This window comes from Xenopus laevis, chromosome 8S (assembly GCF_017654675.1).
Source record: "Xenopus laevis strain J_2021 chromosome 8S, Xenopus_laevis_v10.1, whole genome shotgun sequence".
Lineage (NCBI taxonomy): Eukaryota > Metazoa > Chordata > Amphibia > Anura > Pipidae > Xenopus > Xenopus laevis.
In genome coordinates, this window is record NC_054386.1 from 81,891,220 (window position 1) to 81,963,308 (window position 72,089).

Here is a 72,089-nt window from a genome sequence, read left to right on the forward strand (position 1 = left end):
TCAGAACAAGTGTTAAGTTCCCTGGTCACGGCTCAATCTTTTGCCTGTAGCAGCCTTCTTTGGCCTCTGGAGGAGCCCTCAGCTACTCAGATGCCGCCAGGTCTTAACTTGAGAGGAGCAAAGCAGATGTTCTGAACGCGCAAAGGGGCACGTGCGTTTCCAAGGTTTTGGACAGAAGGCAACAGTTCAGGGAGTAGATGAAAAGCGTAGTCAGTCAGGCCGGGTCGGTACAGGTGGAGTTCAAGCACGGTCAGACAGGCAGTGGTCGGTACAGACGAAGTTCAAGCAAGGTCAATTAGGCCGGGGTCATTACAGACAGCGTTCAAAGAATAGTCAGGCAGACAAGGGTCAATATCGTCAGAGTTCAGAATAGTCAGGCAGGCAAGGGAAAGAATTGGCAGAGTTCAGAATAGTCAGGCAGGCAAGGAATTCAACACAGACAAAATCGCACCCAGATACTTATCAGATTAGACCGAACAACGGGCAATGAATTCTAACCCGAAATACCTTTAAATAGTTTGAATTTTGCGGCAAAGCGCGATGACACCATTATGCACGGCGCGTGAATTGCTGAAATGCATGCCACACACGCCATAGGAAAGTGACTATGAAGAAGAGACACCACATGGCGGGCGTCCCTGCAGGCCCACTTAACAACCAGGGTAAGTCGTTACAACATGGTTCTAGCAGATTGTGTATGTATTCCCTCCGGTGGATATCAAATCTTAGAAAATCCACTCTAGGGATAACTAATCTTAGAAAATTATGCCAGAAGACCAGTTATTTGGCTCCAATCTGATGAAACAATTTAAAAGACAATTTAAACAATTGTGATTCCATCAATGAATTTGGCATTGTCTAGAAGAAAAAAACAAAAGACTCAAGATGTATTCATGACAATTTCAATGAAGAATGATAAGATCTCTGAGGAGGCTGGATTCTCAGTGCTACCACTATACATCTATGAACAGCTGGGTCTTTGAGTTTCTGAAATTGCAGAACCTTACAATATTAGGGTTCTTAGGCCCAGGTAGGGTTGCCACCTTTTGGCCTGTCTAACTCTGGGCAGGGGGTGTGGCAGTGACATCATGGGGGCAGGGTCACAATGTGATGGGGCAGGGTCATGATGTCAGGGTCGGGGCTATTGGCAGATCGCCGCGTCAAACATAGAAATACTGCCCAATTTTCCTAATTTGGAAAATCCCACAGGCAGTTTTGACCCTGATTGCCCATCAAAAAAACACGATGTCCGGGTCAAAACCGGACAGTGGGCAACCCCAGGCCCTGGGCACAGCTTATACTTGCTCGTTGCTACAAGAAGCAGAGTGGATGTGGAGATTGGCCTGAAAACTGTCAGGGGGCCTATCAGCTCCCAGTGGGAGAAGTCCGGGCCAAGGAGGAAGCTTAGGGTTAAAGTCCAAATTCGCAGTATCCACAAATGGTTCAGGAGTAAGCATAGTCAAGTTCAGGCAAGTGTTCAATAAGGCAGGCAGCGGGGTTCAGAATCAGGGTCAAGCCAAGGGTCAGGATGTCAGGAAACAGGAAAACAGGAATTTAGGAAACCCAGGAACACAAATTCCTATACTCTGGTATTGAACCGGCGTCCTGGGCATCCTTTTATTTTGAATCTGGTTGCAAAACGCGGCAACGTGCAGACACCCAAAGCCACGTGGTTACCATCATCTTGGATTTGCTGGAAACAGTAGCGATGCAGAGCTCCCCTGACAAAAACGCAGCCATTTTCAGGCCAATCTCTGCACCATTAGCTACAAGCTGCTGAAAGCTGTGATTGTCAGTACTACAGGGAGATGCAGAAGTGTGCAGATCCGCTTCCTTCGGGCACTCTGTGTGCCCAGAGCCTTAGACTAAACCATTTACTAATATCATTAAAATGGACTCAATCAACATAATTCCTCCACACTTGATAAAAGCAGGATGACAATTCTTGCCCTTGAGCTGTGCAAACCATGTGGTCAGATTCAATGGAATAGATTTGGAGTGGATTTATACAGTATTTTTGTATTTATGAATTGTAAAGTTTGGGGTGATCACGCTGGCATTTGCACTCCAGACTGAAGTAAAAACAATCCATTTATTTTTTCAACTCAAAATGGTTTTTCCAGCTTACTGCAGCCAAAAATACTGTGTCCAGCCAGTTACAGCCTTGCGTAACTCCTACTCTCACCCCATTCACCTGCTGCTTACTTCCTTAAAACACCCCTTGAATGTCCAATCCACACCTCTGGCTGGTTAACACTGTGGTTACTCTTCGAGGGGTGACTCTTAAAGGGATGGCTCAAAACCTAAAGAATGGAGAAATATACCTGCCATCCAGGAAATATACTCGCCGACTCGTACAAAATGTATTGTGATTTATTAGATATGGACATTGAGTTGCACAGGAATCTACTATATATATTTAGTTGTTACAGCACAAGGTTAAACTACAACTAAATAGACAGAGTTACAGGTTGCTTGTCGTGAAAAGTTCATGTCATTAGTGCCATTAGTGACAGTGCCCAGCAAGTCAAGAATAACGTTGAGTGAATCTGTCCCATTTAGCTTTGCTGAAAAATAAGCAAAACTCTGACAAATTTCATAAAACGGCAAAAAATGTGCAAAATGCATTGAAGTAAATTTTGTTCTCACTCCAAATGCATTAAAATCAATGGGTGTTATTTCTTATGGCGACTTTTATGTTTCTGCGACAATTTTGTCTTGGCAACCTTTTTGTCGCTGCATCAATTTTGACACAGCGAATCTTTTATGCAGTTTCGCCGAAAAAAAAATTGCAGGTGGCGAAGTGTGGAATTTCCACACAAATCAATGGCTGGCAAATAAATTCACTCATCACTAGTCAACACTATATTCATAGGAATATTTTTGCAACCTTATCTGGCCTATCAGAGTTTGTGTGTATTTAAGACAATGAAAGTCAAAAGCAAAGTTTATATAGAAGGGCAGGGAAAGAGATAATAAAGGAATAATCAAGGTGAGACAAAGAGACAATAAGAGCTACTCAAAGAGTAAGGGTAATACATCTGTTGTAGCATAAACTACTGCCAACAACACTTGTTTCTATTCTGTGACACACTTACTAAGCTAGGTTTACAAAACCAGCTGTAAGAATATCAAGATGAGCCCTTCCGAACAAATTGATCCAAAAAAAAAGCAAACAGAAACCTCAGCAGGTTAACTGCCAATTTACCTTTATGGGGTGGGGGGACATACTCCTGACCCCAAAATGCAATAGAATAAATCCTGACATAAATGACTAATAATTGTTTTAAACCCTAATTCTATATATTACCTTTGTTACTAAATGCATTACTTTTTATTAATAAGGATACTGCAGAAAGGAAATGCTTGTTGAACTTACTAATTAATTAAAAACAAATGCAAAAAAATCTATATTGGTGTTTACTATGCAGGAAAAGTCTAAGAACGCATATGATTGCTCAGATCTACTGTTCACCAGCTAATTTATTATAAATAAAATCATCTAATCTAGCTTGTGATCAATTTCTGAATGTGATATAAATAAACAAAAAGAGTGAGATTCACCTTGGGATTTCTACAAAGGCTGTCACTGCTAACAGGTGATATACAGTATGCATCATGGCCTTATTACCTTTAATAAAAACAATAATCATTTTCTTTTAAGGGTCATATCATAACGAATCCTAAGTATATTATTCGACAACTGATATTTATCTGCACAGTTTTTGTATTTTTGTATCACATTGATTTGCAAATATTACTCATTCTGTCTCAATGCAAAAAACATGCTTCCAGTGTGATTTGAGTAAACATAGCATGTATGATGCATGGACAGTTGGTACCCACAAGAACAAAACACTGTGTTCTACTCTAAGTCACACCCAACAGACTAGCAAGCACATGTTTTATTTCTTGCAATTTCTTGCAATTAATTACTTAAGTAATACATAGCAACTTTGTGCTCCTTACAACCAAGTTAAACAAAGCCTGGTTTGTGCTTACAGTGAATCTAAAAACTGAGTTTTGCAACAAGAAATGCAATTGAATAGGAATAGTACATATAATATATGAGAATTTAAATACTATTATCTTATATCCTATAGGGGACAGAGAAACTTAGGGAACCACGTGGTTATTAACAAATAATGTGCCATATTACCAAATATCTTCAGAATACTATTATGTTAATTTTGAACAGTTTTCAAATCAACAAATACTAATAAATTTAAAGGCATATTGAAAAAACTTCATAAAATGTATTTGAAATCCATAATTTAAAATGGATCTTACACATATGACAACTTTGGAAATAGTATAGGGCTGTACTTAAATGCTCCCACAAACCAGTCTTAACAAGCCACACATACAAGCCTTAACATTTCAGCAATATATGTATGGTTTCCAAAGATGATTGAAGGGTGTGGATATGCTGTCTGGCATATAGGTCTTAACTTGTAAGAATAACTTTGAAATAGTCAGAATCTTATTATTGTTACAAACACACCAAACTGCAAAATTAATTGTTGTAAAACAGAAGATACAGCATTAAAACAATGTGTTCTCTGCAAAGCCTGCCTTCAGGTAGGTGTGGCAACGACTAATGTAATTCAAGAAAAAAACATGATGTCTAAATTTCTATGGATGGACATTAGGCGCAAAGTCCACTTTGTCCCTTGGAAGCTGTTCCTGCCATTCACCCCATAAACAACTAGTTGCACCTTTCTCTGTATTCAGTGCTGCTGGTACTGCATAGTGGCGGATGCAGTACATACCTAGCAGAGGCATTTAGCTGTCAGATTCTAATTTATGCACAAGGCACAGAATCAATCAACAAATGCCTCCAAGAGCAAGCACCAATGCGTTGCAAGTACAGTGAATAAACATTAAAGTGAGGAGAGGGGCACAAAATCTTTAAGTTGGCCAACTACACTCACATTCGTCTGATTCAATTGGAATTCCACTGCTTAATTATACATTTTTCACAGGGACAGAGTTTTTCTTGCAACTTGCATTCTAAGGTTAAACTCCCAAATGATTGCCCTTTAATTGGTCACCACTGGGATCACCTGACTTTATGTGGGAATGATGGTACAACATGGAGCTGGACACTGTTCCTGTATAATAGGAGTGCCCATACTTTACTTACCGTATATACTCGCGTATAAGCCGAGTTTTTCAGCACCCAAAATGTGCTGAAAAACTCGACCTCGGCTTATACGCGGGTCAGCTAAATCCCTGCACATACCGTAGCCAATCCCTCACCAATCCCTCCCATAGCGCATCAGCAAAAGCAGAAAAAAGGTACCGTACCGACTGTCACGATCGCCGCCCGGAGCAGGTCCAGGAGCTCCGGGCGGCGCGTCCTTCCCTGCCGGCGTCGCTCCCAAAATGGCGGCGCCCATGGCCGCCACGTGGGTAGCGGCGATGGGCGCCGCCATTTTGGGAGCGACGCCGGCAGGGAAGGACGCGCCGCCCGGAGCTCCTGGACCTGCTCCGGGCGGCGATCGTGACAGTCGGTACGGTACCTTTTTTCTGCTTTTGCTGATGCGCTATGGGAGAGGGAGGTGTGTTGGGGCCGCGGAAGGAGCCTCGTATCTTATGCACTCAATACACATACTCAATAACAGCCGTGTTATTATGCACTCAATACACCAGCGTATGTGATGTACAATTTTCCATTCTATAAGGTTGCCTCTGATGCAGCTTATTGTAATAAATATAAAAACAAATATAGTCACTTACATTAAATAAGAGGAATGTCCAAAAAGGTGGGAGGTCACAGGGAAAACAAGTGGCAATTGTCCAGCTAATAGTTCTGACTCTTTTAAATCGTTTTAGATAGATTTCTATCCATAAAACATGATTACACATTTACACATTCACATTTTGAAATCTGACATGGGGCCCCTAGGCTTATACACGAGTCAATAAATTTTTCCAGTTTTCTTAGTAAATTAGGTACCTCGGCTTATACACGGGTCGGCTTATACACGAGTATATACGGTATGCAAGGTTTACAGTTAGTGATGATGTCCCATCGTGATCTACATCCATAAAAGCATTGTTAGCATTCTGTTCCATGGAAAATATTACTTAAATATTATATTGATTTATGAGAGAATTTATATTGCTATATGTAATAAACAACTATTTCTTATATAACCATAACATAATAAATATGTAAATGAAAAGCATGAAACAGGAGGGTGATTTAGACAAGCTGTTTGTTGAGTCTTGAGATCTACTGATCTATTTGAAAAAGGATCTGTTGTATCCGAAACGTCGCTATGCTACCTCTGGAATAAAAGCGGTTTTAATACCAAATTGGAGTGCTGCAAATTCGTGTATATATCTACTGATCACCAGCTAAAGGTCTACTGGTAGATCCCAATCTACCTTTTGGCCACCCCTGCTGTATAACTATAGCAAAAAAGGGAAAGTTACCAATTTTAAACCATTAGGCTAGGGTGTAATAAGGCTGTGACCACAAAACTCACAGACAAATACAAGAGATCCTCTGCACATAAATTTCCTCCTCTTTAAAAAAGACAGGGATTGTTTGTCCATATATTGCAATATATTCAATCTGTCCAATTTAGTGACCTCCACTGTAGGGTTGCCACCTTTTCTGGAAAAAAATACCAGCCTTCCTATGTATTTATCTTTTTCCCTATTAATAACATTGGGATCAGCCATCTTTATTACCGGCCAGGCCGGTAAAATACCGGCCAGGTGGCAACCCTACACCACTGGGATTACCTGACTGTAACTGGGAATGATGGGAGCTAAAACATGGAGTAGAGACGAATGAGATGAAATTGAGTGTAGGACTGGTTAGACCAGGGATGACTCTGATGTAATTGAACAGCTTGAATATACAGTATATTGCAATATATGGACAAACAATGCCTGCTTTGTTTAAAGAGGAATGGATTTTTAAGTATATATATAGGGATGTAGCGAACTGTTCGCCGGCGAACTTGTTCGCGCGAACTTCGACCGTTCGCGTCCGCCTAATGTTCGCGAACGTTTGGGAACATACGCATTTTGAGTTCGCGTTCGATTCGAATACAAATCGTTCGACCATTCGACCATTCGACCGCTAAAATCGAACGATTTCCATTCTTTCGAACGATTTCCATTCGTTCGAACGATTTCCATTCGTTCGAACGATTAAAATCCTTCGAACGTTCGATTCGAATGAAAATCCTTCGATCGAACGATTAAAATCCTTCGAACGTTCGATTCGAATGAAAAATCCTTTGAACGTTCGAATCGAACGATTTTAGCGGGTGTTCGAAGTTCGCGAACTGTTCGCGAACGTTCGCATTTTTTGCCGGTGTTCGCGAACACCAAATCGGCAGTTCGCTACATCCCTATATATATATATATATATATCAGTCTATTGAGTATCCTCAGTCCAAGGTAAACTTTTCTTCCATATACAACCGGGGTAATTTATGAATATCCACGAATATCAAAAACCGGCACACTTATGTTAAAATCTTCACCTCTTTTTTTACATCATATCAGAGTCTAGGACTCTGATATGATGTAAATAAAGAGGTGAAGATTTTTACATGGGTGTGCCGGATGATCCAGAAATTAACAAAAAAAAACAGAATAAAAATTCAAAAGTAGTCTGCAATTTACTTCAAAGAGAGGAAATAAGTCTTTCCTGTCAGTGAAAATGAGACCAGTCTTCTTAGCGTACCTACTGTTGTTCATATATAGCAAAAGGTGAAATTGAGCTTGCCACAGAACACTAGATAGACATTCGGCATCTCTCTCTATTTTCTTGTATGGGATTTTTAGGGAAATATGTATCAAAGGGTGAAGTCTCTCTAAAATATGTGCCGAAAAGTCCCAAGCAAATAAAAACAGAGAGGCATAATTTCCTTCTAGAGCCCTGAGGCAAACTCAATCTTACATTTCATATACATAGTATGCCTTCAGTAACTTGGCATTTTTAGGTCCACCATTTCTTGAAAGTGCACGGTATCTTCCACTGTGAAAAAACTTTTTTCTTAAAGCTGCATTGTAGCTAATTCTTGTTCCTTGTTAAAAGAATAACAAAACAAAAAAATCGGTACTTGATTTGTTCTAGCATGGGAAATAATAGTCAGAATCCTTTTTTGGTTGCAGTTTGCATTTGGGTGTACTGTCCACTATATAGTTGACAAATTGTCAGGTTTAAGAAAATCTGCTTCATAAAGTTGTAATCACTGCAAAAGGCATAGTTACAAAAAGAAAGATATTATTGTCATGCTCCCTCTTTAATATTAGTGGTACTGTGATCAGGGCCGGATTTACATCAGTGGGTGCCCCTACAAACAATTATCCATTTGATAATATTGAAGCAAATATAGAAGCAAATATTGCCAAGAAACATAAAACATACAATAGGATACTACTGTTATCCTGAAAACCATTATCCATGTTTTTACACTAGAAATGGTAAAGTTGGCTTCCCTTTTATCTGGACAAATAGAAATAAGATCTGGTGTCCATCCCATGTGCAGTGACACAAATTGCCAGAAATTTTGGCCAGAAATTGCTAACTGAAGCAGTCTGAAATTGACCCCAGGTGGATTTAACTTTAGATTGTAAGCTCTTGCATATACGACCCTCTGATTCTATTTTTTTTACTCTGTTTGCTAAACTATAATTGTTTGTTCTAAATTAATGTAAAGTGCTGCATAGTTTGCTGCTGCTAAATAAATAAATGATAATGTTGATGATGATTTATTCCTGTCATTACACACAGGATGGTTGTGGGTTGGATTTTCTTTTTAAAACCACCAGCAGAGAAAACACTATCCCCATATGTAATAAAAGTTTGAACAGGAACAGTAACTTATAGCAACCAATGAGATGTGATGTCTTCTAGGCAAAAGGAGCCCCCCTATAAGATATATTGGATCATTCATCCGACACCCAACTCCTGAATGAAGACAGAATGAGGAGAAACAGATGCTGAGAGAGGAATAGTGAAGATAACCTTCATTATTTTAGAAACAGTACAGAATTTTTAATTGATTGTATTTGGAAAGTTTCTTATTTCAGTGTACTGAAGCTTATATTAAAATTTCATTTTCACAATAGTTCCCCTTTACTGCCTTTTATTACATATGCGATATGTGTGCCATAAGTTTTAAATGTATTGAGTAGATTAGATAAGTTTATATATTTGCATTGTTATTTTGCAAAGTATCATGAGCATATTCTTCATATTCACCAGTCAGTGTGAGAGTGATTGGTGCCCATTCTGTTGCCAATGTTACCTGGCTCTCCACCAAGAACAAATATAGGTGTGGTACAAAACAGGTACACATGATTCATGATTTAAACGCTTACTTAAGTTGTTATACACAACACAAGTAATTTATGTGTTATGTGGGGGATATCCAACTGTAGATGAGGATATTATTACTAGAAATATACACTCTGTTGGTTTGAGTTGGTTTGCCAGCTGCATTGTTATTCATTTTGTTGTATGCTCCTATTCCTGGCCATTCAAGTATAAGGAGATGCATAGGCAGATTTACTGATAATCTCGAGTCTTTCCAAGTCTTTCCAAACATACATTTGCTACAGTTCAAAGTTCTGGACATAATAGGCTTGATTTTTCTTCACCATATCTTCCAATTTATGTTTAGTCCCTGTAAACTCTCTTCCCATTAATTATTTTCTTTCTATTTTCTTATCCACCCTTCTTATTTTAATACGATAATTTACAACATATAGCTTGCCTAGTAATTAATCAACTATATTTTCGGTTTCCGTATAAAATAAAATGATGAAGGCATCCTAACTACATCAGTTTAGCTCTCTGAGCTTATGAGTTGGGTGGCATAACACATATTTATTAAGCAGCAACAAGTTTTCGGGTTATTGTATATAGAACTCTCACTGTATATCTTGTCATGTGTTCTTGGGGAATTGTCATGTGTTCTGAGGGTGCTAAACACCAGTGGTGTAACTAGTTGTTACTGGGCCCCATAGCAAATTCAATTTAGGGCCCCAAAATATTTATAAGTTGGCCTATTTTACCAAGATATATTAAAATTGCTAATTAATTAGGGTCTCACTGGGCCCCCTACACTCCTGGGCCCCCCTGCAACCGCAGGGTCTGCTTCCTCTATAGTTACGCCCCTGCTAAACACGGAACTGGCAGTCAGGGATGGAATTAGGGGTAGGAACAGTAGGCCTGTGTCTAGGGCACAAAGCTGGGGGGTACGCTCTCTGCCTCATACCCCTAGTCTGGTCTCCTTTCACCCCATGCACGCATGTCCTTATTGGGCACCTATTGGGCGCCTGGCCTAGTGCTGCTAGCAGTGTATTTATCCTGCCATGTATTCTTTCTGTGGGTATGGGAAGAAAGAGATTATATATAAAGCTGGCACTTCATGCCATGCTTTTTGGAGTAATATACATAAAGTTGGCATTTAAATGTGTGCATGGATTGCTTTTATTAGCATCCCCAAACACCATCCATCTAGGCCGGGGGTCAGAAGTATTCTCTGCTGCTCAGGGTAAACAAAGGGGTTATTTACTAAACTCAGAATGCCAAAACCCCAAAAAATGTGTGTTTTTTTACTATAAAATCTGAATTTTTAGTGGAAAAACAAAATAACAAATTTTTCGGGATTTATTATACCCCGAGGATGGAAAAAGTCCAAATCCGAAAATCCGGGCATCTCACACCTGCCGATGTTGGATATAAGTCAATGGGAGAAATTCCAAAGATATTTTGATCTGCGCTGGGTTTCATGCAATAATCGGAAGATTTCGTGGTTTTCGGGCAAAACTCAGTTTTCAGTTTTCGGGGGGACAATGGGAAAAAAGTTGTACGATTTGTTTTTTTCACGATTTTTTTGAGGTTTTTTCCTGCAAACAAAAATTTTCGGGAAAGTGCATTAATTAATAAGGAGAAAAAAACCTGTGTGGATTTGGTCAGAGTGCTTTTCAGAAAATATTGGGATAAATTCGGAGTTTGATAAATGGGCCTCTAAGACTTTAAAACAGCAAACAATATATTGTTTTATGTTGTGGCCCACTATTTAGAATTAATGTACAGTTGTCTCATTTTGTATTCATTAAATTGTATGGTGACTCACTCATTAGTTATGACTGCTGCTGGTGCATATGTGAAACAGTTCCCTCAGAGCACAAGAATTTCCTCAAAATTCTGCATTTATTCAGTTTTATTCAGAATGTTGAACTTCATGCCAAGGATCCCTTGCTGGGAGTGGTTCTTCAGTTGTTCTCATTCAGGTTGGGCATGTATGCTGTAGGCTTGTTTAATGTAAATTGGATTACTCCTATTCAACTTAGCCAAAAACAGGTTTGAAATGCTTCGTGTATCTACTCCTAACAAGTAGAAAAGGATTGATGAAATTGGTTAAATAGCATATCTTTAACATACAGATTTAAAGCAAGAGTCTATTACATTAGTTCTTAGAGTAGTGCTGAATCAAAAAAAAAATGTCCAGTGTAGTTAAAGCACATCATCAACAGAGATGCTTTTCTTTTGGCATAATATTTGCTCAATTAGAATTTTTTTTTTGCCAACCACATGTTATCATTTATTCCATGTTTGTAATTTATCAAATAGAAGACTTAGCTTGGCTACATTCATCAGTCCCATGGATACTGCTTACAACCCATTCACACAGTACTTAAAGGAGAAGGAAAGTTTAAAACTAAGTAAGCCTTATCAGAAAGGTCCATCTAAATATACCAGTCAACCCCCAAAGTAATGCTGTTCTGAGTCCCCTGTCAAAAGAAACACAGCATTTTCTTTCCTTCTATTGTGTACACATGGGCTTCTGTATCAGACTTCCTGCCTTCAGCTTAAACCTCATTGCCCTGGGCAAAAGCATGCTCAGTTTGCTCCTCTTCCGCCCCCCTCCCTTCTCTACTGTAATCTGAGCCCAGAGCAGGGAGAGACTCAGGCAGGAAGTGATGTCACACCATGTTAATACTGCAGCTCCTATTCTAAACGAACAGAGAGTTTCTAGAGCTTTTAACTCAGGTATGGTAAAACATTCTACAGAATAAATATAGCATTCTAGCTTGCACTATTGCAGCTAATCTATTGGCAATAAAATCCCTCCATTGCTTTCCTTCTCCTTTAATGTAAGTTTAGGCAGCCCAGCACATTGAAGCCACTTCATTACCTGCATATCAGAATCGCAGACAAGTTAGGGAGCATTTCAGGTGATTCCCATGAACTGCCTACCATTTCTCTCCCAGCCTCTATGCTGTGCTGTATTCAGAGCAATCTTCAATCTTCAACTCTTTGCATGGCATTCTAGAAACACGAATTTTGATTTAAGGACCAACTAGCAGGACAAAGTGCACAAAACAGGGTACTTTACTTCTGTTTGTTTGCAAGTGGTATATTGCATCATGTTAAACCGAGGGCCACTGTGTTTTATATAAAGATTTTTATGTTATTCAATGGCCTTAGTTATTACATGTACATTTTCCCAAGCAAATAATTATTGTATGGGTGTAGCTCATGTTATTAAGACACATCTCAAACAAGTACATTACATTAAACAACATATATAACGATATATTGTAAAACAAACAGAGCAGCTAAAGCTTTAAATGATTATGTGTGGGGGTTGAAAAGTGCTTGTCTATAAAGTCCACATACAGCAACCTATTAGATGCTGTGGAATGGGTGTTCTATAATAAACAGATTATTTGGCTCTTTAGCTCCTACCCATTAATAGGGTGATGGGGCAGAGATGAAATCCTTACCTCTAAGTTCCATGGTCAGGGGCACTGCGTCAATGAGGTGAGTTGAGAATCGCCCTGCCCATGGCACCCATTGAGGGTCGTACCGTACTAATATTCTACTAAGAACAACTTTTTTTATAGACTCATGTCCATCAAGTTCAACATTTTTGTTCAAATAAAACCAACCTTTCTAGCTGATTCACAAACTATTGAGAGACCCATTCCAGGATAGTTTAATAACCACTGCATGTATGGAACATTATTATTAACATGTACTTCTAAAGAGCAAACAAATTCTATAGCATTGTAGTGCAAACATGACATATACAGATTACATACAAAATTACGCTCAACGCTGAATAAAAGTGGTTAAGAGGAGGGCATCAGACTGGGGTGTCTGAGGCCCACCGGTGCTGCCTCCTCAAGGTCCCCCCATCCCAGTAGTTATCAGACACCAGAACCCACCTCATACCACCCCTTACGTTTATCTTATACTTCTCCCCTGTGACTGTGATCGGGGAGAGGTCAGAGGGGAGCTATATTTATTTTTTTTCTGTGGGGAATGGGTCTGGGTCATCAGGGCCACTGTTTTTTTTTTCTTGGTGTCTCGTTGGCCCATAAAGATTCTGGGTCTTGTGCAACAGAGCTTACAAGAAGTGAAGAGGCAGGTTGAGGACATCTCAAACTAGAAAGGGACACATCATACCTGACAGTGTCAGACCTACATAGTGTGGTTGGCAGCTGCCCCTTTGGCCATATTATTTCCTGTCCCAGGATCTACTGTGTTGCACTGGAAGCCAGAATGATGTAGAAACTGTATTAATCTGTCTCTGAGGTTGAGGTTATCGTATGCTGTAGCTGTGGCCTCGTCCCAGGCCTCTGGGTTCAGGCTAGGCACAATTACCTTTCATTGTTCAAAGGAGGCTTTGAAGAAGGGTGTTTTCATCACAATTAGACGCGGGTGTAGCCTAGTCACCAGCTTACAAGCAGATCTCCCAGTATATGGCCACCTTTAGTCATAACTTTTAAAGATACAGTCATGCAGTAGATTTGTTAGAACTTTGTAGCTATGTAGCTTGTTTTGAAACACAGAATGTTGGCATGAAAAGTAAGTTTTATATTATTCTTATTACACTGATAAAATAGTTAACCTTCTCTGATCGTTACATCAGACTCTGCCTTTTTGAAAACCTATGGGTAGATCTTATCACATGCAGAACACACACAGAGAAGTAACAATGATATAAATGTCCAGATTAAATTGGAAGCACATGAAAGTTATGTTCTCTACCTCCAGTGCAAAAGGGTGTAGGTGACAGGTGCATAGAATTCTAGTGCAGGTTCATGAAAGAAATTAGAATGAACAGAAAAAACAGGGGAATAACCTAATTAAAATTATGTTTGCCAAGTAGACTCCTTACAAATAGGATAATAAACGACACTCAGCGCATGATAGCCCACTGGTGTTTACTGGGAAGAATGAGCCAGTGAAGGATCCTTGGCCTGAAGTTCAACATTCTGAATGAAACTGAATAAATGCAGAATTCTGAGGGAACTCTTAGCACTGTCCACATATAATATATAAACCTTTCATTACTAATGAGTGAGTCACCATACAATTTGTTGAATGCAAAATGATGCAACCGTCCGTTCATTCTAAATAGTGGATCACAACATACAACAATATATTTTTTGCTGTTTTAATGTCTTAGTGGACCCTGAGCAGCAGAATATACTTCTGACTCCCAGACCTAGATGGATAAAAGCAACCCATGCATACATTTATAACTTTATGTATATTACTCTATTACTGTATGTTTGTATGTATAACATTATTTGTAAAGGGCTGCTAAGGAGCCGCAGCGCTGTACAGTGCATAAAAGTACAATATATATATATATATATAAATAAAAGTATACATGGGGGAGACAAATCACATAATAAATATATACAGAATCATAGGACAAAAAGCTTACGTGCTATGTGGTAAGAGACATTGTGGGAAGGAGGTCTGTATTGTATCAAAAACAGTACAGATTGATGTTTCAGGGTCACACAGTATCTTTTTCTAAAAGTCAAACACAAAATAAACCACACATAAAACATACCCCACCCCTTTAAAAAAGCTAAAGCCCAACGCCTTCCTATATACTGAATGGCAGAATATTTAACGCATTTATGACCTTGACCACTGCAAACAATCCTTGAAAAAACTGTCCAAAGTGTATATATTCAAAACTTTTTAACCGTGACATTTGATCTATCACCATTGTCCAAAATGCGCAGATTTGATGTTGCATCTTAGCACAGTGTACAGGCAAAGGGTGCTCATCTACTTTTATTTCACCCATCATAAACCTCTCAATATTACTTTGAATATGGGCCCAAATCTGGTTTTAAATGTCTAATAAGTCTTACCTATTAATGGGTTGAGTGCAGAGGACTCTTGTATTTGTCTATATGTATTTTGTGGTCACACCCTTATTGCACCACCGCCTAATGGTTTTAAAAATTAGTGGTGAGCACAACTTTCCCTTGTTTGTTATAATTAGTCTTACCCACATAGTATAGGGAGCATGGGCACTTAATTAGATATATACAGTGAGTTGTGCAACAATCAAACCTGCCATGGATATTAAATCTTTTCCTTGTGTAAGGAAGACAGAAATAAAACTATTATCATTGCATTCAGTGTCGGACTGGGATGACAGAGGCCCACCAGAAAATCTTAGATGGAGGGCCCACTTTCCAAAATATTATACCTCCTCTCCTTAATCAATCTCTTTATTCTCCTAGTCTCTTTTCACTACATACTATACACTATTCTTCCATTAATATGCCTCTTTGTTCCCATATAAAATAGGGAATGACCATGAAATAGGCCAAATGGTTAGAAGCAAGAGGCCCACTAACACCTGGGCCCACTGGGAGTTTTCCTGGTATTCCAGTGGGCCACTACGACACTGATTGCATTACTACTGATACAAATGTGGAGTAAACACCCTGATACATGGGGACGGGATGATCCTTCATATTTCTCAGCTGAATCAAAATGAACCAGTATCTTGCAAGGAATTGACCAGTTTATAGACATACCTAGAGGCCACTTTAACCACATCACCCAGAGATGTTCCAGTAGTCACGTACCAATTTGTTAATGACAGTGGACAAAATATCCTGCACCTTTGCAAAAAAACAGCATGTAATAATCTTCTTAGTTATATTCTCAAGCAAATTCTCAGAGCCCACATATACTGAGTAACCAGCAGGCCTTTTTTAAAAAGCACAAGGGTGATAGCTGGAACTGTGTAGAATCGTATATAATCAAGGTCTTTTTGTAAACGGTGGTTTCAGTTTGCTTATTGATTACCTCCACCAATACATCCAGAAAGGAGTTTCCCTTGTATATGGAAATCCATATTGGACACCAACTTTGGAGCCAATGTGTTGAGACTGCCAACAAAGTCTAAGCGTTCCTTAGGGAGCCCGCCACACCATTGAAAATATCATCCATGTAATACCACCAACAAACATTTCACTTGGAAAAATCTATTTTTCTTTCAAGGAATCCATAAATATTTGCATATGATGATGCCTTTACACCATGTCAGGTCCCATCACAGAATCAGACTCTACAGATCTGGGAAATAAAAACACGATAGTCCAATATACAGGTAGAATAAGACTGGTTAAATAAAGGTATTAGGTAAAATAACTTTGTGTCCTTCTGTTGAAATCAGTGTGAATGTGCAGGCAAAGTGTAAGATCAAGGAATGGACGTATAAAGGTGAATTGTCTTTGTATTTTGTGCTTCTAATTCCCTTTTTATCTACAGTGAAATAACCATCTATTAGGCCTAATATAACTGTGCTCCAGTGGTTTTTAGCTTTTACTGTAGGTGTATCTCCCCCTTGAAGTCCAACATTAATCAGAGGCCCTCTTACATGTTAATAATAATCGTTTTTTTACATCCCAGGCCTAAAAAGTCCTTCCCCTGGCACTGCTGGCATTGCTGCTAGAGTGAGCAGTAGAATCGTATAATAATCTCTCACAGGTACTCTGGTGCCATCATGTGGTTATTTATGCAACTTCTTCAAATCCTTCTAATTCATAGGAATGTATCTAATAAAAGCAATTAAAAAAAAACAACTGGACTTGCTGAATAATTATTGAAGACGTTTCACTATTCATCCGAGCAGCTTCTTCAGTTCATTCCTCTGGACCATCAGGATTTTCTCAGGGGGGTTCCACTGTTACATTTCAGCAAAATCTGTACAATGTTTGTACATGACTGAAGAATACTGGGCAGATATTTTTTATTCACACTTCAAAACAGAAAGCAAATACTTTGGGCAGTGCGCTTGAGATATGCAGTATTACACAAGAGATAAACTAGAATGAAATAACTGTAATCATGCTGAATAATTGAATATCCTGGGGTGGTCTGACATGATACAGATGGAGCTAAATGATGACATTTCTGAATTTGCTTGCTGACAATTAGATGTTTAAATGTGGCTGTTACCCCATACCTACACACACAGAAGAAATGGAAACAATGTTATTACCACACAGTCATTTAGAGAGTCCATGCTTGTTTATTTGTGGAATCTAAAGTTGCTGAAAACCCGCAAAACATATGCAGCAATGCATAAATACATAGTTAAGTCACGCTGGTTGTACCAGTGCAGAGCAACAGTACCTTATATTGTCATTCCATTAAACATCTTCATTTTTTGATGTTACTGTTCCTTCAATGTATTAGAGGCTGCTTGCAGAGAGACCTCTGTTCAATGGTGTAAATAAGTCACTGCAGGAGCCTGTGTGTAGAGATGTGCAATAAAAACGACATGCTGTATAGAGTAATTCTTATGTGTTGTCTATTTTACCTTTTTATTGCTACCATGTTTATAATGATTATTTAAGAAACACGTATTCATATAAAATTAGTGTAAGTATTGTTAATTGCTGACAGGGTCTAGTAACTGCTAATACAATACAGAATGTAAAATTCCCACCGCACCTTCTGCATCAATGTTACAGAGAGCCTCGTATTACTCCACAGACAACACATTTTACAATACAGTCCGGTAAGTGTTTAAATAACTAGTAAACTGTATTATTTTTAATAGATAATGGACGGGAAAACGATTGGCCATAGTGAAATTGTGCCTAGATGTAAATGCAATAAACTAAATTCACTATCAGATCTGAATAAAAATATATTTTACAGCATGCACTGCCTCACTATATTTTTACAAGATTCTAGGGCTGAATAATCAAATATGAAAGGGGTAGTTCACGTTTAAATTAACTCTTAGTATGATATAGAGAATGATAATCGGACTCATGAGGAAACTTTGGGCGACATCGGAAAATGAAGCACTCAGAGTGCTATCTTGCTGGTGATTTTGATTTTAGCCGGCAGGAGGCAGTTCGGGAAGATTAGTCGGCCCAAAGAAGAGGAGATTTATCGCCGGGCAACTAAGGGCAGAGACACACGCTCAGATTTGGGAGATTAGTCTCCCAGCGACAAATCTCCTCTTATTCAGGGTGACTTATCTCCCCAAACTGCCTCCTACTGGCTAGAATGTAAATTGCCTGCTTTGTTTTCCGAAGTCCCCCTAAGTTGCCTCACGAGGAAACTTCGGGCGCCTTCTGAAAACGAAGCACTCCAAGTGCCATCCCGCCGCGATTTAGATTCTAGCCGAAGGAGGCAGTTCGGGGAGATTAGTCACCCCGAAGAGTCGATTTATTCCCGGGCAACTAAGGGCAGAGACACACGTTCAGATTCGGGGAGATTAGTCGCCCGGCGACAAATCTCCTCTACTTTGGGGCGACTAATCTCCTTGAACTGCCTCCTGCCGGCTAGAATTTGACTTGCCAGCGAGATGGCACTCGGAGTGCTTCGTTTTCCGAAGTTTCCTCGTGAGGTGACTTCGGAAAACGAAGCACTCCGAGTGCCATCGCGTTGGCTATTTAAATTCTACCCGGTGGGAGGCAGTTTGGGGAGATTAGTCGCCCCGAAGAAGAGGCAATTTATCGCCGGGCGACTAAATCTCCACGAATCTGAGCATGTGTCTCTGCCATAAGGGTTAGTTCACACGAGGAGATTCGGGGAGATTGTGTCGCCTGGCGACTAATCACTTCGTCTTCTGAGCGACAATCTCCCGAACTGCCTCAGCGTGTCTTCATAGGCTATAATGAAAAGTCGCCTGCGCTAAAGCACACACGGCAATGCGTTTTCCATGGTCCGAAGTTGCCTCCAAAAGAGGCGATTAGTCGCCAGGCGATAAAATCTCCCCAATCTCCTCGTGTGAACTAATCCTAAAACACAGAACTTTGCATAAAAGTTACACCTTGAACTGATAGATTATAGTCTGTGATATAACAGCGAGCAACTCCAATTCACTTCAAATTGCTTCCTAGTTGCTTAAATCGCTAGGCAGAGGCAATGGAAACCCCGCCTCCCAGAGGCCACACCTTGGCATGTCATTTGTCGAATCGGCTTTCCTTCCTCATTAGTTTAGCTCCGCCCATCTGTCGCTGGACATTTCCGTCTCACTGACGTTTTGTCTCCTGATTGGACGAGCGCCCAGTAGCGCAACATATTCATTCTCCTGCCTGGTCCTTAGTAACGTGAGCTGCTTAGGGCTTGAGGAAATCCTAAAAAAAGATTTGATACTGTTAGGAATGGCGGCTGCTGGCGGGCCGGTGGGGGATGGTTTAATTCGGAGATGCATTAGGGGAATGGCGCTGCTGTATTTGTGTGTGAAAGGCCCACGGCTCTACCGAGTGTATCGGCAAAGCGGAAGGACAGCGGCAATTAGAGGACGGGGCCAGGAGGAGCAGGAAGAGCCTGGAGTTTCCTGGGTGAGGGAATATGCCTTTATCATCCTCCGTGTTAACTGGGTACATAGTTCTTTAGTAAGCAGGGACACTTTACGTTTAAGTCCTAATGGAGTCACTTTACGTTTAAGTCCTAATGGAGTCACTTTACGTTTAAGTCCCCATTACTGAACACATAAGCCTGTGTAGCCCAGCTGTAACCTACATATACTGTGCACTGTGAGTGTCAGATCGAGGCATGTCTATTTATGTAATCACTAATAGTGACATATTGAGGTATTGCTTAGGGACAGCTGCCTGCAAAGCTTACACTCTAGCTTTGGAGCTCTGGTACCGGGACATTAAAGTAATTGTTCAGTGTAAAAATAAAAACTGGGTAAATAGACTGTGTAAAATAAAGTGTTTCTAATATAGTTAGTTAGCCAAAAATGTAATGTATAAAGGCTGGAGTGACTGGATGTGTAACATAATAGCCAGAACACTACTTCCTGATTTCAAGCTCTCTTGGTTTCCACTGAATGGTTACCAGGCAGTAACCAATCGGTGACTTGAGGGGAGGCCACATAGGTCATAACTGTTGCTTTTGAATCTGAGCTGAATGCTGAGGATCAATTGCAAACTCACTTAACCGTTCTGTCCCACGTGGCCCCCCTTAATGGGTCTAAAATAGAATAAGGCTAGAAATGCTGTATTTTGTATGCTAAACATGAACTTTCTGAACCACAAGCCTAATTAAACAAATGATTTATGTGTCAAAGTTGGCCGCAAAGGGTCATCATCTTGTTACTTTGTTGAACATCTTTGCAAGACCAAGACTACGCACATGCTCAGTGTGGTCTGGGTTTAAGTGGGGAGTTTAAGCTTAGGGATCGTCATAAATGATCAAAACAGCACAAGTCAAATAATGTCTGCCATAGAAGCTGATACAGCAGGACTAATTAATAATCAGAATATGCAGACTGCACTTGGCCTGTGGATACAAAGCTCTACACTTTCGCTTGCTGCTCTACAGGGCAGTTTAAAATACAAAGTTATTTACCTGGAGAGCAGTCATTTGCATAGCCGTTGGGATGACCCTAGTGACCATGTAATATTTACATTGCCAAAATGAAGATAAGTAGAACATATATATATATATATATATATATATATATATATATATATATATATATATATAACATATCAGTTAAAAATGTTATTTGCATCCTACCCTCTGCCTCCTACTTAAAGTTTGTATAAAGCGTTTATCATTACTAATTGAAATAACTGATTGTCATATGTACATAGTACCTTGGTAGAGCAATTACACTCTTTTACCCGTACTCTCGGTTTTACATGTAAAATATGTTACCTTTTAAAGAGGATCGTAAATACATGCTCAGTAAATGGCCTATGTGCAATAAATAGGCTAGGAATAATTATATTTCTGAACACATTAAAGGAACAGTAACACCTAAAAATTAGTTTTACAGTAACTTGCGTGTTTGCTTAAGAAAGACTACTATAGTTTAGATAAATAAGCTGCTGTGTAGCCATGGGGGCAGCCATTCAAGCCGGAAAAAAGAAAAGGCACAGGTTACATAACAGATAAGCCCTGTCCAATACAATGGTGTTTTATCTATCTGCTATGTAACCTGTGCCTTTTCTCCTTTTTTCCAGCTTGAATGGCTGCCCCCATGACTACACAGCTGCTTCTTTATATGAACTATAGTAGTCTTTCTGAAGCAAACACACCAGTTTTACCAGTTCAGGGCAACAGTACATTATATTTTCATTACTTTAATACAACTTTCAGTTTTCGGTGTTACTGTTCCTTTAAGTTACAGGCAAGCTTGAGTAAGTTTCACATTAGGATAGAATGTTTGCATTGACTGCTCATTCATATTTAAATAAATGAACTGTAACAATTAAGAGTTAAGTAGATATGATATAATGCATTATATTTCACTGTAAATGGCATTTTGTCCTGTATCCTTCATATCCTATCAATGTTTTATTCTTTGAAGGAGTCTTTTTATCAGCCACGAGCCCTGGAGAAACACACAGATAGCATTATAGCTTGGGTACGTATGGCAATTCCTATTGCTGCAGATGGTCATTGATAAAACTGGACTTTTACTTGAAAGTAATAGTATATTTATTCTGTGGTGTTCTTTTTCTATCCCCATTAGGTTTCAGTCTTGTGGACCATTTCCTATTATTCATCCCCCCTAGCTATATGCTATATGTACAGAAAAGGTATGGCATCTCCTCAATATGCAATCGAAAGACTAGTTAATAATAGTATGTATTGTATTTCCTGCCATCCTGCATTTAGATCCAATATATCATATAGGGGGGCTCCTTTTGCCTAGAAGATGTATTAGTGCTCACTGTATTAAAATCATCAGAAATCCTGTCTTTCTACATGCAGAATTTGTGCAAAAGACAGTTATTTTGTCTGTAATGGAATCAGTTATTTGAGTGAGCTCTAATACATCTGCTAGAAAAGGAAGCCCCCCCCCCCCATAAGATATATTGGATCTAACTATCAATGAATATCTGACACCCAACTGCTGCACGAAGAGAGAATGAAGAGAAACAGATGCTGAGAGAAGAATTGTGAAACAATGCAGAATATTTAATTGATTGTATTTAGAAAGTTTCTTAAAGGACCAGTAACATCAAAAATTTTTACAAAAAAATTCGTTAGAGTACAACAAAAAAAAAAACACCAACACAAATTAAAATTTAAAATAGCAAAGCCTTTATTAAGAAATAACTTACAGAAACTCCACTTCCTGTCCTCTTCAGAAACGGCGAAAGGGCGACCATCCATCTGCAGCGCTCGATTTCTCCTCCTGGCTATACACTGACAGCGTGTCCTCTGCCCCATCGCCTTCTCCAGCTCTTCTTCATCCAGCAGCAGCATGAAGGCGATGTCTCCTGCTCCTCCGCTCCAGGAATGCAGCCCTGACTGCCGACCCTGTGCCCACTCCGTCACTGTCAAGGCAGCTGAAACAAAGCAGCCGCAAAAGAATGCGTCCAACACTGAGCCAGCAACCCCAGGAGGACGAGCTTCTTTTGGTGAGCCGTGCTGCTCCCCGCCTGCAGCTGCTGCTGCTCCCTCTGTCAAACTGCTGTTTGGCTGCTGAATGTTGAATCGTGAACCGGTAGGATTTTGTGGGGGACAGCCTTTCGCCCTGGAGCAGTGCAGACGCAGCCTCCTAATACACTCAATGCGGACCTGCCGGGGTTGTATGATTTACTTTTATTTACTCCTCCTGCCGGCTCAGTGTTGGACGCATTCTTTTGAGGCTGCTTTGTTTCAGCTGCCTTGACAGTGACGCAGTGGGCACGGGGTCGGCAGTCAGGGCTGCATTCCTGGAGCGGAGGAGCAGGAGACATCGCCTTCATACTGCTGTTGGATGTAGAAGAGCTGGAGAACGCGATAGGGCAGAGGACACGCTGTCAGTGTATAGCCAGGAGGAGAAATCAAGCGCTGCAGATGGATGGTCGCCTTTTCGCCGTTTCTGAAGAGGACAGGAAGTGGAGTTTCTGTAAGTTATTTCTTAATAAAGGCTTTGCTATTTTAAATTTTAATTTGTGTTGTTGTTTTTTTTTCGTTGTATTCTAACGAATTTTTTTGTAAAAATTTTTGACGTTACTGGTCCTTTAACTCAGTATGATGAAGTTTATATTCAATTTTCATTTTCGCAAAAGTTCCCCTTTAAGGATTTGATTATACTTTCCATAGTGTTGGGTTAGATTGTACTGTTGATTTGTGTAGTGGCCAGTGCCACTGACCAAAATGGTGCCAACCAGCAAGGCTGCACAGCTCTGGGTTTTGCTTGGCAATATTAGGACACCATAAAGCTCTGGTTGTCGGTGTGATTCAACAGGGTACCTGGAGCTTGGTGTTAAATGGGAAAAAAAAACAGTAGGGGAAAATTATCCTTCTATACTTGTTACCCCAAAATTCTCTATTGACCATCAGCCATAACATCCTTTCAATCTACCCTTCACACAACCTCCACTACATTGTACAGCTTTCATTGCAGGTGCACACCATTTGTCATCTATAGCTCAGACTGATGGGCATAATGTCCCAAAGTAGGCCAATGCACTGTTACAGCTCTGTGACATGAGGCTGTATCGGACATTTAAAGTTTGTCAACCGAAAGGTGGCCATACACAGGTGGCCATACACGGGCCGATAAAAGCTGCCGACAGACCAAGTCGGAAGCTTATTGGCCCATGTATGGGGGCCCCCGACGGGACAAAAAATCCCGTCGGATCGCGGCCGCATCTGTTCGTTGATGCGGTCCCACGATCCTACCCCCATTTCCCATGCGTTAGGATCCAATCGTTGGGCCCTAGGGCCCACGATCGGATCAGCCCGATATTGCCCACCTCGAGGTGGGCATATCGGAGAGAGATGCGCTCGTTTTGGCGACATCGCCAAACGAGCGGATCTCTCCGTGTATGGCCACCTAAAGTATTGGTGCTAAAGTACCCAAAACTTCCACCATAGACTAACATTGCTATCACCTGACAATTGGTTATGGTGGCACTTTTCAGGAGATTATTGCTTGAAAAGGTGCACAGCTGATTATTCAAACAACTGTTAAATGCTTTACAGGTGATTGGGCTGTTGTTTTTGCCAATGTTTTTAGACTGATTAATAATGCTATGTTTAAAGGGACCCAAATCATCCCTGTTTACCATTACCCTTAATCTGTGGCAAAAGCAAACTTGAATGTAGGAACAGTACAAAATTGTCACCATTTTATGTACAAACCCTGTGTTAACCACACTTTTACGTGTCGGTAGATGTTTGTGTGGCTTTTGCAACATTTTCCTTTTCACTAATTATTCAGTCCACTCTTACCATTGACTCTCTCTCTCTGTTTCAGGTTATCTGAACGTGTCCCGATTGTTTCCCCTAGGACAATATGGTCTGACATTTCTGTTTCTTTTGGCAGGGGTGGTGTGCTTGAGAGGTAAGGAAAACTATAGGACTAAGTATCATTAAAAAGAGCTTTATGTCCTTCCTATTCTACCTTTTTTTCCTATAAGAATGTTGATACCGTGTATTATGGAAACTACATAGCTGTTTCCATTCCTTCCGTTTTTCCTGTGGATTTCTAGGACACTTATGAATCTTGTCATACATAGATTGATGGGGTTTGGCAACCACCAGTTTTCGTTGAAACCTCATGTTCATTAGATTAAATTTTAAAGGGATACTGTCATGGGAAAACATGTTTTTTTTTTTCAAAACACATCGATTAATAGTGCTGGTTCAGCAGAATTCATTCTGCAATGAAATTCATTTATTAAATGAGCAAACAGATTTTTTTAAATTTAATTTTGAAATGTGAAATGGGGCTAGACATATTGTCAGTTTCCCAGCTGCCCAGAGTCGTGTGACTTGTGCTCTGATAAATTTCAGTCACTCTTTACTGCTGTATTGCAAGTTGGAGTGATATCACCCCTCCCTTCCCCCCCCAGCAGCCTAATAACAGAACAATTGGAAGGTAACCAGATAGCAGCTCCTTGACACAAGATAACAGATGCCTGGTAGATCTAAGAACAGCACTCAATAGTAAAATCCAGGTCCCACTGCGACACATTCAGTTATCGAGTAGGAGAAACAGCCTGCCAGAAAGCAGTTCCATTCTAAAGTGCTGGCTCTTTCTGAAAGCACATGACCTGAGATGCAGGGCCGGATTTACATAGAGGGCGCCCCTAGGCCTACTGCCGTTCATCACCCCTGTGCCCTTCCATTTATTTGTGCAAATTTTCATCATCAATGGGGAAATTTAAAAAATGATTGTATCTCCAGCTCATCCCCAGTGTTTTTGAACCAATGTGGGTGTGGTTGGGCAGCATGCCGCCCCCCTAAAATCCTGCCACCCTAGGCCCTGGCCTAGGTGGCCTTTCCACAAATCCGGGCCTGCTGAGATGGCTGCCTACACCAATATTCAACTAAAAAAAAATACACTTGCTGGTTTAGGAATTAAATTTTATATGGCAGAGTGAATTATTTTCAGTGTAAACGGTGTACTTTAGAAAGAAAAGCTACATCCTAAAAATCATGACAGAATCCCTTTAAAGGGGAAGGAAACCCTTTCTGCGCAAAACCCCTCCCTCCTCCCCCATGGCCTACCTCTTCCCCCCCCCCCCCCAGGGAAATGGCCCTAACTTGTTAGTCACCCCTCAATGCAGGTCCTCTCTTGCCGAGTTCACGGGCGTCATCTTCACCGATCGCTCTTCTTCCTGTTTTTGGCGGCGCATGCGCAGTAGGGAGGCATTTGCCGGTTGGATCTACTGCGCATACGCCGAAAGTCATGAAGTTTCCAAAAAAAGAAATCCGAAACTACGTAAAATTCGGGCGCATTCGCAGTAGATCCAACCAGCAAATGCCCCCTACTGCACATGCGCCGCCAAACGCCAATCAGTACAGGAAGAAGAACGCTCTGACGAAGATGGCGTCCGTGAACTCGGCAAGAGAGGACCTGCATGGAGGGGTGACTAACAAGTTAGGGGCATTTACCCGGGGGGGAGGTAGGCCAAGGAGAGAGGGGGCATACGGGGGGAGGGGTTTTGCACCAAAAGGGTTTCCTTCCCCTTTAAGTAAATTACTGGAGTATAATCTGATTTGGTCTGCTGATGTAAGTGTGCAAATTCAGTGACAAAGTGCAGTTCAGATGTGATCTGCCCATTCACATACATGGACTGGTTCAGCATGTTCTCATGTGGCCAAGAACAGGGACACAAATGCAATTACAAACGGGGTATACCCCTGTGCTTTATTAGTGGGTCAAGGAGGCAAAGTGTAGACCACTAGGTAGTAGATGCTGTGGTTGCTTTTATATTGTTCCTACTACAAGCTGATATAGAAAAGGTTTTTAACTTTTTGCAATGTACTGTCTTTCCCTGCAGGTCTTGGCAGATGGAGCAACCCTCAGTATATTCAGTTTATTTACATTTTAGAGAGAACCAAGATAGAGAACAACTCGGAGAACAAAGTAAGGGCTATTTGTGCATGTCTGTGTTTGATTAGCATAGGGGCTTCTACTGTATGCCGTGTAATTGCAACTGCAACATTCATGTTCCAGACACTATATTTGTCTAAACACGTGACATGATGTGAATGACTTGTAGTGGTTCAATCTTATCACCTTTACAAAACAGGAAATTTTCAGCCTTACTGCTCACTTATAAAACGGAATAGATTTCTCTTAAAGGGGTAGTTCGCCTTCCAACACTTGTTTTAGTTCAGTTGGTTTCAGATTGTTCGCCATAAATAAAGACTTTTTGAAGTGATAAGTTTAATTTTCCACCTTGTAAAACAGCTCTGGGGAGGGAGGTCGCTGACTCTGTAAACTGTTTTAAATTGATAAGTTTGTTATCTTTGTCTCTGTTGAGCTGAATCCCTGTGTTTCATTAAAGGCAGCTGTTAGAATTGATACAATAGTTGCTAATACTCCACAGATGCTGCTGAAAAATGTATCAACTAAATGTTGCAAAATTGTAACAGTTCAGAGAATGCACCTGAATTACTGAGCTGCCAGACTCTAACACCAGAGACACGAACATTAAAATTAGATTTTGGAAAAATGGTAAAAAATGGAAAGTAATTGGAAAACTCTTTATTTTGGGTGAACTATTTAAAAACCAACTGAACTGAGAAATGTGTTGGAAGGTGAACAACCCCTTTAACAACAGCATTATCTAATATATATATATATATTTATAACTTGTTTTTATTTGAATATTTTTACATAAAGTATTATACAGTTATGACAATAAAGTAGATTTCTGTTTTGTGCCATTAACGTTATGTATTTACTTTCTTAAATCATTATGATAACAATACAAACTTTCAGCTCAAGTGATCTGATATATATTTTTAACAATTTTGTCTTGGTTCTTGGGCTGTGGCCATATTTAGAAAAAATGTAACTTCTACTTTCTTTAGATTAATTTCTACTATACTAGATGAGAGGCTGAAAAGATAACAACCTTACCAAAACCAGGCTAAAGCTTCCTTCAGATGTCTTAGACAATGCACTCTCGACCAGCTGCTGTGTTTAAATTAATTACATCTCAATGTTTTTGATACAAAAACTTTTTCTTAGCCAAGGGAAATACATTTGTGGCAAACGGTAGTCAAGCAGTTTTAGCCTGGTCACACACAGCCATAATACACAGCTAAAGCACACTCAAGGGTGAGCTACAAAACGATATGGTATATACTCTTTATACTATTTTTATTTCTTTTTATATCCATTTTATATTTTGAAAATTTAATTAAAATCTATTGAAATAGAAAGAATACTAAAGCCACATGTCTGATCTGTTAGACAAATTCACAATCTTTAACTTGCAGAATGTTCATCAAGAAATTTCATCCTATGCTGAAAATGTTCTTTCAATTTCACATAATTCCATAACATTTGTTGTAAAGCAATTGGTTGGTTCAAGGCAAGACATTTTGGTGGCTGGTGTTCTGCTTTTTATGTGATGCCTGTTCTGAATTACAGTATGTATTATATATTTTATATTTGCATTGTTTATAGGGGCCTGTTTGTTAACACAGCTTTGTCCCTACTTTGATATAAATACTGAATTCATAGTATGCAAGCACAGCAGTAACCACTTCTTGCATCCTTTGATTAACAGAAAATGCTCTCCAGCTATCATTTTGACTTTCGCAGCTGGCCAGTGGATTTTCAGTGGAATGAAAATAGCAGGTATGCATTAAGTCATTTGGTAAAAAGTATTTTTAAAAAATGGCATGACCGTGGCAAAACAGTGCTTTTCTTCCTCCAATGCAATGTTTAATTTGTGTCTTTACTGTGACTTGCTGTATATGCAATGTGTGCTCATCTGGAAATGTTGGGTCTTACACGCTCATCATTATGTTCATCACATCACAGCGCTCTATAGGCACTTTTACACCCTATAATTTTGTGTTATTTAGTGAGCAAATAACAGTCTTCAGTCTGGATTTAATGTCTTGTCAATTGCAGGTATAAAGTACAGGCTTTCTTTGCAGTTTAGAATGCTGTACCTTGCACCAAAGTCACAGTAACAAGTACAAGAAGTGTATTGAGATAAGGGCCAACCAAATATAACAACAGAGTCTTTCTGTAAGATGTTTTTCTGTGTCCAAATTTGCATGCACTGCATCTCTTAATAGTAAATGAGGTCCATTGTCTTTTGCTGCCTAGATATAAAATAGAATAAGATTTTATAGCAGCATTTGTAAAGTTTGTTGCATTTGAACAAGCACAAAAATGGAATTTATCCAGAAAGCATATTAAAGGAAAACTATACCCCCAAAATGAACACTTAAAAGGGACCCGTCACATAAAAAAATGTTTCATAATCCTGTTTTATCACATCAGTCAAGCAAGATAAATTTTAATTACACTATATAAATTACATTGATTGACAGCTGAGATGTTTAAATGAGCTTACAACAGCTAAGAATTCTTTAATAAAAAATAGAAATTGGATTTCATGTTTAGTTTGAAAAGGACTTTTATTATACAACTTTTTGTGTCTGGGTGACAGGTCCACTTTAAGCAACAGATAGTTTAAGTGGCATATTAAAGAATCTTACCAAACTGGTTTATATATTTATGTACATCTTGCCCTTTTACATCTCTTGCCTTGTGATGGTCTGTGTCCTGCCTCAGAGATCACCTGACCAGAAATACTATAACTCTAACTGTAAGGGGAAGAAGTGTTGAAGCAGAAGACAGAACTCTGCCTGTTAATTGGCTCATGTGCCCTTAGATATATAGTTTGTATGTGTGCACAGTGAATAGTACGATCCTAGGGGGCGGCCCTTATTTTTTAAAATGTCAATTTTCTATTTATGATTACCCAATGGCACATACTACTAAAAAAGTATATTATAATGAAAATGGTTTATTTACTTGAAGCAGGGTTTTACACATGAGATGTTTTATGCAATATCTTTTTAGAGAGACCTACATTGTTTTGGGGGTATAGTTTTCCTTTAAGGACATCTTAATATGTTATTTATGTCTGACCTTCTAACAGTAAAGAACTTAAAAGCACAGGCCCACTTGGAGGAGTTCCTTTGCTTAAGCCAGATCTTCAGTCACGTGGGGCTGCCAACAGTGTGTTACAGAGGATCCAAAAGTTTCCCTGTCAAATTACCAGGTACAGTTTTTTTCCTTCACATAATTAAAATGGCAATCATTTATATATCAATATAGATAAAGACACAATATAAAGAAATACTACTCTGGGTTGACTCTTAATACATACATATTCAGTTTGATGATGAGACACAGCATTGATTAGCTAAAACCAGACTGTCATAGGGAGATTGTCTGCTAATGAGGTCCCCAAAAATTAGAAAGCTGACCTACAATTATTACAGTGTTTCCATTAAATGTATACGTACTGCAAGGTTAAGGAAGGGAAGCCGCAGACATACATTCTCTCAGAATGAATTATGAAACTATATATTAGATATAATAAACAGTCCTAGGAGACCTTAGAAACTTCATTTTGAAATGACTAACTCCCTTTTGAGGAATACGCAGATATTTCTTGTTTGAATTTGGGTACACTCAGTAAAGTAATCTAATATTAGCAATTTTTTATTCTCCTTTCCTCTCAGTTATGCAGTAGCTCATTCATTTGGCAGGCGTATGTTGTATCCGGGCTCAGTATACCTGTTACAGAAAGCTCTCATGCCCATGTTATTGCAAGGGCAGGCCCGTCTAGTGGAGGAGGTGAGAGACTATTTTCCTTCTGTGCTCCATACAGTTGTCTATGACTTAACCTTTTCCATATAACTCCAATTCCTCCCTTTTTTTGTAGTATAATGCAAAGCGAGCCAAGCTGCTAGCATGTGATGGGAATGAGATAGATACAATATTTGTAGACCGCAGGCACTTAGGAGACAACAAAGGATCTAAGCTGGTAAGAGCTTTTATGCTTGCCCTATACCCCTTTGTATATTTCATTTTATATTTTACCAGTCACCAACCCTAAAGACTGTGGGGCACTGGCCATTTTGATCGGCAGTTTGATTCTATAGGGATTTTGATCACCAGTTTGAATTATAGGGATTCCCAGCATTTAGTCACCTTTACTTTTCCTGGGACAAGTAGCCATGATCAAAACACCTTTTATTCAAACAGTCCTTTTTTATGTTTTCAGGTTATCTGCTGCGAGGGGAATGCTGGGTTCTATGAAATCGGCTGTGTGTCCACACCACTGGAAGGTATGATTTTATTTTCTAGTCATGTGCAACTTCTACTTTTAAATGGATTAGTATGAAAATACAAATGGAATATTTTGGTTTTTAGAATTATTAACATGTATTTATAGAGCGCCAACATATTGTGCAGCGCTGAATAAATGCATGTGTTGATCTTAGAATAGGGGTGAGTGTTAGTTGAGCAGATGTTGGAAGAATAATAAACTAATAATCATTGTGCCTGCAAGTACTGGATAGTTCAAATTCACTCCATCTGACAAAACCGTTCCTAATACTGCACAAGATTACATACATGTATACCAGCTTCTCTCCTCCTTACAGCAGGTATTTTTTGCTTACTGACAAGTCTCTTTCTTGTAGGCCTGTAATATATTCTCCATGTTCAGACATGGTGGGAGGGGTGCAGTGAGCATGGAGGGAGGAGTAAAGATTTTGATTGCTTTGTCCTGACTAAACACACAAGGACTGCTCCTATGTATCTGCACCATCATCACAGCCTTACAAGAAAAGGATTTGTCTGTAAGTTTAAAATCTTACCTTTATTTTTCTATAGCACACATTTAACTGGGTTTAGCGTGACTTTCATTCTTAACATTCTTACCTTTTCTATGTTTGCAAACCAAGCAAACTACGCCTTGTTTTTGCAAGCTAATTTTCTAATGTAATATAAAATGCATAGCAGAGTACTTACAAAATACTTAAAATAATCACATACAGTTGTGCAGAACTATATCTGTTTAAATGCATTTGTTTCTATATAAATGTTTACATAGCAATGGCACACTAGCACAAAATTAAATACAGAACAACTCCTATTTACGTTTTTCATTAGAGCAGAATAAAATGGTGTAAATTGTAGAAAATATAATCCATAAAATGAGGCAAATGCATTATATATTGGTGGGACCACAAAAACTGTAAAATAAGGGAAAGCTTAAAATTGAGGTTTCTTTGTAATAGCTATTCTTCTAGGGATGCTGCATTATTCAACCTGTTGGCAGTTTATTTTAATAATTAAGCTAAATAACCTAAAAGTAAAGTTGCTTTTTTAGGGTGATTGATACAATGTTTAGTCTTCATTTTAATGCTTGGTTTATTTGATCTGCAGCTGGCTATTCAGTCCTAGGCTGGAATCATCCTGGATTTGCTGGTAGTACAGTAAGTTATTTATTGCTTCATGAACCTCTAACCCGTATTTAAAAAAGAACAGGTTGGTCAATCAGGGTACTCCACTCACTTCTTATGTCCACTTGGTTACCCTTGTATTCTTTTTTTCTTTCTTCAGGGTGTACCTTTCCCACAGAATGAGGCAAATGCAATGGATGTGGTGATACAGTATGCTCTGTACAACCTTGGATTCGAACTGCAAGATATCATTGTATATGCCTGGTCTATTGGGGGTTTCACAGGTGTGAGTGGGAACAGGGTAGGACAAAGGGTGCACATACATACACACATTATGTAAGTTATAGATTTACGTTTTACCCTCACTTTTTCTTATTTTGGACTGTCCTGTCTTTCACAGCTACCTGGGCTGCCATGTCCTACCCAGACATAAGTGCTATAGTCCTTGATGCTTCCTTTGACGACCTTGTGCCCCTTGCTCTGAAAGTGATGCCAGAAAGTTGGAGTAAGCATAGAAGAATATACGATTCTTTGGTGTTCTTTCTGACACTTCTGCTTTTCTTCCATTTTCTTTTTCTCAATTTCTTAAAGGGGTTGTTCACCTTTGAGGTAACTATTAGAATGATGTAGAGCGTGATATTCTGAGACCATTTACAATTGGTGTTAATTTTAGCTTTTTATTCAGCAGTTTGCAGTTTTAGCCATCAGGTTGCTATGATCCAAATTATCCTAGCAATCATGCACCAATTTGAATGAGAGAATGGAATATAAATAGCAGAGGTACTAAATAGAGGGATGATTGAGTCAAAAGAAAAATGCTAATAATTAAAAAAAAACTATAAAAACATAAGTAATGAAGACTAATTGAAAAGTTTCTTAGGATTAGCCTTCTATAACATACTAAAAGTTAACATAAAGGAATTGTTCAGTATAAAAGTAAAAACTGGGTAAATAGGCTGTGCAAAATAAAAAAAATGTTTCTAATAAATGTAGTAGGGTCATAGCATTCAGCTCAGATTCAAAAGCAACAGTTTATGACCCATGTGCCCCCCTCAAGTCAGTGATTGGGTACTGCCTGGTAACCAGTGGAAAGCAAGAGAACTAAAATGCAGAAAGTTGTATTCTTGCTATTATGTTAGCAAGTGACTTTGATCCTCAGCATTCAGCTCAGATTCAAAAGCAACAGTTGAGGATCAAAGTCACTGACTAACTCATAGAGTTAGAGAGCTGAAAAGCAGGATGTTGTATTCTGGCTATTATGTTAGACATCCATTCACTCCAGCCTTTATACATTACATTTTTGCCTAACTAACTGTATTAGAAACATTTTTTATATTGCACAGCCTATCTATCCAGTTTTTGTTTTTACACTGAACTGTTCCTTTAAGGTGAACCACCTCTTTAAATATCTTCTTGACTTGATCCCATCATATTTGTAAAATAATTTCCTGCTCATCTGTTATTTTCCAGGAGGTCTGGTTACCAGAACAGTTAGGAAGTATTTAAACCTAAATAATGCGGACCAGCTTTGCAGGTAAATGCTCATACCACAGGGGGCACATATAGGAGCTATAAGTTTAATCTTCCCCTGCAGGTTGACACAGAAGGAATTGTGATTCTGACCTGCATGGTGATGCAGGAGTATATATGGGTTTGACTATGCCTCACTAAACAAACTATCTTTTGGGGGGAAGAGTATTATGTTTCTAACTTTAATATCAGTGTTTTAAGGCAAATCTAAATAATGACAATGAAATATGCTGTAATGCAGTTATTGCAGTTATTAAAGGGGACATGCCAACTAGACATAGAAAGCTGTATAATAAAACTCCATGAAATCCAAATGTTGTTTTATTAACACATCCATACCAATTATAAATATGCCACAGGCATAGAGGCAGGGCAGTAATTTACTTTCACTTTCCGTTCTGCACTTCCTAGATTTCACTATACTGCCTACATACGCCCTTTCCTCACCATCTATAATTGTGTAGCCAGTGCACGGGAATGGCATCAGGTCCCCATTCTGGTGCATAAACAAGATTTTGGGATGATGCAAAGCTTGCCTTAATAACAGTGCTCACAAAATTGTGCTTGCTTATGTTCTCCGATTTTCGATTCCAAAAGAATGAAGAAAATAAAGAAATATTTAAAGGAGGTGATCTCACAATTTGTTAAAACATTTTGCATATACATGCTGCAGGCATTTTCCATTCTTGGTGTTTAAATGAATTGAGTAATCATGTAGCTTTATAAGTCCCTATGAAATATGGATTTGTTTGCAGAGTCTGACAGGGAGTTTTCCTGTCCATTTTATTACATAAAGGCTATGCTCAAAAGGACTCCTGCACTAGCTTTATGCATGCAGTTATAGAGGCCTATTTATCAAAATTCGAATTTGTGAGGTTAAGAGTTTTCTTTTCTACTTTCAATAAACTCTCAATTTTAAAAAAACTCAAATGTTTGCTCATTTATGAAAAAATCAGAATGTAAAACTTGATTACAATTGCGAAAAAAAACTCTAGAATTTGTGAGTTTACAAACTCGAATAAAAACAAAAAATGGCTTAAATTTTGCCTAGGACATGACTTCTACATGGACTTGCCAGTTTTTAGATTTTTTAAATTAATACCAGACATTTGAGTTTTTGAAAATATCATTCAAATTTGTGGGTTTTGTGCGAAAAAAACTGAATCATTGCAAAAATTCAAATTTGAACCTTGATAAATCATCCCCATATTGAAATGGTTCTTTTTGAATGTTGGAACCAAGTGAATGTTCACTGCAAGGAGCCTTTCATTAAATGGAGGCATAGCACTGGCAGAAATATATTCTGGGCTGGTTCAGTGTTCAGTAAAGAGGGTACTGGCTGGGGTTTAAGGTTAGCAAATGTAATTTCTAAGGGGTGCTTGATATTATAATTCACTTTAATATGTTATATGACAATCAGTATTGCTGTATAGGTTAACATATTAGAAACAGATCTGAACTCCAAGACCTCTGTCATTTACTTCAGCAGCGTTTACTACAGGTATCCTGCCCATAGCTGGTGGTAGAATTTCAATATTTTTTTTACTTTTTAATCTTGTTCATGTCTTACACATTATGCCAAGATAAAATCTATTGGTATGTTTTATATTTTATCATTGTTGGGTGTTTATACCATTGCTCAGCAATTCCACTGCATCTGATCTCTAATGTCCCCAGGTATCCGGGTCCAGTACTATTAATCAGAAGAACAAAAGATGAAATTATCACAACAACGTAAGTACATTTAAGTGATCATTGGCCCTGAGTGTTTTATATGTTAGGAAATGTATTGTCTAATAAGGTTTCTGCTCCACAGAGTCCCAGAGGATGTCTCCTCAAATAGAGGCAATGATTTACTGATGACTCTACTTCAGCAACGGTGAGGAACATTCCACTAAACATTATAGGCAATTTTTGCTATCTTGCCTCCAAGTAGAAATGCAAGCATAAAATGTCAAGATGCCATGGGGCAAATTCACTAACCTCTGAAAATTCGGCAGCGACGGCTTCGCTCACAGCGCAACACTTCGCCAGGCATAGATTCGCCAGGACAACGCTAATTCACTAAAATCCGTAGTTGCATCTAGGGTGCCGAACTCTGGCGAAGTTGCGCTAGCATTGGCTAATTTGCATACGGCGGGAAGTTAAAGTTGAATGGATGTATATGTTGCAGCAAATACATTACACTATACAAGCCTGGGAAACCTTAATAAATTAAAATAAAGTTGTTAGAATGCCCTACACATGAGCCCAGTGTATAGTTTATGTGCCATATATGGAAATGTAAGGGGGAAGTGTGTTACCCCAAAAAGATTTTACGCTCTTTTGCAGCATTTTTTGGGACTTAGAAAATGTTTCAACTAAATTTTGAGGAAGTCCTATCTACTCTATTACACTTCGCCTGGTCTGAGGTGGGGAAGGCAAGTCTGGCGCAACGTTCAGTAAAATCCGCATCTTAGTGAATTTGCAAAGTTACGTCCATTCGCCAGAGCGCAAATTCGCCAGGTGTTAGGGAGCGAAGTACCGTTAGACTCTATCACCTTCACTAGCGAAGTTACGCCAGTGACTGTTAGTACATCGACGAAGTACCGAAATGACGAAGTTTCGCCAGCGTTGGTAACTTCGCCCTTTAGTAAATTTGCCCATGAGTCTTAATACTGACAAGATAAATATATGGCTGTTAACCTTCTGTAGACGTTGGCTTGATAAAGTGCCTTTTATCGTTTAGCTACATTTTTTGCTTGTCCATAAACTCTTTACCCATTCTTTCTGCGTTCTTTTCCACAGTTACCCCAAAGTAATGGACGAAGAAGGCAGGAAGGTAGTAAGGGAGTGGCTGGCATGTTCTACACCTGAACAGGAAGGTCAGATGCAAAATTGTATTCCTTGTTTTTTTTATCTTTTCTTCTTTGAAGATAGTGTCCAAAGGGGACCTCCTTTTCCTCTCCATAGTTTGCCTTTATTATCACTCCCCAGTCTTGCCAGAAATGCTCTCTGAAGTGTCTTTATAAACCAGCCCCTTCAAGATTATCAAAAATGTACCCGGGAGCTTCAAATTTCTGTTGGAGATGCGACAATGACATAGGAGACATGCTCCATATTTGATGGACATGTGAGAACATACAGAGATTTTAGCATAATGTGAGATCTTTGATTGCAAAGATAACAAATAATAATAATAAAAATATGCCACAGTCTCTGGAAGCTATGCTGCTGAAACTTTATGAAAAACTTCCAAACAAGAATTTAGAATTTCGGACTTTCCAAATATTAAACGCTTGCAGACTTTTGATTGCTAGAAATCGGAAAAAACAAGATGTCCCTAGTATTACCCAAGTACAAAGAGAGGTGACCAACAAGTTAGCATATGAAAAAGCAGTGCCGAGGAGTTTAGGGGGGAAAAAAACTGTCCTGGAAGCTCTCAAACGATGGATGTCTACGGTCAAAATCTAGTTTATATACAGTTTATATGTATTGTATGAATTATAACTACCCTGAGAGACATATAAATGTAATACAGGATAGTACCTTTTTTTGTGTGTGTCTATTATTTTGTTTAACTCAATGCATATACCTGCAATGATCTAGACTAGGAATCCCCAACCTTTTTCACCTGTGAGCAACATTCAGATGTAAAAAGAGTTGGGGAGCAACACAAGCATGAAAACTGTTCCTGGATGGAGCCAAATAAGGGCTGTGATTGGCTATTGGTAGCCCCTATGTGGAATGGCAGCATACAGGAGGCTCTGTTTGGCAGTACATCTGTTTTTTATGCCACAAAAACTTGTCTTCAAGCCAGGAATTAAAAAAATAATCACCTGCTTTGAGGCTACTAGTAGCAACATCCAAGGGTTTGGGGAGCAACATGTTGTTAATGAGCTACTGGTTGGGGATCACTGATCTAGATCATTATATACCAATATAATGATTGCATTGTTGAAAACTAATAAAAATTGTAATTTTTTAAAAAAACGATAAAAAAAAAGTAGTAAGAGAGAATAGTTTTGCTTTTCCACTCACTAACTCTTCTGTAATTAGATGTTTGTTAAATGGGGCTCTGTAAAAACAGCCACCTCCCTTCACCCCCTTGTTGTGAATGTTCTGTGGTGTTCTACAATAAAGTACCATAAGCACCGCACAAGTCCATTATATGGGGGGTTAGCTGTGCATTTATAATCTATTCATCTACCTGGCAAGGACCAGGAAGTGGAGTAGGAGGATTATTTTCAGTTTCCCTGTTTTGGTCAAGAAAAAAAAAAATAAAACAATAAGTAAAATGTAAAACACAAGCCCTATTTAGGGGTATACTTCCCTTTTAAGTACCATTTGTATCACTGTTTCTATAATGATTTTTTTAACTTCAATTCTAACTTGCCTCTGTCACCATTTTTCTTCCTTTTTAAACTTCTCAATTCTTTGTGCAGCCTCAGTGCTTAGCCGTTATGGAGTAGAAGATGACTGGTGCCTCTCTGTCTTGCAATCCTATCAAAGTGAGCACACAGGCCTTTTTCCATGGAGCGTGGGTAAGTTTTGCAGTTTAGGATGTTTGGGAGGCGAGGCAAGACATGGGATAGTGATAGATTTTATTTATTTTTTCTAGGTGAGGATATGAGCTCAGAAGGAAGAAAACAACTGGCTTTGTATCTAGTATGTAATATGTTTTGCACTTTTTTTCATAGTTTGTCTAAACCATAGTTTACATAATTTAAATCCTTATGCAGAATTCATGGGGTATCACTTTTCATATCCATTTCACACAACATACCCACAACACTTATTTGAAGTATCAGATCATTATTGAGACCATTACATGTTATAATTGCCTATCCATTTACTGAACACCCTATGCTCTTATTGTCCCTTATAAAACTGCTATTGTAGGCAGTAAGCTTTAGTTTTAGAAATCGAGCCTATCTAGGCTTTACTCTGCCATCATTTACTGATCTCTCTCCTATGCTCCATATGGTCTCCTTACACCTCACCCTTAAGCCACCTTCTGCTCACACACCCACTAACTTTATTCTTAGTTAACAACTGTCTACACTTTATTTTCAGTTGATTTTCTGCTATGTTAATTTGATTTCTCTGTAGTCCTCTGTCATAACTCTCTAACACCCCTACTGTGTCTTTCCACTTTAGGCTTTCGTCTGCTTTCGTATATCGTACCCTTTTGTTCTTATTCTAAGGCTCTTTTCCATTCAATACTATTAAAGGGATACTGTCATGGGAAAACATGCGTTTTTCAAAAGAGCAAACAGATTTGTTTTATATTTAAATATGAAATGGGGCTAGACATATTGTCAGTTTCACCGGTGCCCCCAGTCATGTGCTCTGATAAATTTCAGTCACTCTGCAAGTTGGAGCGATACCCCCCCCCCCAGCAGCCCATCAGCAGACGAATGGGAAGGTAACCAAATAACGGCTCCCTGGTAGTTAAAAGAACAGCGCTCAATAGTAAAAATCCATGTCCCACTGTAACTCCTTCAGTTACATTGAGTAGGAGAAACAATAGACCATTTGAAAGCAGTTCCATCCTAAAGTGCTGGCTCTTTCTGAAAGCCGATGACCAGGCAAAATGACCTGAGATGGCGCCTACACACCAATATTACAACTAAAAATAAATATACTTGTTGGATTAGGAATGAAATTTTACAGGGTAGAAAGAATTATTTGCAGTGTAAACAGTGTAATTTAGAAATAAAAACTACACCATAAAAATCATGACTGAATCCCGTTAAGCTTTTGCTGCTCTGGCTTATTATTGTGGTCTTCGATTCCCAAAGCCATAGTAATACAGTTTTCAATGTTTGCCTTAATAATTATTATTTTTTTTTTTTTAAACTTATCTCAACAGGCACAGAGGTATCTGAAAAACTTTGAAGCCACACACTGCAGCCCTCTTCCAGCCAGCTACTTTCACATGCCATGGAAGTTATAATGGTTAAAATGTGAGCGTTTCTGGTAGTTACCACTACTGGCATTGACCGCTGTCATTGTTCTGCCCCTAATACTGTGCCTGCCACCCCATAGCTCTTTTTAAATGGCAGATTAAAGGAAGAAGAGGAAGAAGAATCCTAGCCGCCTTCCCGAACACTTTATACCTCAACTTTTTTTAAAACTGAATCCCTTAACAAGTGATGAGGAGACCACAGTCTTAAGTTCCTAGTCATGGCTATTAAAATTAAAAATGCTGTACAAAATGTCTACATTATGCTTTTGGGTGGAGTTCTATTTTGATTTTTTTGTACAGTATCTGCCTCAGACTTACACAATACAAAACTCTAGACTAGACTGCTACATAATAGCATGGTGCACTAATGTCATGCAATCTGGTAGGCTTAATATGAATTAATGGGGCCCCCTTAACCGAAAAAATATTCAAAATCCTATTTTATCACATTAGTCAAGCAAAATGAACTTTAATTACACTATATACATTATTTGAATCTTGTTTCCTTCAGTCTGGGAATTCATAATTATAGCAAGCAGGCAGCAGCCATTTTTTAGACACTGTTATTAAGGCAAGCCTTGCATCATCTCAGAATCTTGTTTGTGCTCCAGAATGGGGGACCTGATGTCCATCCCCATGCCCTGGCTACACAATTAAATGATGAAGAGAACGGGGGAATATGTGGAGAGCGGTGACATCTAGTAAGTGCTGAATGGAAAGTGAAAGTAATTGTCTGCCCCTCCTCTATGCCTAAGGCATAAAGGAGGAGCAGACAATATTTGATTGACAGCTGAGATTTTTTAAATGAACGTACAACAGTTATGAATGCTTTAATAAAAAGTAGAAATTGAATTTCATGTTTAATTTTTTTAATTTTTATTATACTGCTTTTTGTGTCTGAGTGACAGGTCCTCTTTAAGAGAAGTAGTACTGTCCTACACTGCAAACTTCTAAAATAGTAAATATATATTTCACAATATTTGGATGGGGTCAGTGTTCATGTATCATTTTAAAACAACTTGTATTTTTGTGTGATAGCTCCAGGATCCAGAATGTATACTAATAATTCTTCAGCACATCTATGTTTAGTTTGACAATGGTGGTAGGAAAACTCTGAGGGGGTTAATAAGTAAAGGATACTTGAATACATTGCAAATCATAGTACAATGAGTTTGTGTCAGCATGGTTTTATGTGCAGTAGCTCTTGCCTGACTAATTTAATTGCCTTCTATGAGGAGGTGAGCAGGAACCTAAACTCTGGTATGGCAGTGGATGTGATCTACTTAGATTTTGCAAAATAATCTGATACAGTAATACAGGGGTTTGTCCTTGATCCTTTACTTTTTAATTTGCTTACTGCTGTGATCCTGATGGTGGCATTTTCTGTTTTTGCTGATGATACTAAATTGTGCAAAAAGATGAGGGCCAAGTGAGATGCTGCTGCTTTGCAGAGAGAAATTGCTAAATTGGCAATGAAGTCCAATGTTGATGAAATGCACTTTGGTAAAAATAAATGCTAGTTATACACTAAATGTTGGTTTATAATTAATACTTAATCCTTAATTATGAAGGATTTGGGGATTGTTGTGCATAACAAGCTGTGCAGTAGCTGCTAAAGCAAATAAAATACTGTATTGTGTTAACATATAACTATAAAAACCCATCCATAAACATATATATAAAAATATATATACTAATACCTATACAAACTGCAGATCTTGATCACAATTATCTTGGTCATTATACATGTTTAAGAAGTAGCAGAAGTCTTAAAGGGGCAGTATACTGGAAACATCATGTCTTTGAAAAATGATCCCAGCTGTCTGACTTTTTATGTATTTGGAAAGAGTAATCTTGTCCCCTCACCAGCACCTTTTCTTCAGAGAAACTATCACAATTTTGACAGTCTTCCCTCATAGTTTAATTCTTTCATCCCAGTTTAGTTGCACATCTCTGCACTCTCTCCAGCTCATTTATATCCTTTAGGACTGGAGCCCACAACTACACTCATACTCAAGGTGAGGCCTTACCTATAAAGAGGCAAAATTATGTTTTCATTCCTGAAAGTCTTATCCTAAGACTTTTGTCTTTTTTTCAACCCAAATTAAATATGTAACTATGTTTAACCTGTCAGTCATTAATATATCCACTAAACAATATAACTCTGTCTGGAGTTGTCTGTTTTAAGCCTGGAGTTTGCTGTGCCCTTTTAAGCAAAATGACCCATTCTGAGATCTGGTAATACTTTGGCACGTTTTCTTGTAAATCTGCTTTACTTGGTGCCTCTGTGTTTTCTTTTGCAGTTTTAGCTGCTGTATCTGCTAGATCCACTGTATTTACATTTTTATATTCTTACTTTGTCAAATCAGAGGGGCATTTGGTCACAAATACATCATCATTTGGGAAAGTGGCGTGCTGATGCATAACATTTCTGTATATTAACACAATTACCCTGTGAAACATGTAATGAATGTACAAAGATACACTATGTGAATCTGAAAAGCAGTGTAGTGACCTACTGGGTAAATAACCCCAATGGCCATGTAAAGGCAAAAAAATAAAATCCAAATCTCCAATATACTTTAAAAAAATGTGTACTGTTTTTATAAGAAACCTGACTGTATGCAGTGAAATTCTCCCTTCATTTACTGCTGTGGATAGGAATTGTCAGATGGTCCCTAACTGCTCTACAGGGAAACAATCATACTTATGAACAGCAGGGGGAGCCCTCGACTTACTTCCCAGTCATGCAGAACTCAAGCAACTTTGTTTGTTTCCCTGTACAGCAGTCGGCGACTGTGTAGAGATTTGTATTGGATTTTATTTTTGCCTTTACATCCCCTTTACTGTTTCCAGCTCCAGCTGCAGGGACAAAGACCAGATTTAAACAGATAAACTGGGATTCTATTCAAAGGATTTTTTTGCTGCAGCCACTGCTTCTTTATTAAAGTTTGTATTAAATAAAACAAAAAATACAAAAATATATATAAAATCCTCATTAGATTACATGACAACACAGGACCCAGTGCAGTCTTGCTGTATCGGCTTCTGGCAGATATTATTTGACTTGTGCTGTTTTGATAATTTATGATGATCCCTAAGAAGCCCAGACCACACTGAGCATGTGCACAGTCTTGGTCTTGCAAAGATGTTTAACAAAGTTACAAGATGGTGACCCCCTGTGGCCAACTTTGAAAGCATAAATCATTTGTTTAATAAGGCTTGTGGTGCAGTAAGTTCATGTTCATGTTTAGTATACAAAATACAGCATTTCTAGTCTTATTCTATTTTAGACTTAACTTTCCCTTTAAAGCTTAATGCATTTGAATCTTAACTATAATACTGCATTTTTCCTAAATAGGCCACAATGTACCTTAAAGTACCAACTACAGGGAACTAAACAGAACATGAAATGAATGGGTTCCCTGTATATTAAATACATTAGTATTAGAAATTAGCCATTTTTGGAGCAAAAATATTTACTTAATATTACTGTGTTAAACTTTTAAAAGTAAAACTATACCACCCAAAATGAATACTTAAGTAACATATTATGTGGCATATTAAGGAAGCTTGCCAATCTGAAATATATTTATCAGTAAATATCTTTTTTACATCTTTTCCCTTCTACCCCATTTTATGATATTCTCTGCGCTGCCTCAGAGATCACCTGAGTAGAAATACTGCAGCTCTAATTGTAACAGGAAGAAGTGTGGAAGCAAAACACAAAACTTTGTCATGTGACCTAACGTGTGTTTTTTTTTTTGTGTACCATGAATTGTAGGATCCCAGGGGGCGGCCCTTATTTCTTAAAATGGCAGTTTTTTATTTAGGATTACCCAATGGCACCTACTTCTAAAAAAAGTATTATGAAAATGGTTTATTTACATGAAGCAGGGTTTTACATATGAGCTGTTTTATGCAATATCTTTTTATAGAGACCTACATTATTTGGGGGGTATCATTTTCCTTTAAATAGGGGCCCCTGAGGAAACTGTTTAGGCACTGAAACGTGCAGGGTGGACTGGGAGTTTAAACTGAGGATGCACTGAATCCAGGATTCGCCATTTTTCAGCAGGATTCAGATTCGGCCGAATCCTTCAGCCAGGCCAATACAAATCCTAATTTACATATGCAGATTAGGGGCGGGGAGGGAAATTGTGGGACTTTTTGTCATAAAAGAACGAAGTAAAAATGTTTTCCCACTCCTAATTTGCACATGCATATTTGGTTCTGTATTCGGCCGAATCTTTCGCAAAGGATTCGGGGGTTCCGCCGAATCCAAAATAGTGGATTCCATGCATCCCTAATTAGAGCTTCTGTGTCTTCAGAAAAACAATACAATAAGCACAAGAGACAACTACTGTATATTTTATTCTGAAAATGTCAGTCAGACATGTTAAATGCACAGATATATATTGTAATGTTCCTTAAAGGGGACCCGTCACCCAAAAAAAATTTCAAAATCCTATTTCATCACATTAGTCAAGCAAAATGAACTTTAATTACACTATATAAATTATTTGAATCTTGCTTCCTTCAGTCTGGGATTTCAAAATTATAACAAGCAGGCAGGAGCCATTTTGTGGACACTGTTATTAAGGTAAGTCTTGTGTCATCTCAGAATCTTGTTTGTGCACCAGAATGGGGGACCTGATGTCCATCCCCATGCCCTGGTTACACAATTAAATGGTAAAGGGAACGGGGGAATGTGTGGAGAGCAGTGACATCTAGGAAGTGCTGAATGGAAAGTGAAAGTAATTGTCTGCCCCGCCTCTATGCCACTGGCATAGAGGAGGGGCAGACAATATTTGATTGACAGCTGAGATTTTTAAATGAGCTTACAACAGCTATGAATGCTTTAATAAAAAATAGAAATTGGATTTAATGTTTAGTTTGAAAAGGACTTTTATTATACAGATTTTTGTGTCTGGGTGACAGGTTTAATTAGCATTGTTCTGCAGGTCTCTGGTACCCAAGTAGGTAAGTGCTCTACAAATCTGATCACTGAAGAGGCGATGCTTTGACATTTTTTGGTCAAAAGAATTGCCAGAAATAGTTCTTATCCTGTAAAACAGGGGTCCCCAACCTTTTTCACCCATGAGCAACATTCAAATGTAAAAACAGTTGGGGAGCAACACAAGCATGAGACAAGTTCCTGGGGTGCCAAATAAGGGCTGTGATTGGCTATTTGGTAGCCCCTATGTGGACTGTCGGCAGTACATCTGGTTTTTATACAACCAAAACTTGCCTCCAAGCCTGGAATTCAAAAATAAGCACCTGCTTTGAGGCCACTGAGAGCAACATCCAAGGGGTTGGGGAGCAACATGTTACTCATGAGCTACTGGTTGGGGATCACTGGTGTAAACCATGAAATTATACAGCTTCCCAGTAAAAACATGATTTCAAGTTATTCCTAGAGTTATTGTTTTGTAGTAGTATAATCATATATGGAAGTTTATTGGTGTCACATCTTTGTGCTTTGCAACTACATTTTCAGTGGGCAGAACTCTACCCTATGGTTAGGTACTTAGTTCAGCAAGTGCCGCCTGCTCCTCCAACATTCTTACTTGCTAGATTTCAGAGTAAAACTGATTTCATGAGGCTGGTGACCTGCAGAAGTCATATAAAAGTTGCTCGAGGTGGATGCCGTTCTTCAAGTTCCCTGTATAAAGCTGTGTTCTCTCTCTGCAGCTTCCATAGTCTTTCACTTTGCATTGAAAGCTCCTGCATAAATAAAAGTTTTTTTTATCATTATTACAGTGCTGATACAAAATCGCTATCCCAGTTTCTACAGGCAATAAACATTATTTATATCTACTTGAAAGACAAACCAAAAATTGCCAGTCTTTCATCATAATTTAAGTCCTCCATCAGCTGCCAGTCACTGAGCCATTTTAAATTAACTAATGTCCTTTTTTGTGTAAGGGTGACCAAAGCTGAACCCTATATTACAGATTTTTAAACAAAAGTATGGCACACCAAAAATATCAATATGCAGAGATTCCTTTAGGCAACTGACCATTCACAGCAACATATCAAAGTCCTTTCTCAAGCCTCAATCAGGATAGATTAAACAAAGTTATATATAGATGTAACACATAGGGGCAGATTTACTAAAGGGCGAAGTGGCTGACGCTAGCGACTTTTCGCCAGAAATCACATCCGCAGGGACATCGCCAATTCACTAACAGGCCCAGATGACAATTCGCTAGCGAAAGAAACCGTCGCTAGCGTTCGTTTGCACTCTATTGCCAGGTGACTTTTCGTGAATAGCCGTTGCTCTGCAAATTCACCGAAGCGCGGATTTAACTGAATGTTATCTCTTTAGCCAGAGTTGACTTCACCACCTCAGACCAGGCAAACTGTGAAAATGAAGTGCATCTTCCTCAATCTTCTGTCATATCGTGTCTGCTGAAAATGCATTAAAGTTGTAAAAACGCTGGCGACTTTTCCTTTTTTAAGCGTGATTGTCTGCAAAAGTCCTAAATTGAACTTTTTTGTGTTAACGTTTTTCCCCAGACATTTGAGGGCCATGGAACATTCATTTTACAGTGGGCTCATGTGTAGGGCATTATATGATTTATTTTGTCTTCATTAAGGTTCCTTGGACATTTGTAATAAAAAGTGGCTAGTTCAAGCATTCACACCAACATTTATAATAAAGACCTCCATACAACTGTACCCACCCCTATTCAAATTGACCTAAACCCAAGATCATTAGTGACTTTTCGCTAGGCATAAATGTCCGCTAGCAAATCTTCGCTATGAAATGCTCGCAATGAAGAAGTATTACTGGTGTAAAGTCACCAGTGTTCGGCGCCCAGGACGCAACTTTGCATTTTAGTGAATTAGCTTAGTGGTAACGAATTTGTGCCTGGCGAAGTGTGAGAAGCGGTCGCTGGCGACAATTCGCCCTTTAGTAAATCTGCCCCACAGTCGTGTATCCAGAGGAACAACAACAGCACGACTAGAGCCGTAAAAAGAAGTCAAATGAATGTTCAAGGTATATTCAAGGTAAGGTTACATAGTAAAGAAAACTCAAAAACTCAAGATGCAGAGAAGTCAGGGGTAAGTTACCCTCTACATAACCAAAACCATAGATACACACAGGAGTCCCTATGAGCACGAATATCGAAGTCGAAGGATTTAGCGCAGATAGAATCCATCGATTCGAAGTCGTGGTCGAAGTAGCCCATTCGATGGTCGAAGTAGCCCAAAAAAAACTTCGAAATTCAAAGTTTTTTTACTTAGAATCCTTCACTCGAAGTTAGTGGATCGGCCCCCAATATGTCATTTATTATTTTCATGTTTTCACAATTTTATTATGCCTTTGTGTTGTAAACAGCATGATGTACGCATGCAGTTAAATAGCTTAATCACACTCAATTTGCGCTGTGATAAGTAAATCTTGCTTGTTTTTGGAAAACTCAATAAAAAATGTTGAAAAAGAAATAAAGACGGGCAATAACAGAGAGGGAGAGAAGTGGAATGATGAAAACATTTAGCTATATGATGGGAATCTAGGGAGAAAACATTTTCCAGCAGTAGAAGTTTAATAGAACTAGGGAAGACAATATGAAGTTGGAGGAAGGAAACTGAATAAGGATATGTTAGGGAAAATTTCAAACACCCGAAAATGATGCCCTTATGAAAATGAAATGTTGGACAGGTAAGCATTGAGATACGTTTGGCCATACAGTGTATATACAGAGTATAGAAAGTCCCCGACATTACAGGATTTATGAGCTTTGTCTATATTGCATCACTTTGCCCCTCCCTGAGGACACTGCAACACATCAAATAAAAAGTTTATGATTTACTTCGAATCCCAATAGTGTGATCTCTTATTTAGCACATCTGTTCTCCACAGCACCCGATTTTATTTTCTTATATTGAGGAGTGCGTGCTGTTTTTATGCATATTTATGTTGCACTGCAGAACATTCTATTGGACATTGAGCCAAAATGGAACCACTATTCAACAAACAATTAATATTCTTGTAACTAATAATTCATTTCAAATAGCTTTGAAAAACAAGTCATATGACCCATAAGATTTACTCTGGTTTAACATTTAGTAGCCTCCTGCTTTCATTTTACACAATTAACTATTTGTTAGTGGCACGTGTACATACTGAGAACATTTTCAGGAAACACAATGAAGCAGACTTATGCTAGGATATACTGCACATTTGGATACATGCAAGGAAAAATCCAGGGACGCCGACTTTGTATTTATTTTGTCACCAACTAGATATTTGACTGCATTTAAAATGAGGGTGCAAAAGGGATGCGGCCTTGGATTTTCGAAGAAGTTACATCTTTGGCAGCCCAGAGGTTGGTTAGGTGTCTTATTAAGTAAAGCCTTTAGAAATTACAGTCAGTTGCCTAATAATAGAGATTAGACAACCCTGATCTTCATAGTGGAAGTAGTGAGGTACATGCAAACTGTGCTGCCCTTCCCATTTAGAGTGCTGTGCAAGAAGTGATAGTCTGTGGCTCACAGGAACCAATTCCCCATCTCACCCCCTTAGGCTGGCAGAGTATTCCAGCCCCATCCTCCCCTTGTTCTATGTTGACTTGTTGGATTCTGGAACTTGAAGTGCCTCTGCATTCCAGCGAATGTGAACTTTTATTTAACTAATCCCAACTACACTACTGGAATATGCCAAGAAGGGCAATTAAGATGATAAAGGGTATGACAATCTCAGCTATGAGGAAAGACTAATGAATCTAACTAATGAAAATATAATGTACTGTTGTGCTGCACTGGTGTGTTTGCTTAACAAGCTGCTGTGTAGCCATGGGGGCAGCCATGCAAAGCTGAGAAAGGGGAAAGGGCACAGGATACACAGCAGATAACAGATACACTTTGTACTATACAATGGGATTCTTCAGAATTTATCTGTTATCTACTGTGTATCCTGTGCTTGAATGGCTGCCCCCATGGCTAAACAGCAGCTTGTTTATATAAACTATAGTAGTACTTATCTGTTATCTACTGTGTATCCTGTGCTTGAATGGCTGCCCCCATGGCTACACAGCAGCTTGTTTATATAAACTATAGTAGTACTTATCTGTTATCTACTGTGTATCCTGTGCTTGAATGGCTGCCCCATGGCTACACAGCAGCTTTTCTATATAAATCATACTTCTAAATCAAACATCCAGTTTTTACCAGTGCAAGGCAACAGTATATTATATTGTGATTCTTAAAAGAATTTTTGGATGTTACTGTTCCTTTAAGTATAGTAATCCATAGCAAGGTAGCATTTAGTGGTAGTCTGTATGAGACTCCAGCACCAAACAACAACTAAACCTCCTAACAAAAAGTATTTAAATTTAGTATTAGTTGGTTTCCTACATGGCTTTCCAATTGCTCAGTGTTCTATAAGTAGTGGTTTGGCAGGCTTATTAGTTAGAACTGAATGTAAAACAATATAAATATGCTAGTACAGTTATGAGATCAATTATCTCATAACTACAGAAAGGTAATTTCCAATAGGGCCTATTTTAAGCAAATTTTTAAGAATGTATAATTTGCTTTATATGTATGGGGGATGGCCTTCTTGTAATCTGGAGCTTTCTGGATAACAGGTTTCTGTTTAATTGATCGTCTACCTGTACTTACCTCACACCTGTCATGTCAAATGTCAGTTTATATATTCATCCTTTACTGCTAGAGATGCAAGTGAGGTATGAAGATATATACACGTGAGAGACAAATTTGCACCTGGGAAGATCCTATAGCAACCAATCAGTGATTAGATATTTTTAGGTAACTGCAGGTTTGCCATGGGTTACTTCCCGGGTGCAGATTTGGCTAGTGTTTATAAATAACCTCCAAAATGATATAAAGAAACACAACAGAAAATATTCAGACATACTATATGAGCAATAAAGCTATGTAGTCAATAAAGTTATTAGATAGTTACAGATACAGAAATTATATTTACTTAAGTCCCAATAATTTCTCAGCCGCTAAAGCATTTCCAATAATTAGGGACTCACCCATAAGTAGAAAGTCAAGGCCTCTCTGCTGCTCTGCAGGGGGAGGATGAGAATGGTTTAAGCTGCTTCTACAGCCATGGAGCATGGGAACTGGGAAAACTAGGTATATTGTGAGTGTGCCTGTGTTTATCTTTCTCACTGTCGTTAGTGCATAAATGTATGTCTATACATATACACACACACACACATATTTATAATTATATGTGAATGTATAAGCAGATAACTTTCAGTCTTAAAGGAATGTCAATCTAACTCATATATTACATATCAAACTGGTTATATTAGCTCTTTACACCTATACACTAAACCTTATGAGCAGGTCACCGACTGACTCTTGGCTGTATATGTGGCTTCCCTGTGGGAATGTATAGGTGTGTCTAATTAGGCATTTACACTTTATGATATTCTCAGCCTCTTGTCTCCACCACTCTCTCTGTTCCGACCTTCTTTCGATCCCAGTCTTTTCACTCCCGTATAGTATCCGGTTTCTGATACCACTGGTTTTGGTTTCAGCCCTTTTTTCTAACACTTTCCCTCCTCTCTGAAATCGTACCACCTTACCAATATGTTGTGAAAATATACTGTGTCTCCTTGGCCTTCTTTTTCTCTGTTGCATTTAAATTACCCTAACTCTCTGTCTGTTTAATGTTTCCTCCACCTGCTTTTGCTGATTTCTTTTCTGCTGATGGTGATTTGCCTTTAGTGTGTCTCTCGCCGCTTAGGAAAGCCACACTGACTTGTCTGCCTGTTGCTTTCAAACAGCAGTCCCATGTGAAAAGAGAAGGTATGTGAACTGACACTCCCTCTTCTCTCTCATTCTATCACCCTCTTCCTCACCCCTCCTTCATCTCTCTCTTTTACTGACTGGCCTAGCCCATCGAACTTTGCTTTTATTTATCTATTTATTACCCCTTTTTCTAAGTACAGAGAAAAATCAGAGTAAGAGAAAAACAGAGAAAGTATGGAAAGGCAAACAAACTGCCATGATGGAGGATTAAATAACAAAAAGGCAGTGGCTTGGACAAAAACAACATGACTATTAAAGAAAAACTATACCCCCTAAACAATGTAGGTCTCTATTAAAAGATATTGCATAAAACAGCTCATATGTAAAACCCTGCTTAATGTACAGTAAATAAACCATTTTCATAATAATATACTTTTTAAGTAGTATTTGCCATTGGGTAATACATTTCCAAAGACTCCTGATTTATGGAATCAGGAGAGAGAGAGAAAAGGATCAAGATTTCTGGGACAGAATAATGGACAGTGAATAAAGAACCAAAGAACAAACAGAAATATCAGAAATGCAGGTATTTGCAAACCCCAAACCCTAAAAAGCATATGACATCCCGGGCAACAGACATCATTCAGATCGCAAATCAGAAAACATTCCCTTATTTCCTTATTTGTCACTTATCCGGTCTGGGAACTATACTGCAAGTGTAAATCTGGCAAAAACAAGTAATCACATAAAGCAGCTATTTACATTTTGCATTTTAATAGTATATAGCAGAGGTTCAACTTTATATTGCAAATGATAGAAATCCAGGAGATAATGTGTATTGCAAGTCTAGATTGAATTTGGACAAGATGCACAGGATTCAAATTTCAGTGGTAATAATCCAAGAAAGGAATGATCAGGAGTGTATGACCCAGAATGTATCACAAATCCAGAGCTAGCTTTAGCAGTACTACAGAATCTATATTAGACAAATTAGAATGAGAGCCGATTGCATTCAGATATTAATACCGTATTGTACTCAATGGTACTGGTAAGTGTGTGACGGCGTGCACGTTGCTCCTGCCACATGTATCGCAGGTGTTGGTAACATCATTATTGATACTGTGGGACAGTGTGACAACTTTAATACCTAGAACATGAAGATAGGTTCATATTAAAACAGAGGAAGGAAGTTATGCCTGTGGGGAATTGAAATAGGCAAATCACTGGCCTTGCAATGAGATCTGCTTACAAGGAGGCTGAGGCTTGATACTGTGTAACCCTCTGAGTAATTAATTTTTCACTTTCTCCATCTGCTCCTATTTTTGAAGCAACATCTGTTCAGCTAAAAAGTTCACATCGGTGCTCACAATATATGGCATTTCACAGTCATCTCAGCCATCTAGAAAAAAATCATCAAAATGGATGAACTAAACCTACACTGTAAATTGCTAAAAGGAAAAAAAAGTATCCCAAGGCTTCAGCTAGTTTTATAAGAGCAGAATTATACAGGCCCGGACCAAGTAAATGCCTGCCCTTAAGGCGCAAGCAGAGAGGCAGTGAAAGTGTGAACATTAATGTAACTGATATTAGCACTTGCATTCATAGTAAGTTATTACTTCTTCCAATGTGAGTGCAGTGTGTTGTGCAAGAGTAAAAATCCTCTTTACTCCCTTTTTCCATACCTTCCAACATTTTGGAAATAAAAAGAGGGACGAAAAAGTTGGAGCACCTATCGTGGCAAAAAAATTTTTGGACCATGCCCGTTTTTGTGGCCGCACCCCCTAATTACCATGTTCATTTTACAAAATTTGTCAGGTTATAAAAGTTTGAACATATTTCTGTGTTTTTTTCCCAGTTATTACAGTTTTGCTAATGAAGGTGAATTGCCCTTTAAGCTTTGAGTCTAACTTTTCCCAAGGGACCTGTTATCTTATATTGTTACAATTACTTATTTGCTTATCTCAAAATTGCTACAAAAATATTTTATAAGCTGATGTTGCTGTTCTCGGAAATCTGCCAAAAGCCAATTAAGTTAGAAACGTTGTTTCTTTTTCTGGCTGTTCAGTGCAGAGAAAAACGGGGGACTGCAGGTTGAGCTGTCAAAAGAGGGACTGTCCCTCTAAAAACGGGACAGTTGGGAGGTATGCTTTTTCTCCTTCCCTTTACTCGCTAGCATTTATTTCAGCCTGCAGATTACTCACAGACAGATGGTGCAGATTAAAGCTTGTTGCAATACAGAGCTACTCTGCTCTGCGTCCGTTCACATTGAGCTTCAAGCCACGCCCCACACAAAAACACTTTTATTATTAATAAATATGCTTTGCAGAGTCGGCGGTTTTTTTTTTCTGTTTTGGATTTGGTTTATTTTGTCTGCATTAACAAATGCTACACCAAAATCAGCAATAAAAATTATTTACAAAAAATAATATGGATTAATTAGCATATAAATTAGAACATTAACTATAGTCCCTTAAAGTGATAAAAAATGTATTCAAAATATTAATGTGTATCAAAAGTTACCTATAGCTCATGTTTACCCGCTTGGACCTGCTACCCGACCCGCAAGTACCTTGTCCAAAACCCGGACCCGCGACCCGCTGACCGTCAAGAATCAGGAAGTGCTGTCATTGTAAACTGGAAGTGACATCATCGGAAGTAGGCGTGATAAGAAAAAAGGGACCAAAACAGGAAGTGCTGTCATTGTAAACTGGAAGTGACATCATCGGAAGTAGACGTGATCCGAAAAAAGGAGTAAAAATCGCTATTGAGAAGACCGGCAGCCCGACCCGCTACACGCAAACCTGAAGAACCGCCGACCCACGTCTATACCCGCACCCGGATCTACCCGCAACTCACAGGGTACCGCAGGTTTTTGCAGGTAACCCGTCGGTACCCGACCAGCTGCAGGACTCTAACTTGAAGTTCCTAAACCTGACTGTTTTGCCAACCTGACTGTCTCTTCTCAACATGTCAGTTAGAATTTCTAATGCTAACAGACTTCTGAAGCTCAAATATGGCAGCCCCATCAGAGAAAAACATGGGGGATGAGACGGGTAATGTAAAAGCATCTGTAAATACTTTTATGGCAAAATTATATATTGCATGCGAATACAATGGGGCAAATTTACTAACCTCCGAAAATTTACCAGCGACGGCTTCGTTCACAGCGCAACATGTCATCAGGTGTAGAATCGACAGGACAACGCAAATTCACTAAAATCCGAAGTTGCGTCCAGGGCGCCTAACGCTGGCGAAGTTGCGCTAGCGTTACTGTGCCAAGCAAAGCAAAGTGGTTATAATGCCCTACACATGAGCCCAGTGTATAGTTTATGTGTCATATGCTAGGAAATGTAAGGGGGAAGCCGGGTACCCCAAAAAAATAATACGCTCTTTTGCAGCCTATCTCCCTGAAAGAAGGAAAAGACGCCCGCGTTTTTTGGGACTTAGAAAATTTTTCAACTAAATTTGAGGAAGTCCTATCTACTCTATTGTACTTCGCCTGGTCTGAGGTGGTGAAGGCAAGTCTGGCGCAAGAGCTAACGTTCAGTAAAATCAAATCCGCATCTTAGTGAATTTGCGTAGTTACGTCCATTCGCCAGAGCGCAACTTGAGTCTATCTTCTAGTGAAGTTACGCCAGCGACCATTAGTAAATCAGTGAAGTAACGAAATTGCGCCAGTCATTAACGTTAGTCACTTCGCCCTTTAGTAAATCTGCCCAAAGTGCTAATATAATTTTTCTTACATGTATGGCATAGCAGACAGAGAATTAGAAAATAAAAATTTGTGGTTCACTAAAATATGAAAATGAATTACAATATTTAAGCCCAAAACAAGCTGTGCTCAGTTTCTTTTAAACCATTAGTAAATATGAATATGTTTTTAATAACATTAAAGGCTCTTTGGTTTGTACTATAAATTGGAACATACCATCTATCTCCTCCCTAGATGGTATCTTATCGTCATATTATTTTTATAGAAAATATGTACTATCTTTATATTATCTTTAGGGAACTGGAGAATACAGAAAACCATCCGTTATCTTTGTCATCTGCATCATAAAAGAGTGAAGAGGAATTAAACTTTGCTTTGAGACATTTGTAAATATTGGGGACCCCCCAGTGTCAGACTGGTGTCCAGGGCCCCCCTTCCGGCCCCCACCGTTCCCCTATTGTGACGCGCCGATTCTCTCGGCACGCATGCACAGCTGGCACCATGCGCATGCGCAAACGGCGGCACTGGAGCCCTGGACGCAACTTCGGATTTTTGTGAATTAGCGTTGTCCTGGCGAATCCTATGAGTGTCTCAGTCTCACAGAGAGATTTAAATTTGCAAGTGTAGCTATTTTTCAGGGTATCTGGGCATTCACAGCAGTATTTTACCATGCCTTAATGGGATTTGCTACTGATATCAGGGCTATTTCTGGTTTGCTGCTGCCCCCTGCTGTAATGTACTACTTTCACAAGTTGTTTTGTCTATGTATTTGGTCTATGTCATCAGGCCCGGACTGGCAATCTGTGGGTTCTGGCAAATGCCAGAGGGGCTGCTATAAGGTGCCATAGAAAGTCACTATTTAGTGGGCTGGTGGGGCTGTTTGGGCCTCTGTGTGGGCTGATTGGGCCTCTGTGTACTTGAAATGCCAGGGCCTATTTTAATTCTCAGTCCGGACCTGTATGTCATGTACTACTTATGAATGAATACATATGAATGTATCCAAGACAATAGGGCAAATTCACTAAAGGGTCAATTTTCGCCAGCGAACGATCCGCAAACTTAGCGCCACTTAGGCAGGCGCAAATTCATTACCACTGCATTAACTCACTAAAATGCGAAGTTGCATTACTGTAGCCAAACACTGGCAAAGTTTCCCTAGAGTTAATTAGTCAGCGCAATTAAATAGAGCCTTTTGAAAGAGACATACAGATTATGTTTAATCAATATTTCTTTAAATATTGTTAATGAACCTCTTGTAAAGAAGCTCCTATTTCAGATGCAGAAACCTAGTAACAGTCTCCCATCTCTCCATATCACAGGTAATAACATTATGCATTTGCAGCATGCACTGATCAGCATTGCATATACACATTTATCACTCATGGAGGTCTAGGTCACACTGAATGCACATGGCCACCATTACAATAGTAGGAAGCAAGCTAATATGAACCCTTAAAGGGATACTGTCATGGGAAAAAACTTTTTTTTCAAATATATTCAATTTTGAAATCTGACATGGGGCTAGACATTTTGTCAATTTCCCAGCTATATAGTCATCCTTTATGTAGCTGGAGTGTCAGAAGAAACTCTGGATTTTAAACAAACACCACATGCCTGTGTTTTTCAAACCTAACAACACACTGACAAAAACTGGTACACCCAAAGAATACAACACATAATGAAAAACAAAGGGGTTGTGCTTTTAATACTGTAAATAGTTGGGCAATGTGGTAATTCAGCAAGCAGGTGGCGCCAACCCCTAAAGTTAGCTTGGAGAGGACGTGCTTCACTCACTCTTCTAGCATCAAGCAGGACCAAGACCAGTTGGCCAGACCATTTTTGAGAGACTAACTTTTTCAGGAGTAACTAGTGGTATAAGAAGGTGTGAGTTCACTCTAGGACTGGAGGGTAGTTAAGCTGGTGAGAAAGGGCAGTCCTTGAGGCCCAGGCAGGAAAATTAAGGAGAACCTATGGGAGAAGCTTGGGACCTTGTAAGGTCATCGCAGAGAATTGGGGGTGGAGGTTTATAGTGAGAGGAGATCCTGTATGATTAATGACACTCTGGATATGCATCTCTACATGACAGAGGTTCTGGATGCTTCAGTAGAGGAACACATGAATACTACAGAATTATTGTGTATTATGTAACTGATATTCTTTAGTTGGAAACCAGTTCACCGTTCTGTAAACCTGACTCCCTGCAAGAAGCTGACAATAAAGTGTTCCTTTGTTCATTGCAACTTTGTGGGTATACCTGCTTCCTACAGTAAAGGCCGTGCATCTTACAGTAATGTCACAGGTCTTCCCTTTACATTGATAGTTTATCATAGCAGTAGAGCAAGATTTATATAAAAAAAATCAGTAACATAATCTGAAAAAAGGCCATGGCAGGCCAGTTTTTTTCTAAGATAAACAGGTACCCTTGTATATTGCCAGCTAGCTTCACACCTCCTGACTTCGAGGCCTGTTTATTAAAGGTTGCATTTTAGTAATTTTGGAGGTTTTTGAAACTATGATTAAACTCTTTTCCTCTAAAACATAGCTTAAAGGGCAAGTAAAGCTTTATTAACAAATAAAACATGGCCCTAAAAAGCTCAGAAATTTGTTCAAACTTTCATATTTCCAAATTTTGTAAAATGGACATGGTAATTAGGGGGTGTAACCACAAAATGGGCGTGGTCAAAAAATTTCACTGCACTACCCATTGCTTACCAGGCAGTAACCAATCAGTCACTTGAGGGGGCCACATGGATCATAACTGTTGCTTTGAATCTGAAGTGCCGCAAGTGCTTGGCGCTGGCATTTTCTCATTATAGCAGGGGGAAGGTCAGTTTGGGGAGATTGTCGCTCCGCAGAAGAGGCGATTAGTCGTCAGGCAACTAAATCTCCCCGAATCTGCCAGTGTACTAAAGCCCCTATGTTAGACATCCAGTCCAGTGGCTGAACTACCGGGGGAGCAGGGGGTGTGAGCGGCAGCGGCGTAACTTCCGGGGGAGCAGGGGGTGCAATTGGGCCAGGGCCCGCACCCCCTCAGGGCCCCCCGGCAGCTCACGCGCCACTGTATTCTGACTGAAAATAGCATATGGCGGGGGGCCCAGCTGCGCATCCCGTGCCAGGGCCCGCCCCCCTCTAGTTACGTTACTGGTGAGCAGGCCAGGGCCCGCACCCCCTCAGGGCCCCCGGGCAGCGCCGTGCGCCACTGAAATCCTCCCGGCAGCGCCACTGAGTTTCGGGCCGTACGCAGGGGCGGGGGCCCAGCTGCGCGTCACGGACCAGGGCCCACCCCCCTCTAGTTATGGTACTGATCCAGTCACTCCAGCTTTTATACATTACATTTTTGGTTAACTAACTATATTAGAAATATTTTTTATTTTGCAGTCTTATCTATTTAGCCAGTTTTTATTTTTACACTGAACTGGTACTTTAAAGGTGATTATTATAATCAGTATGAATATCTGAGTCAATCAAACAAATTGAGTAAATAACCGAAATACAACAAATGATTGTTCACACATAAACAAGGGGAACAGTAACACTTGTGTGACAAAGACATGACTGTTAACCTTTTGTTAAATATATCAGAAGCACAGGTATAATGTATGCATATAAAATGGGTGCTGGCATAAACAATTAAAATTGCAAAGTGTGATATCTGGACAGCTTGGGAAATGATTATATTTGGAGAAGTTTATATGGTTAACCTTTATCTGAAAATTCTTCTCAGCTTCAAAATATTTTTTTGAAATGCACCAAAATGTAACACAATAAACCTGTCCCTCAAAAAATGCTTTAGATTTTCAAGAATGATTTAAAGGTGTTTGTTCACCTGCCAAATACTTTTTTAATTCAGTTGTTTTTAGATTGTTCCCCAGACATAAAGAGTTTTTTAAATCACTTTCCATTATTTATTTTTTACTGCTTTTCCAAAATCTAAGTTTAAAGTTTAATGTTCCTGTCTCTGGTGTTTCAGTCTTTTCAGTCTGTGCAAATTGGGATTTCCCCGACCCATACCCGCCCACCAACCGACCTCCCACTGCCCGAGCCCGATTTCCAGGTTCCTTTAATAGACCCACACTGACCCGCTCCGCAGATGATGTGACAAAAAGAGCGGGGCGAGCAGGAGCAGCACATATAAAAGAAGAACCTGAAAGTTGGAAGCCGGCATTTTTACAGTGGCGGGCGAGCAGAGGAGGAGAAGAGATCAACCCACACCCCGCAGAGAAGAGTGCGAGGTCGGCTCAAACCTGCCTGACCCGCGGGTATCGGGCCGGCCCGCACACCATACCTCCCAACATTTGGGAAAGAAAAAGAGGGGAAAAAATTGTCCACGCCCATTTGTGGCCACACCCTCTAATTACCATGTTCATTTTACAAAATTTGGCAGGTTATGAAAGTTTGAACATATTTCTGTGTTTTTTTTTTCCAGTTATTACAATTTTGCTAATGAAGGTGAATTGCCCTTTAAGCTGTAAATCTAACTTCTCCCAAGGGACCTGTTATCTGAATTGTTACAATGACTTATTTGCTTATCAAAATTGTTACAAAAGTATCTTATCTGAACCTGGTGGCTGTTCTGGGCTCTCTGCCAAAAGCCAATTAAGTTAGAAACATTGTTTCTTTTTTAGCTGTTCAGTGCCGTGAAAATCCGGACTTTCCAGTACAAACATGGGTCGAAGTACACAAAAATTAGCTCGAAATACGATTTTTTTTAATTAGAATTTTCACTTTAACATTTGATAAATCTGCCCCTTCTGAGAAGCATCTCTGGAGTATCAGTAACTATTGTATCAATTCTAACAGCTGTCTGCAATGAAACCCAGAGATTCTGCTCAGCAGGGCCAAATATAAGAAATGCATCAACTAAATGTACGTACGTACGTCATATTCCGATATTTAGATAACATGCGTCTCTCAGTCCTATCTAAGACCATAAAAGCATTTGTACTCTGTGTATATTTATTTACAACATATTTTCAAGGCTGGGAACATCCAAAGTATGCCACTCAATAAGAGAGAACTAATAAATACAAAACGACTCCCAAACGCAGTGTGTTCCTAATCCAGCGATCACCAGGCTCTCTTCCACCTCCAAAAATGATACGTTTCAAAAAAAAAACGCTGTATACCTCAAAGTGACTTGAGGAGGGAAAAAAACTGAAAAGTAATATAGTGTAGTATTTTATAATATATAAAAAAAGCACCATATAAGTGTTCAAATACTCATTTTATGTGTCCCATAAACTTGTTATAGTGAACAGTGGGTTAAATGCAGCGGACAAGTGATCCGTAGAATGATGGGGTGGAATCTATCCACCTAAAATCCTAGTGTTTCTGGTTGTATATTATACTCGCAAGAAAGCCAGTAAACCAGAGCTTATCACAGCGTGAATTCCGTTCCCAAGTTTAATCTTCCTTTTCCCCTTTCTCAAGCATGGAAAATTTGTTCGCATAAAATCCATTTTAAAACCAAGTCCTGCTGCTGGCAGCTTCACAGTCTCTCCTACACATCCAGTGTGTCTGTTCAGCGTTTGAGTGTCTATTCAGCGTTCGCCTGGATCCACTGTCACCGGCACCGGACCTCAGAGACTTCACTGTACCGGGGGCGTGTCCAATCCAAGGCTGGGAACAACCAAAGTACGCCACTCAATAAGAGAGAGACTTATTGGACATGTTTACCCCACAGAGTTAACTGAAAATGTAGAATATTAGACCATCTATTATTATTTTTCTCCCTCCCTTTCTTATTTCTTTCTATTTTTTCTGCTCCTCCAAGGAATATCTGCAAGTGTGATATAAACCTGCAGGTTAGTAAATGATAAAGTTTTAATTAAAATATCCGCTAATATAGAAAAGAACATTTATTATTGTTTTCACCCCAGGGTATTTTGTTTTGCTGTATTTTTATTACAGGTATGGAACCTGTTATCAAGAATGCTTGGGACCTGGGGTTTTCCGGATAACAGATTTTTCCATAATTTGGATCATCATGCCTTAAGTCTGCTAGAAAATCATTTAAACATTAAATAAACCCAATAGGACGTTTTTCCTCCAAAAATAGTTACTTATTTCTTGTTTTGGATACAAGATACTGTTTTATTATTATAAATTAAAAAAATTGAATTATATGGATGAAATGGAGTCTATGGGAGAAAGGCTTTTCCGTAATTCTGAGCTTTCTGACTAATGGATTTCTGGATAATGAATCCCATACCTGTACTTCATGACTGGGTACAGAATGTTTAGTTCAGTGCGGTCCTTCCATAGGCTACTTACAAATTAAAACAGGACTGCAGCCTATGGAACAATTGTACCCCCAGCCCAGCGTGACTACAACTGCCGAAAATCCCTTAGCTGTGTCAGAGGGTCGTCTTTACTAAGGTTCACTGGGCTGGAGGCAGCTCTTGTGGGGATTTTGACTACAAATATTTTGTGTGCAGCACCTCTTCATTGATACGGAGCAGGGCCGCCATCAGGGGGGGGACAGGGGGGACAAGCGTACCGGGCCCGGGCATGAAGGGGGGCCCGGCAGCGCTGCATTTTTTGAAGATCCGGGCCCCCCTTACGAGCGCCCGAGCCGTACGTCCTCCCTCTGCGTTGCCGAATGCGGAAGTGCCGAAAACCCGAAGCCAATGCGCCGAAAAGACCCGAAGTCACGGAAAAAGCCGAAGTCACGAAGCGCCGAAAAGACCCGAAGTCACGAAAACAGCCGAAGCCGAAGTCCTGAAGCAGCGCAAAGACCCGAAGTCACGAAATTGAAGTCCTGAAGCGGTGAAAAGACCCGAAGTCACGAAAGGAGGCGAAGTTGAAGTACTGAAGCCATGAGTTCAATCCTACTGAACACCAGTTTGTGTTTTTTTTTTTTTTTTAATCCCCTGGCCACCAATGTATTATTTTAATATTCTATAGGCCCCTGCCAACAATCTTTTTTTTAAAACATTTTTTTTGGGGCCCCAATTTTTTTTTTTAACTCGTAAGGGGCCCCTTGCCACCATTGTTTTTTTTTGGTTTTTATAAAAAAAAAAAAACTTAATTTTCTTTTTGGTGGCCCCAAATTTTTTTAACTTGTAAGGGGGCCCCTGCCACCAGTTTTTTTGTGTTTTTTTCAAAAAAAAAATTATTTTTTTTTCAAATTTTTTTTTGGGGCCCCAATTTGTTTTTAACTTATAAAACTTAAAAAAACACCTGCCACCAATGTTTTTTTAAAAAAAAAATTTGTATTTTTTTTTTTGGGGCCCCAATTTTTTATAAGGGGGCCCTGACCATCAATAGCTTTTTACAACTTGTGTGGGGGGGGTTACTTTTTTAGCGCTGCGATGTGGAGTGGGCGGGATATGGGGTGGAGCTTGGTCGTCAGTGTGGGCGGGGCCCAGGGGGCCCCAAAAAATTTGTTGTACGGGGCCCCGTGATTTCTAATGGCGGCCCTGATACGGAGACATTCCTTTGATTGTTATCATTTTAAATCATGTGCAATAAAAATAACACAGCTTGATAAATGATAAATGGACCCTAAACTCTTACTTAAAGGGGAAGTAATGTCTAAAATAGAATAAGGCTAGAAATGCTGTATTTTGTATACTAAACATGAACTTACTGCACCACAGGCCTAATCAAACAAATGATTTATGCTTTCAAAGTTGGCCACAGGGGGTCACCATCTTGTAACTTTGTTAAACATCTTTGCAATCCAAGACTGTGCACATGCTCAGTGTGGTCTGGGCTGTTTAGGGATCATCATAAATTATCAAAGAAGCACAAGTCAAATAATATCTGCCAGAAGCCGATACAGCAAGACTGATTAATAATCAGAATATACAGACTGCACTGGGCCCTCTGTTGTCAGGTAATCTAATGTGGATTTTATCGTTTTTGTATTGTTTAATATAAATTTTCTCCAACTCTGCAGAACCAGTGGCTGCAGCAAATAATCCTCCAAATAGAATCCCAGTTTAATCTGGCTCCATGATCTTTGTCCCTGCAGCTGGAGTTGCAAACAGTAAAGTGGATGTAAAGGCAAAAATAAAATCCAATACAAATCTCTACACAGTCGCCGACTGCTCTACAGGGAAACAAACAAAGCTGCTTGAGTTCTGCATGGCTGGGAAGTAAGGCGGGGGCTCCCCCTGCTGTTCATAAGTATGATTGTTTCCCTGCAGAGCAGTTAGGGACCATCTGACAATTCTTATCCACAGCAGTAAATGAAGGGAGAATTTCACTGCATACAGTCAGGTTTCTTATAAAAACAGTACACATTTTTTAAGTAAAGTATATTGGAGATAGGTTTCTTTTTCATTAAATAAAGTAAAAATGGGCTTTCCTTTTTAAAACACTTTTTTTTACATGCCCTTTAAAACACAATAGAACCAAAATGGCCCTGGTTACTTTTATTTACTGTTTATTGTGTATTTAATTTAAAAAAAAGGCTGTGTAAATTGTGTTTTATCTGGTAAACTACTAGTTAGAAAATACGTGTTCTGACTTCATTCATACATTTCAGTGTTTTCAGAGAAGAGGACCTCTCATACAACTGAGCAGAAAGGATGTTTAATTCTTGCAGAGGTTTTTTTAGACTTCCTCTGCTGTATCTCTTACCCACCCCCTCTTCCTTCCTCCAACAGCTTTAATACACTGACATTTGCAGTAGTCCAGTTATAACTGATATCTTGTTTGGTTTTCACAGAGAAAGGCCTTGTGATAAATAGGCCGGAAGAAGTTTGCAGTGTGCACGCCTGGATTTGTTTCAAGGCCACAAAGGCGGCAAATTTTAGGGCCGGCATGCTGCCCAACCACATCCCTAAGAAGCACTGGGGAGCACCAAAGGAGAGCAAAGGCAGATCAGTGGGCACTAGCACCATGCGGCCTAGAGAAATCTGGCCTTGGCAGTGTGCAGTACATACACATTTTTTTAAATTTAGTAAATTATGATGGATGATAGATTGAGTGGTTAACTTTATGATTATATTTCGCTTTATTTGTTCTGCCCACTTGTAGTGTGGCTTCCAACTGTGTGACACTATAATAAAAATAACCTGCTCTGGTTACCCCTTCACTATTAACGCTGCTTATTCTAAAAGTATTGTGTTACTCTCGGGAGTTCTCTGTTCAGTCATTCTCTGAATGGCCACTTCCCCTTTTAACGATTGTTTTGCATAGTTGCACTTAGCTTATGTGCAGACTGCAACAATGTCTGTACACACAGGATGCACCTTCAGATGCAACAGCTAGGCCTGTGGCGCTTGGTAGAGGTTTTTGTTGACCAGGTTTTTTTTTCCCAGCAGAGGAAAGGACTCTGTATAGTTAGGAAGCTGTTAATGAATTGAAAGCGGCAACATTTTTCAGTTTATTTACAAGGAACAGTTGTTTTAACAAAATGAATTGAAGAATTGTATTGCATTTTATTAGTTGATGTATGTCTTATTAGCAGCATTACAGAAATGTCAGCAATTAAAAGGGAACTCCACACAAACGATATGCAGACTTTTCATGATTTTTAATGGTTTGGAACAGTTCCCTAAGACTAGCCCCCTGCTGATCTGTCTGACTACTTTGCTGAACTGTCTGACTTTGCTGAACTTACTTTGTATCAACAGCCATCTGTCCTAAGCCTGCATCCTCCAAACCCCACAATTCCACGGAACGTCACAGTGCAATGCATTGTGGGTTATGTAGTTCCTGCATGCTGTCTGTAAGCTGTGGAGAAGTTGTTACAATTTGCTACATCAGTGTTTAGTCCCTCCTTCCCTGCCAGGATTTCAAATGATGCAGAAAGAGAAGAACTGTTAAACAGCTGGATTTCAGAATAGAAAATGGCATTTATTGATACTTTATGAAGAAATGGGTAACTGTGATGGGTATATTAGGGGTTTCTTTCTTTGTTACGTAGGCCTCTTCATAAAAATTCTAGTTTGGAAGCCGGAGTTCCCCTTTAATGTATCAATTATACCATTTGCTCAGTGCAGACTTCAGTTAGGGTTAGTTCACACAAGTAGATTCAGGGAGATTTTGTCGTCTGGCGACTAATCCCCTCGTCTTCTGAGCGACAATCTCCCCGAACTGCCTCAGCGTGTTTTCCCATAGGCTATAATGAAAAGTCGCCTGTGCTAAAGCACACGCGGCGATGCGTTTTCCGTAGTCGCCAAAGTTGCCTCCATGAGGCAACTTCGGGCGACTATGGAAAACGCATCGCTGCATGTGCATTAGCACAGGCGACTTTTTTTTTTCTCAAGACTTTGGCAGAATTTCAAATGGCATGTGATTTTCTGTGGAGCACTGGAAAAAAAGATTTGTTCTTGGTGGAGACCAAGAGGAGGAGAGCAGGAGCTTTTGGTTTTTACCATATTTTCATTGATGTTTGTTATGGTAGAATTTAGTAAAGCTGGAGACACATGCTCAGTATAAGGTGAACAGTAATCTAATTTACTGAGCAGACAACTGAAGAGGAACAATTGAAATTAATTAATTCTTAAAATAGTAAAAATAGAAAGCAATTGAAAACACCATTATTGCAGTGTACTATTTTGTGAAGGTAAATTATCCCATTATGATGAATTATGCCAATGCATGTAATGCAAATCATTTTATGATTAGCAAAGGTTTATCTGAAAAATGAAAAAGCTACCACAGCAAAGCTAAATAATAGAGCCATAAAGTAAAAGTGACAAAAAAAAGCATTTTTGGTCATTTGCTGCTACAGAATAAAAGATAGAGAGTTAATTCCAAAAGGTAGAGCTAAAAATGTGTGTGCTCCCAAAGTTGCTTATGAAATGGGTCATTCTTTGTGCTAAAAATAAGAATACAATGTATTGCAAGATGTATGATACAGTTGCAGTTGAAGCCAGCCCCAAGTTTTCTCTAATAAATTAAGGTGGCCTTACACTGCCAGATTAATATCAGTCCTTTAGACCGATTCAGCAGTTTATCTACCAGTGTAGGGGGGCTTCCCGATCGTTATCTGGCCAAGATATCAATCAGGAAGGTTTGATTTATCTTGGAAATTGAGGACAACATCGGCTAGTTGATGCGGTCCTCATCCCGTCGGCGCCCATTCTCTTTGTTGCAATCCGATCGTTCGCCCATTGAGATTGAAAGTTCTGATTGACCCAATATCTCCTTGCCGTTGGTGGGCATATTGGGGAAAGAAAGTCTCATTTGGCGACCTCACCAAATGAGTGGCCACCTTTACTTCAGTCTTTTACTACTTCTTTACTGTCCCAAGATTGCTTGGGTATGCAAGAGCAGCTTAATTCTGTGCAAAGCCAACCCTAGAGCCCACACCAGATGCCACACACTTTTAGCAATTCCTTATGGTTCAAATTTAAATCCATTTGACACTTTTACCAGTGCATTATCCTGCAAAGCCTGCTGGTGGCTTACTGCATGAAGCCAAACATAAGGGGACCATTTACTAACAATTGAAATGCATTTCTTCCATGAATCTTTTTGTGTTTTTATTAATTAATTAATTTTAATAAATACCAAACTTCGCCAAGTAAAAGTACATAACGTAACGATCCTCTTCTGCCCCCCCCCCTCCAGATGGGCATTTCTTTATCTCGTTCGCTGCAGTGTGGTCTCCAACAGGGCCTGAGGGGTAGTGGGCCTGGGTGCAATCTCCTGGTAGTTACGGCACTGGTAAAAGTTGTTGACGTGCTATAGAAGTCAAAACTGACTTTTTGAGTTATTCAGATTTTATTTCACTAGGAATTGTCCAACAAACTCTGATTTCTAGAGGTTTTCGTGGTGCTCTTTATATTTGGATCTTTAATAAAGCCAATGACATTCGTGGTTTTAGAGTTTGTGAACTTAGTCGTAATTTCCAAAATCTCTAAAACCACTAAAGTTCGACCTTTAGTAGATAAGCCTCCACACTTCTGCTGGCCACTTAACTCAGGGGTGCCCAAAATGTAGCTCGGGATCTACCAGTAGAACTTTAGCTGGTGATCAGAAGATCTCAAGACACTGTCAAAAACAGCTTGTCTAAATCACCCTCTTATTTCATGCTTTTCATTCACATATTTATTATGTTAAGTTAGCGTAATGCATAGTTGTTTGTTAAATATAGCAATATAAATTCTCTCATAAATTAATATAATGTTTAAGTAATAGTTTCCAATGGAACAGAATGCTACTAACAATGCTTTTATGGATGTAGATCATAAGGGGACAACATCACTAAAAGTAGACCTCACATTAGTAAAGTATGGGCACTCCTGACTTAACTCCTCAAGGCAAAGATTACATGAGCAACAATGTAGACCGCTGTGCCTAATGTGACAGGCTTGCTATTAGCAGGCAGCAATCTCTATAAACACTGAACTGCCTCTACCAAGAATCACATATACACAGCAGTCTAAGCCAGGGGTGTCCAACCTTTTGGTTTCTCTGGGCCACATTGGAAAAAGAAAAATTGTCTGGGCCACACATGACACATGAAACACTTTTGATTTGTAAAATTGAAGAAAATACACAGAAAAGAACCACAATACCAGTTGGATAACCAGGTGGAGCTATACACTGGAATATGGGACACCTGGATATTAAACAGACTTATTATATTATTATTACTAACTGGGCAATGGGCAGAGTCCCCCATCCTCCCTATTCCATAGGTCACCACATTGTTACAACGTGGAATAGTAAGCCTGTTCCTAACAAGACGACAGACTGAGTTGGTTAATGTGTCTGGACTTAGAGAGCACAAAGTGTTATTTCACTCTCATTTTCTCTGTATTTCCATACATCTATTTCTTAATTTTTTTATTTTTTCCCCTTATCTTCCTTTTATCTCTCCTTCAAGCTGGGCCACATTCATATCCATCTTGGGCCGCAGGTTGGACACCCCTGGTCTAAACCATCAATATTGTGTCTGCTGCAGTCAATGGTGGATTAATGTGTCTAGCATTATTCAATTATTATTTATATTTCTTTTTGTTTGTGGTGCTGGGTCTGGTCAAGTGCATCGGCTGGGAGAAGGCAGGCAAGGCATGTGTGTGTGCATTTGCCTGGATGTGAGCAGATGCAGAGATGATGCTAGTTCATGGAACTGGACCACTCATAGAGAGTTAAGATGCATGCATCTGGACTCAGTAGCCTAGAAGAGGGGCCTGTGGATGTAGCTTAGTGGGCCTCCATATATAAATCCACCACTGGCTGCAATGGACATATAGTAGCCATCACTGTATGCAGGTTGTATAGTGTTTCCTCCATAACTAGCCAATGTCAATGGAGAACCCTCCTCACAGCACTCCACCAGCAATTGTAGTAGCAGCCATGGTGTGACACCACATTTTAGTTTATTGTCTCAAGACTACATGCCACCAATTTAGCTTCTGTTTTTGTGCAAAACATTTACCAACCTTCTAGGTTTTCCAAAAGAGTGCAGATTAAAAAGTGAGAAGTCCAGGAACAGCCGCCTCCACAAGCGTTATTAAGTGCATGTTCCCCATGATTCCACGCGCGGTCTGGACCCACGCACTGCTGGCCACCTCATTATTTTTGCTTTTCCCGCCCATTTATTTTACTATGCCCCTGAAGCTGCAAAAAAAACAGCTTATTTCAGAGCTCTCTGTTTGCTTTGTACAACATTCCATCTAGGGTTGCCACCTTTGCCGATGGCTAAACCCGAACACGGGGGCGGGGCAGATAACATTGGGGGGTGGGGCAGTGATGTAGGAACAGGCATGATGACATCAGAAGTGGGCACAAGGATGATGGTGGAGTTATGACACCAGGTCAAGGTTATTACATCACTTAGATGCAACTGGCTGGATTTCTATCTAGTTTTCGCAAAAGTGTTGATGCCCAATTCAAAACCACGCAGGTGCCACCCCTATCTTTATCTATATTCTGCTTGATGATTAATCCCAATCCTTTCCTTACAGGTATGAGATCTTTTACATAGAAATCAGTTATCCAGAAAGCTCTAAAATACAGCAAAGCTAATATAGAAAAAAACATTCTTATTTTTGATTGATTTGCTTTTTTTTTTTTTTGTATCTGTAGTATCTTAGTATTTAAATGCTTTTCATGTACATTATTGGCCAGATTATTGTTCGGGTTTCATAAGGTTGAAAAACCGAACAGAAAGTTCAGACCAAAACACCCGAACAGGCCTTACTAGAACCGAACTGTTTGGGTCAAAACCGACCAGGTGGCAACCCTAATTCCATCCATTCTCCACACACAAAAACACCTCAGCTCTGTTTCCAGTCCTCCACCAATATTTGCTTATACTAAACGGCCCTGTAGAGACACACCTACACCTCTCACAGCAGCTCCCTGTTAGCCAGCGCCTCCTTTTTATTTATTGCATCGCATGCCTCTTTTCCACGTTACATTCCCCACATCAATAACTTTGGTGTGTGTGCTTTTCCCTCACAGAAACTCTAACCCTCCTATTTCGTATCAAACCTGAGCAATTTGCCTGCAGACACACCCACACCTCCTGTACTTTCTCCAATCCGTGCTGTCTCTTTGCCTGTAGTACCCTGCCCTGTCTCTTCCTGCCAGTGATAGAGAGACAGCCCTCCTGCAGTCACTTCCCACCCCACCCTCGCTCTCTGAAATACTTGTCTCTAACAAACTGCACTCACTCTCTCATCTCTGGATCTGAGGAGCTCTAATTCTTTTACACCTACTGAAGAAGTAACTTATTTTTTCGTTATTTAAGAAATGTCAGACACACTTCAGGTGGAATTATTTGTGAAGGTGAGTTGTGCAAACTTGCCTTTTGTCTATACGTGTTCAGGTTGTCATGCGTATGTAAATAGTGCACTTGCTCTTCTGCTTTACATACAAATTGCTCTGAAAACCTGTAACAGGTTTAACCTTTCTTTCTGACTGCTGGATAATGATTAGACAAGACTCCTGACCAGTAAAACATGTGTGTTGTTGTTGGGGGAAGGGTGATGAGTTTGCGCAGGAATCAATGAGGGGTATAAGGGTAAGGGCACATGCTGCTATTTCGGGAGATTAGTCGCCCATCGACAAATCGTTTCTTCTTCGGGTGACTAATCTCCCTGAACTGCCTTCCCGCTGGCTAGAATCGCCGGCGGGATGGCGACTTTGGAAAGCCGAAGCAATATGTCTGCCATTCTGCCGGCAAGAAGGCAGTTCAAGGAGATTAGTCGCCCGAAGAAGCATTTTGTCGGTGGGTGACTGTGTGAAATAGCAGCGTGTGCCCTGGCCCTAAAAGGTACAGTTGCCATTAGTGGTAAAGCTTAAGTGATTTATTTGGATCTCCACACAACGTTTTGGAGGTACAACCTCCTTTATCAAGAGAGACGCTTGATAAAGGAGGTTGTACCTCCAAAACGTTGTGTGGAGATCCAAATAAACCACTTAAGTTTTAGCACAATTGCTGAAGTGTGTGCGCCATCTGACTTTTTGTTATATGGAATACTGGAATCAAGTTAAGCAGCAAGGTTTCTGGATAGAGCACCACGATACGGTTGCCGCCGTCTTTTGAGCTATTGTATTGTTGCCCTTAGCGGTGTCTGGGTTGTTGAAAGTTCATCAACAGATGGAGGTTGGATGGGCTTGATAAGAAGGCACAGGCTGTCTAAATCACACTTCATAAGACACTGCCCTATAGTTGGAACCCATTTCCAGAAAATATCCATGTGTAGGCCAAAGTTCCGGTTATTTATATTTGCGTGTATTTTTTTTTACCTCTGCATAAAACTGAGCCCCACAAATTTTGGAGCCCCAGGCAGATGCCTTCTCCTGGCCCACTCAAAGAGAACCCTGCACACAAGGTAGCGGACTGGAGGTAAGGTTGTTAAACTATAACTTGTAGCATCAGGCAGCATCACTCCTGAGTCTGTGCTGCACATTTGCCGATCCCATAATATGGGGTGGGCTATTCAAGGCTAGCAGAGCCAGATTAACTATGCAGAAGGCATGTTTAAAGTGTTGCCCTGCAGAATGCCTTTTGAATATGCTTCTATGGTTAAACGTTTGTAACCCCATTCCAGAGATGGCAGCCTTAAGCTATTGCTAAACTACAAGTTCCAGCATCCTGGAACAGCTTTTGGTGGAAGCTGTAGTTCAGCAATAGCTGCAGGTTGCCTGTGTTGCCCTTCCCTACATTGGTTGTCATTTACTAATCTAAACAGTGTTTGTGCACTGCTTTTTAGAAGGCAAGAATGAAGGAAAGTGTTTTGACCTCCTAAATATTGTTGCACTGTACTGATTTGGAACAGGAAGTGAAGAGTTGTCAGTTGTACATTAGAATTAATTTCATATAAAACCGACCACAGCTTTCCCATAGCAAGGCGACAATGCTTAACGATATTCAATAAAAGAGGTGGTTCACCTTTAAGTTAACTTTTAGTATGATGTAGAATGGCTAATTCTAAGCAATTTTTTTTATATGGCCTTCATTTTTTTTTTTTTTTTTTAATATTTTTTTTAATAAATTCTTCTGACGCTTTCAAGTGAGGGTCACTGACCCCATATAAAAACAAATGCTCTGTAAAGCTTTTGCAATAGCTACTTTTTATTACTCCTCTTTCTATTCAGGCCCTCTCCTATTCCAGTCACTTATCCAATTCAATGCATGGTTGCTAGTGTAATTTGGACCCTAGAAACCAGACTGCTGGAATTGCAAACTGGAGAGCTAAAACGCTTAATAACTCAAAAAAAAGAAATCCAATAGCAAATTGTCTCTGAATATAGCTCGTCTACACATCATACTAAATGTTAATTTTAAAGGTGAACAATCCCTTTAACAAAATACTATAAGTGATTGCCATTTTGCTGCCCTGTATGTACTTTTAAGCAGTAAATCTAACTACTGCATCCTAAGGTCAGAAGTGTTGGATATGTATTGAACATAGGGTTGCCACTTTTTCTGGAAAAAAAATACCGGCCTTCCTATATATTTATCTATTTTCCCTATTAATAACATTGGGATCAACCATCATTTTTACCCATAAGGCCGGTAAAATACCGGCCAGGTGGCAACCCTAATTGAACAACATTATAATAAATAACCGTAAATAAATATACAGCAATTAAGTGCCATATGGTGAAAGACACAAGGAAGGAATCCCTGTCCAGAAGAGCTTACAATGTATTGATGCATAAATAGTAAAAGTGTGAACTGACAGTGCGCGACTATTATTTTATACTTTTTATGCACAGTCTCCATTATTCATATTCCCATTTACACTTCATACTGGCAATTAGGGGCACTTGTTAGTGGAGCAGGGGAAAGCATGTAGGGAGATTTAATAGAATTAGGCTTTACTGCTGTAGCCTTTGTTTAAAATAGGGCACTTTTGACTTGTGTGCTTAGTGGAGCAGGGATTATCTACCAAGCATATGGTTAGTAAAGAGTTTTATACTACAAATGTGGTTAGTATGGTGAGGTATGCTGCTATTTGGGGGGTGGGAGAGAAAAAGATAATACTGCCTTGGAGTTGCTAAGGAGCATACAAGGAGCAGGGCCATACTAATGGGCGTGGGATCCAAATTGCATTGCATTGTGGTTGGCAGGGGAAGCATGGCCAAACTTGCAGTATGTGTCTTGGCAGAGATATCAGAAGAGTTATCTGCAGAGGTATTGTATAGCTTGGCAGAGTTCTGTTGTCTGTTGCAATAGCATTCTTCCTTTCTGACAGTTATAGTAAAAGGTTACCTGAACAATAATCTTCCACTCTTGTTTTAAGTGTAGAAAATGAAAGTTTTCTCAGTGTGATAGCGGAGAGATCAGAACAGGTATCCGCAGAGGTATCCTATAGCATGGTAGATTTTTGTTGTCTGTTTGAAATAGCTTTCCTCCTTACTGACACTTGGGGGCAAATTTACTAAAGTGCGAAGTGGCTAACGCTAGCGAAAATTCACCAGCGTGATGTCATTTAGCCTCTTCGCCGAGGCCGCTGGCGTAAATTCGCTAGCGAAGTGGACCTACTCTATCGCTACTTTGCACCCTTACGCCAGACTAAGTTGCGTTATGGCGAAGGGACGTAACTACGCTAATTCACTAAGTTGTGGATTTGCATGAACGTTACCTCATGCGCCAGACTTTATTTTGCCACCTCAGACCAGGCTAAGTGCAATAGAGTAGCTAGGGATTGCTCCAAAAAAAGTTGACATTTTTTCTAAGTACCAAAAAACGTTGGCGTCTTTTACTTTTTTAAGGGTTATAGGCTGAAAAAGTGAAATTTTTTTTA

General features: G+C 39.4%; 2 protein-coding genes across 2 annotated transcripts in view; both read left to right on the top strand.

Annotated features, from left to right (window-relative positions):
• The first annotated feature begins 19,386 nt into the window (after positions 1-19,386).
• abhd16a.S (abhydrolase domain containing 16A S homeolog) lies at positions 19,387-39,714 on the top strand. Its single transcript, NM_001087184.1, is given in 20 exon segments — positions 19,387-19,626; positions 21,609-21,665; positions 21,774-21,840; positions 24,498-24,584; positions 26,530-26,615; positions 28,273-28,343; positions 29,665-29,787; positions 30,254-30,368; positions 30,457-30,558; positions 30,799-30,862; positions 31,968-32,017; positions 32,145-32,268; positions 32,385-32,489; positions 33,455-33,518; positions 35,192-35,248; positions 35,331-35,393; positions 36,302-36,378; positions 37,939-38,037; positions 38,115-38,161; positions 39,369-39,714. Coding segments are annotated over 20 exon segments (1,722 nt in total). The 5' UTR covers positions 19,387-19,446; the 3' UTR covers positions 39,453-39,714.
• Positions 39,715-68,382: 28,668 nt separating this feature from the next.
• clic1.S (chloride intracellular channel 1 S homeolog) overlaps positions 68,383-72,089 on the top strand; it is a 24,661-nt gene continuing 20,954 nt past the window's right edge. The window contains exon 1 of the mRNA XM_018233256.2: positions 68,383-68,619. Coding sequence (XP_018088745.1) covers positions 68,584-68,619 — 36 coding nt within the window. The 5' untranslated portion in view covers positions 68,383-68,583. The remainder of the gene's footprint in view (positions 68,620-72,089) is intronic.